Below are 72,089 nucleotides of genomic sequence, written 5' to 3'. Positions count from 1 at the left end.
CTTTCCCCTAAGAGAGTTAATACATATTTAGGGAATACAGATCTCCTTTTGGTTTTATACTAATACAAGCTAACTGTGGTTTGGAGGTAAATCTACCATAAATTTAAAAATCATACAGAGTATTCCAAGGTAAAAACGAAATTAGTACTTAATTATCCAACTATGGGTTTTCTGTATACATATGGATAATCAATCATATGCCCTTGAAAAACATAAAACCTTTGGCCATCAGAATCCTGTAGTACAGTCATCACATCACTACCAAAATGGTATTTACTTGATTTGAGTTCTAAATTCTCTGTACAATGACATCATCACACCACCATAATCACCACCACCATCATCATCATTATCATCATGATCTGAGCAACAGCAACGATGGCACTAATAATTTGAGCAGGGCCTGCTATCTTTTAAGCACCATGTTACATTTTCTCTTTTTGATAATAATTTAAAAAATCACAAAAGTTATTATACCTACTTCCAGGTAAGGAAAATCAAGGCTCAAAGAGTAGACCCAACCTTGCCCAGGGTCCCTGGGTGAGTAACTGATTGACCTTTGTCAGAATCTGAATCATGGTTGCCCAATCCCAAAGTCCAAGGACCTGGATTCCACGAAGCTGCTGTTTTGCGATTTGAAGTAAGGATGGTTCCAATTGATAGAGTTGGAGGATCCACATGATGAGGAACTTTAAAATGTCAGTCAATACCGAACCCAACTGGGACCAAGATAAAGGCAGCAGGGGCAGAGGCTGGTAGGCCTTAGAGAGTCCCTGGTGCAATGTGAGAGATACAGCCCAGCAGAGAAGAGAGAGTCCAGGACAAAAGGACCAAATGAAAGGATCTATCCATTTGCCCAGAGTGCAGAGTTACACGCACCTTGCCTGGGCCCACTGCTCACAATGGAGATCTCCATTTACAGACCACAGAGGGATCAACTGCAGTTCTGTCTTTTCTGGTCTTTCTATACTGGTCTGTTCACCAGTATACCCTGGAAAAATCAGGATGTACCTAGTGTACTGCAGTAATTGCACCTTTGCAAATTAAGCTCAAAACAACATTTGATGAATTGAAACAAATTTAAAATGAACTAGGATAACTGAGTCCTTAATAATATTACTTAAATGATATATAATATTGCATAATATATAATGAGCCATTGTTAACTATCTTGTCAAATAAAAAATTACTGAGAAATAATTCCCAAATTCCTTCTTAAAAATCTAAGCATTATTTTGAGATGTCAGATCACCTCTTGTTCACCTCCCATAAATTTCAGCATCTACCCCAAACATTTTTAAAAAAAATGTGCAAGCCATGAGGGACGGGAACCACTATGATAATAGTTTATATTCTCAAATCTTTTCCATTTTCAATCTCTTTCACAGACGATCTCATATCCGATATGAATTAAGTAGTTTAAACTAGTATAATTAGAGAGCTTCACAGATTACAAAATTGCTCCTTGTCTCCTTTCCCTTTTTAAAAAAAAAGGAAAAAAAATTAAAGCTCAGAGAGAGGTAATTTAGCCAAGGTCACCCAGCTAGGAAAAGGTCAAGTCAGGATTTTAATTTATGTCTTTTCACAACTAGCATATCAGAAAATCAGGATTTTAATCCACATTTTAAAAATCTAGTATATCATGAAACTTTGGAAGCTCCAACACTGGATGATTTTTGAGCTATTTTGAGGGGAATGGTAATTGACATTTAAAGATATCATGTCTCTTAGCAACCAGAGGAGTTTTGTGGAGTTCATTTGATCTTCAACAAGATTCACACCCTGAACCAGGCTAAGTGACATTAAACTGTTGCCCTGCCTAAGTTCTCAGGGGCCATTGTGGGACGCAGCATATTTTGCTATTTTTGAAGAGGAGGGAGGGGGGGAGAGACACAGAAAGAGAGACAGAGAGAGAGAGAGGAGGTGACTAATGTGCATGTCATCAACCAGAAATGCATTGAAAATTCTTGCCCTTTCCCTGATTCGGAGCTGACCAGGGCACACTCAAGCTGTTGGAAGGGCAAGAACAAACTCCAGCTCACAACCCAAAGGGACCAGTAATGTGAATTTTGGACATTTTCACCTCAAAACCTCTCATACCCAAGCACTGTGCTATTCTAAATAATCTGTCCTTTTCTGTGAAACTAGGGGGGAAAAAAGCATTGCTTGCTCTTTCGGTGACAGAAGTTTGGATATTTAAGCATGATTTTTGTTTTCCCCTGTCTCCTGATGTCTCTAGTTCATATTTATCTTCATATTTTTTCACTTATCTCTGTACGAGTAGAGCAAGCATGACAAAGGCATTGTCTCTATAAAGCAAAACTACAACTGCATTGCCACCATCCTAACTCATTGACTATTTCCATTTTTGGAGCTTTCAACAGGTGCCAGTGTGTACATAGATGCTCATGTGGACACCACACGGCTGTCTGCTCTTGTGCTTCTCTAAGGATTAGGGTGTAAACAATCCTCAGGCTATGATCACATTTTCTAATGCCTTTTTGCTGATCCTTAAAATGTAAAACTTATGTGGAACAATTTTAGCTTGTATTGGTATAGGAGTTCAAAATCACAAGGATAAGAACTTCAAGGAAAACAAAAGACCCCACTTGAGATTGTTTCCTGCTCTAGGGATGCTCCACATCAACAGTTTACAGTGTTGGCAAGGGGTTATTCACACACAGAGGGTCTTTCATATGCTAAGAGCACACTCAACAATCAACTCACAAGTTCTACTTTGTCAGGCAGAGCAATCTACACAGACAATGGCAACATGAGGAAGATATGTTTTCCAGTTCTTGGGAAATGGAGGCTAAAGGTGAGGACAGATGTTGAAACTAATGACTTCAAGACCAGTGGAATATGGGTCTTTGGAGAAGGGAACAGCAGCCACAGAGAATCCAGAAGTCTCCTTAGAAAAGGGGACACTGGAGGAATTCATTTGAATTCAGGTGTGTTTGTTATTCTAAGAATATTTCCTCAAATAACCCTTCTTTTGTGCTGGGTGTATAGCTCAGTGGTAGAGTGCTTGCCTAGCATGCAGGAGCCCAGGGTTCAATCCCTAATACTGTAAACAAAAACAAAAACTTGCTTCTTTTCATTTCCCTCTATTCTATCTCCCAGTTTCTCTTTCCACACCCATCCCTGATTCTCATGGCTTACCATTTGAGGAAAGATGGCTTTACTTTGTAAACTGATGGAAAATACTAGTCTAAACATTGTTATAGCCTGCCTAAACTGCTGTCTTCCCCAATTTCTACTCTCCCTGGGGGCCCAGTAAGTTTTATTATTGTTTTAAGCCTTCTTCTTCCAGTTCCTCTCTGCTGTGAGATATATATAAAGCAAGCAAAGACACAGAAGATGTCAATAAAATGCATAAGGAGACCAAGCGGTGACTGTCCATTGTAGGTTGAATGTAAAATCACTACAGGTAAGTATGTAATTGACTCTGCTCCCAAAGCTGTAACTGATTGCTCTTTCCCTTGGAGGGCTTGTGCCTCCAGAGCTCAGAGAAGAGGGGTTTTTAATATGCTTTTCTCTGACCTGGACCCTGAAGGGTTGTGACTCTGGAGAGCCAGATCTACAATGTTCAGCCAGGACACAGTTATCCTGAAGGCACACAGGAACACCCTCATTCTGCACAGCTGAGTTCAGAAATGTTTGTTTTGGCTCCTGGCTTTCACCAGAGTCACCATTGGACTTATCCATATTCCCATGCATTGTGGGGACCCATTTGAGTCCAGTCTTGTGTACTATCCAAGACAGACCCCTGAAATACCTACTACTTAGTGGGTAAATTTTTCTTACTTATTGAATTATATGAAATTATGTTCTTTTTCTCTTTTTGGACTAGTGAATTCTATTATCCAGATATAACTCAGTGCATTGATGAAAGGGAAGCTCAACAATTATTAAATGGGAGAAAAAGACAAAGAGAAAAATAACATTGGAAGATAGACCCAAATATCTTGATGTGAAAGACAAGGTAACTGATGTTTAGAAGATTTAGTTAACTTGCAGAGTGGCTAAGAGACTGTGAACGTAGCTAGACTTGGGGGATTTGGGGCTCTGTCACTTTCTGGTTCTATGTCATTGGTCAAGTTGCTTAATTGCTCTCAGCTTGTTCCTTATCTGTAAAACCTGGCCTGATGGTTCTATGGATGAAATAAGATCATGCACACAGGAAAACTGCACAGTACATATCACATAGTTAGAACTTCATAAGTATTGTTGAACATTGTTACTTTACAAGTTTAAACAATAGGCATGCAATGGAACCAGGGATTAGAAGTACTTCTAATTCCAAAACTTGGTCTTGTTCCACCTTTGGACTCCTCCTACCAGGCCACGTGGACAGTCATCTCTGTTCTTCCTCCCAGAGTTCAGTTCTAGGAAGCTGATGTGTAGCTGGCTGCTGACTCACTCCTGACATGGACCAGCTATGAACAACACGTGCTTCCAGCTCTCCAGCTGCCCACAAGCCTGAGAGGCAGCTGAGGAAGCCCAGGAGCTTATTGAGTATGCCCAAGAGAAGCCCAATGCCAGGCTTTAGTCCTGTGGCATTTCTACCTAGGGAATGGGGTCACCTAGAGAGGCGAGGGGCTGTGTGCAAACAGTGTGTGGAAAAGGAAAATGGGAAACCACCCAATTTTTTGCCTGAGTCATGTGACCATGCGTATCTTCTGAGCATATGTTCTGAGTGTTCACCTATGGCAGCCATGGAAAACATCCAAGGATTTCCAAGGAGACAGAGAAAGGGGGTTAAAGTGATCCAGGGAACAGCTGGGAGCTTATGGAGGAACTAAATGATGAGAATCTCTCTGCCCAGAAAGATGGTGGTTTATGTGGCCAAAAATCAACCAATAAATCTGCAAAGAAATAACTGCAAAGAAAATTAAAAATACAACCACAAATAGTTCTCATCACCAAACATGAGAGTATTAGAAGGAGAGGGAAACCACTTAAACCTACAGCACATAGTTAAAGAAAAGATAAGGACATGCCAAATTATGACATGAGTGAGAGAAACAACAAATCTATTGCTTTTAAAATAGCATTGTTAAAAATAGGTTGTTATTATCTATACTTTACCTATTTCCAAAGAAGGAATTTGAGGCTTCAGTTCAAAATGAAAACAACTTTGATAAAAAATAAGGTACTTGCTTAGAGCACATGGTAAAGTGTGAAAGGCATTTCCATTTGGGGAGATTGACCTCCACGCTGGTCATTGGTGTGCAGATCAACACATTCTCAGACACCATGAAGCTGAAATAAAGCTTGGTAAATACTTCCTCCAATCATATTCACAGACAAGGAAAACGAGGCCAAAGGAAGGGCAACGCTCTCTATAGAGCACAAAGTTCATCAGTGTATTAGTCAGGGCCCAACTGGAATAATAGAATCTGTATAGTGTTTGAAGCATAGAGAACCGAATGCAGGGAACAGAACACACAGGTGATGGAGATGCAGGAAAGCCAACAGTGACCTGGGAGGTGACCTAAGATTACCAAAAAAGGCACACAATTACCAGGCTGTAGAGGAAAAGGAGGAGGAAGCAGGGGTGCCGGAGTCTGGGGTTCACCTCTTAGCAGCAGCTGGAAGCCCACTGGTCTGTCCTGTGGGAGCTCATTCCACAGAGCTTATGGCCTGCAGCCTGGTACACTGCCTGAGGCAGGCAGGAAGGAGAAAAATACCAGGCTTTTCCCGTACTCCCACCCTCCAACATATCGGCATTTTCAGGGAGGTACTAAGGGTGGTCAACACAGTAGTGACCTGCCTCGTGACTCAAGTGTTTTGATGGTTGGATAACCATTATGGCTATACCGCCACATACTGTCTGAATATAATCATTGCCACGAGGTCAAACCCAGCTGGAGCCAGGAGACACTGTTGAGGGAGTTAGGGAGGTGACCCAGTACAGAGCATGGGAAAGGCAAGGAGTGAGCCATCATTAGACCTCTGTTCCTTGGACACCCTCTAAGCAGTGTTAGCAATTCAGGGATTTTCCAGGAGAACATTCTATCTTTGGGTGGCAACCATCAGTGCTGTTTCTCATGTGCAAACTAAGGGACTCTGTTGTATTTTGTCAACAAATGCATTCCTGATAAGTTTCCCAGTCAGGGAAACACAATGGAAACCTCTATCAGCCTTTCTGAGTGGCAAGTATTTTCTTGATATATTTGTTTGGATTTTCAAATATCGAATTGTGTGTGTGTGTTTGTGTTTGTGTGTGTGTGTGTGTTTTCTTCATGAGGGGCACTTCCTGGAAATATATACAACTTAAAATTTTAAATTCAGAGTAGAAATAGCCACTAGCTCCTCTGAGCTATCCCAAATAGATAGTTTACCTAAAATCCATGAACTTGCTACACATATGCAGCTCCAAGACAGGTCTCCCATGTCCACCCTGAAAATAAATGATAGACCCTGAGACCACCACTCATCACAGGCACTGATCTATCAGAAGGCTGGGGTAAGGTCAGAGCATTGGCTCAGAGATCCCAGTGTGCCAGGGTTAACCCCTTAGATGCTACATTCTCCAGGTGGTAGTAGGGGACAGTAAGGTTTGTCAGAGGTGTGGCGATCGCCATATGACTCAGAAGTATTTTGATAGTTTGATGACAGTTATGGCTACATCTCTGCACACTGTCTGAGAACCATCATTGCCATTAGGCTCCTGAAACAGGATGCTGACCAAGAGAATGGGAAGTCCTCTCCTTTATCCCAGAAAAGGTTCTAACTGCTAGAACTGGGGTTGCTTGGACACCTTCTCCTCAGGACCCCTGGGTTCTGGTTTTGCTCCAAGGTAGCAATGTTTCTAACTCATGCTCAGGTCTTGGCCCCTAGCACAGTGTGGGGCACCAGGACATAAGGCACACAGATGAAGAAACTGATCATACATTCAATGAATAGAAGATTGAGAAGCTCTCTACCTCAAGGCCAAATTTTGGGGGTTTTTAATTTTTTTTTTTTTAACTTTTTCCAAGATCTTCCAGAAAAAGCAGAACTTTTGCCCAGACAGATCAAGTATGTCACAAAGTTCTGCTTTCACTGTGTGTTAAGTGGAAATGATTAGGCAAGAGCGTAGTAAGAGATTCCTCTCTGCGTTTCCTCTGTGTTGGGGGCCGGGGACCTCTGCATACTCAGACTGACAGTGCAAACGGTGATGATTGGTGCTGATAACCCCACGATGGCTTGCTTATCTGTCATCATGGCTTATCCAGAGTGCTGGTGAGCAGGCCACTTCCTGGATGCATATGTAGGTGTGAAGGGGCCTGAGTGTGAGTTTGTGTCCAGGACTGACTTTGACAAAATTTATTCCCAGTGTCTGTGGCTGATGTGATTTTTACCCCTGGGGTGTAATGTCTGTACTACGTCCAAAAAACTTCTGCCCCATCACTTTGACAGACCGTCTTCGGCACCACAGTTCCCTGAGCAGTTTGTGCTGGGATAAGCATTGTACATCCCCAGATGGAATCTGTGGTCCTGTCCACTCTCATTCTCCCCATTTTCCAGTTTAGCAGACTCTCTCTGCTTTCCCTGGAGCATAGGGGGTTGACCCAGTTGTCTGTACTATCACTTCCAGCTGCCATGTAAGATAATATGGAATATTTGGTTAATTAAGCTTTAGGCCAGGGATTGTTAGATCCGTCAGATATTCTCGAACCTGGTTGCATTTTTAGAATCCCTTGGGAAGCATTCTAAAGATACTAATGTTCGGGCCTCTCCCCTGATGAGTTGTATCAGAATCATTGAGGACGCAGTTGGAGAGTTGGTTTTGTTTGGTTTTTAACTCTGCTGATGATTCAAATGAGCAACCAGGGTTGAGACACGGTCTTGGACTCCAGTTTGAACTTTATCTACTAGTCTTGTCATTTACCTTGAGTTGCCTTAACTATAAAGGGATTCAATAACAGCAGCTACCCATCTCCTAGGTATAGGGCAAGAGTTTAGGAGCCAGAGTCAGAGAAATTGGGTGTCTAAGTGGCAACTTCATCAATTACTGGCTGAGTGATCACAGGCAAGCTATTCAACCTTTCTTCTCTAAACTGTCTCAGGGAACACTTCAGTTTAGGTGATTTGGAGAATTAATTTATGAGAATTAGACGAGATAAACAGAGCATTTATTGCTGACATCAGGTAAGTGCTCAATACAAGTTATTATTATGTAATGCTAGTCTTGTCAAAAAGTTCCCTGAGTTCTTTGGAAGAACTGTGTACCCAAGACTGTGGTTGTCTTGGAATGATTTGTCAGTGTTAAAGTGAATTGTGGTTCTCCAGAACTAGGAAATGGAAAAAACGGAGCCTAAATTAAGGGGAGGGAGAAAAAGGATGAACTTAAGAGACCTATAACTAAGAGATGTTTTCCATTAGTAGAAAATGGATGATCTAATTGATTTCTTCAGGTAGAATTATCAAAAATCTGCCTAATTAGTAACCTTAGTTCCCTCACAGATAAGTGAGCTTGGGTGGCTTTGAAGTTGTTCCTCATGTACAAGACGCCCCAGGGTCAGATGAAGGTCACTAGGTGGAGTGGACAGTGTACCTTAGGCCTTGTGTCAGCTGCAAGGCAAAGAAGTTCCAGCAGCTCCAGAATGAAGACTAACCCACTGCCTGAAATCACCCTCAGATGATGCTCTGGGCTCCCTGTGTGTGCAAAGCATTTCCACTAACTGCCAGTGCATTACTAAGTAGAAGCTAACCTTTTGCCCTGGCTACTCAGAGTCCTGGCAATGCAATAATTGAAAACCAATAGAAGAGGCAGCTGGACCCTGCCTACTAGAAAATGAAGTCCATCAGGAAACTTCCAAAGGAGGGGAAAAAATGAACTTTTACCATTTTGAATGCAGAAAGAAGATACTCAAAAGTCTTATCCATTGTCTTTCTGTAGATGACGCTCCATTTTTTCCAGCACAGACTTAATTTAGCCACACTCATGAAGCCAAGTGGCTTCCCCTGAGGCTTCGTGCTCCTTGCTGCAGAGTTATGTCATGTTGAAGAGTCTGGATCTCAAATTCTGAAACGACTCCCAGGGCTGCTGGGCGCTGCTGGCTCAGGGCCGAGGACCAGAGACTCATGGTCTGGGAAACCTGTTCACCAGCATCTCAGGGCATGATACCCCACTCACAGAGCAGAATGAAAACAAGTGCTACTCATGTGTGTTTGTGTGTATATGGGAGCAGTTGAGAATGATAGAACAATAATAGATCTTCTAGTCCACTTCTAGTCAACATTTGCTTCTCTAATAATCAAATATAAGTTTATGATTTGATTGAGTAAATTCAGCTTTCTGTCCCATGGTACATGGAAAAGATCCAGAGTGTGATGGTAGATATTCAGGTATTCTTTGAGGCAGGTTCTAAAGGCCCTCCTTACTGACCTGGAATGATTAGGACTAACTCCCCCAGGGGTTCCCTGTGAGAATCTGCATACATGTTTCCACACATTTCATGGTGTTATGTTGGGGATCCAAGTTATGGTTGGACCCCACTCAGAAAGGGACTCTTTCTGCCCAAAGGGGAAGAAGCTATAACTCTGCAACCATCACAGGGTGGCAAGCAATACGGCCAGCAAAAAGACATAGGGCATCATCTTAGAGAAGCCATTTCTAGGTTAAGTAATAGAGTACCTGTCAGTGTCTTTCAGAATATATTTGGAGAACTATCTAAACTTTAAATCCAATTAAGGAACACGGGTATCTGAAAGCAATCACATGAGCTGAGCCTGGATAGAATGACTTCAAATGGTAATAAGGGTCCTAAAACAAGGACAACACTCATTCTGGTCTGCTAACACTAGACAAGAGCAATATGGGACATAGAAAAGTGTAGAAGAGCCAATCTGAGCCATGAGTCTGTCCTGTAAACACTGACCAGTGGTCCTTGGCAGGCCTTGGGGCAGTGCCTGTGTTTTTATATCAGAACTCCCAAGGTGGCAATGGAACCCAACTGTCAGTTATCACTGCCTTCCTCTCGCAACTTTTCAACTTTTCTCTATCCACAAATTAAAACTCCTCCTGCACAAATGCATTAGAAATAGTTGGGGGGGGGGTGTCATTGCTAATGGTCCTAAGGGGACAGGAGGTTGGTGAGAAATTCTATATCATACAATACTCAAAAATCTTGTCAAATCTGTTGGACAAACTTTTCTCTCCCTAAGGCCTAACTGCCTTCAGTTTGAACATGAGCCTTCTTTCCCTGAGACTCTTCCTAAGCAGTTCTCAGCCTGCTTCTCCTTTCTTCCTGTAATATTCAAATGTTGCCCTTTTTAATTTGAAGAGTGGTTTCCCACTACTTTGTGGAACTAAGGCATCAGCCTGGCACCCAGCCTCAGAGGCTCCCTCCTGTTCCAGAAGCAGATCCATCAAAGCCTGTCTTAATCTAAGTAGCCCTGTCCCTACCAAGGGTTTCCCCATGTACCGCAGAAATTAGTTCATTCAAAACATACTTGATAGTTGGTTGTGGCAACACATACCTGTAATCCCAGCATCTGTGGGGGCTGAGGCAGGAAGATCAGAAGTTCAAAACCAGCCTTAGCAACTTAGCGAGACCCTGTCTCAAAACAAAAAGTAAAAATAAAAAGGGCTAGGGAAGTAGCTCAGTGCTTAAGTATCTCTGGTACCAAAAAAAAAAAAAAAAAAAAAAAAAAAAAAAAAAAAAAAAAAAAAAAAATCAGAACATTCTTGAAGAAGGTCTACTCTGCACTAAGACCTCCTTCTGGCAAAATAAATAAATAAACAAAAATCTCTTCCACTCTAATGGAGGAAACTTATCTAAGACACACACATTGACAAGCATATTGACAATCATGTGTATATGTGTGTACAAATCAATAGGCAAAAATTAAGTAATTCTCATTCCAACACGTGGGTTCGGTCATTCTCCAGGGGTGCTTGGCATTTCCTCTGTCTAATTGTTCTTCCCCTGTAAAGTGATGGGTCAGGGCTGGCTGGGCAGGGGTGATCCCCATAGGGGATCTCAAGGTCTCTGACTTACACAGTACTTAGAACAAGATGAAGGCCTGAAGGAAATAGCAAACCAGGGAGTCAAGACAAGCAAAGCAAGGAACCATGGAACTGCACATAAAAGTGGTTCAATGACACTGGGGCACAAGGGTGGTGGCTTTTTAGGCAGGTGCATAAGGTCAAGTCAGGGTCATTTGAGGCAATAAGTCTACACAATCCATATCTGAAATGTCCTTTCCCGTCTTTATTTATTAATTTCTCCCTTAGCCTTTCAAATCCTCCTCCACGAATCTCACAAAGACAGATTTTGTCTGACTTGCTCAGAACAATTCTTTGCAACAGTAGGTGCTTAATAACTGTTGGTGGAGTTAATGATAGGTTCAGAAGAGGTGATGTGGTCTCCTCTGAAGCCTTCCTAGCCCACCTCAGCCTCATGATGACCTCTCTCTTCTGAATAGAAGCCCTCGGGTTCCTGGCAGGAAGCTACTGCAATACAGAAAGCACTCAGGGTCAAATCCTGGCTCTGCATTTTACTAAATGTTTCCAAGCCACTTCACTTCTCTCCATCCTCAATTTTCTTATCTGCAAATGGGGATATTCCTCATGGTTTTGTTGTGAGAACCACAGGAACAATGTGTAGGCAGGGAAGTTCCTGACACTTTAAACCACAAATTCAGCAATCTCTCACACTGGCGTTCAAAACCTCTTCTGTAATTACTTTGAATTCTTTAATTTCTGAACTTGACAATAATAGGGGTAGGTATCATTTATTAAGTAACTACTCTCCACTACACACTGTTGCTGTTACTTGTATACATTATCTCTGATTCTGGGAACCCTCAGAGGAGGCAGGTACCATTCTCTGAATCTTGTGGATGAGGAAGCAGAAGTTGGGAAAGATGAGGATTCAGAATCAGTCTAGATTGCATCTGCTGTCAGAGCAAGGGCCAGGATTTGAATCCTGTCTGTCAGTCATGGAGTTCTGCTGGTCTCCCAGTCTAGAGTGGAGGCTTAGTCTATGCTCTGAAGTTAGGCTAAACTTAAGGTCAGGAATCATCTCCTAATTATCTGCATCTTCTACAGTTATCTAGTTCTTTGCTTCCTTGTACCTACCAGATATCAGGGTATTGCTTTTTTTTTTTTTTTTTTTTTTTTTTTTTTTTTTTTTTTAAGCATTCTATGGAAGAACAACCTTGAGATTGATGTTCTGGAAGTTCCTTTATGACTCTTGAACTTTATGATCCTCTTTACAGACTGTAGTCTTTTGTCTCTAAGAGGTTAAATAAATCGAAAGTATGAATACAGTTTTAAAAGTACACATATCATGTATTGTATTCCCACATGATAGAGTAATGAGACACAAGGGGTGCTGGGGCAATATCACAGGGTATTTCAGACATGGTCCAGAAAGAAAAACACTTTCCCTGGCCTAGATGGACTGTGGTTCTGACTGGGTCAGCATGTGACACCCTGCTGGCAAGACAGGACAAGAAATGAATCAATTGCCCAGTGCAATGGTATGTGCTATTTCTAAGCTGCCTAACTCATGAGTACTGCACAATCCAGCAGCCCACTCTAATTTGTCACACCAAAGGCTGCCTTCTTAGTAAACAGTTGTCCACACTTCTGTTGGTTCTGAGTCACCACTTAGTGTTCAAACTGAAATGCCAGCACAGTCTTTGGACTACACTCTGCAGTGTGAAACCAAGGGAGGTGGGCTGGGTGGAATGGCGCTTCCCGTGGAAACTTCCTCCAGCCCTGGTTCTGCAAGGGAGCCTTGTAGGGCAGAGCTTCCCGCTCTTCTCAGCGAAACCCCTCTCTTCACAGCTGAGGAAACTGCAGGGAAACCGGTTCAGTGACTGGTCCAAGATCCCACAGGTCTTTCTATGAGCTGGCTCTTCGCCTCTCCTACGTCATCCCTCACCTCATCCCACACACATCCCCTTCCCCAGTCAAATGCAGTCATCTCAGCTCCTTGAGTGTGCCATGTTATTTCACTTCTCTTGTCTTTGCACATGTGTCCCTGGAATGCCACAGCTATTCCTCTGTGACTGGGGAACAACTCATTCTCCAAGTCCCAGCTGCAGCATTCATTTTCTCCACAAAGCCCTCCCAACCAGTCCCCCCCCCCTCAGTACTCCCTCCCCCATCACGCAGAGTTGTTCTCTCTGTCCTCTGTGCTACCTGGGCCATTTCACATAACTGCCTGTCAACTGGACCACATCCACTGGTGAGAAATCTGTTGGCATTCCTTGGCCATGGAGTCAAGTGGCAGTTAGGATTCTGTTGAAGTCACAGGAACCAAGAGCTTAATTAATCCACATCTTGGACAAATTAGGGGGCTTCTTTCCTTCTTTCTTTCTTTCTTTCTTTTTTTTTTTGGTAGTCAGGATTGCCATGATAACTGTATATCATTAGGGACCCAGTTTTCTGCTCAGCTACCTTTATCACATGACTTTTTCTCATGCTTGTTACCTAGTTGCCATAAAATGACTGGTCCTTTACCATATCCAAATTCTGGGCTTTAAAAGAGAGATGTAGTAAGGTAGTCAACAACCAGGTATGATATTGGGTAGGGTGGTATCAGTGTCCATCACATATAGGGATTGTGTCTTATTTGTCATTCTTTCTTTGGAGTTTAGCACAGGACAAGGGACATCATAGGTACGCTATAGAAAAAAGTCCCAAAAAGAAAGGAACTCAAGTTGGGTTCCATTGTCCCCCATTCCAGTGCTATTTGAATAGTATGAATGACTCTGAACATCTTTGAACTTTCAGACATGAAGCAAATTCTTTTGGGAAAGGTGGGAAGCAACTGGGAAAATACATGTCTTCAGGAAACTCCAGAAAGATGCTTGCTACAGCTGGAACCACTCAACTTAGCAAGGTCTGGAGGGTAGGAAAAGATGGGGGAACACCCTTCCTGAATATTCTCTGACTGCCCAAAAGTCTTGTTGCTTCATGTGCCTTCTGTCATGAATGCAAAATCCTGCCATCATTCCACTGAGGGTGGAATGACTTCCACTGAGGAAGCCTAATGACTTCCTATTGTCACACAGTCATTCCAAGGATCTGGTCTTCCTTCCTTTCCAAAACAAGAGTGGAACAATTACAAACAGAAACAAAGATGGAGGACACATCTCCACCTTTCCTACTTGATAATAAATTTCTCTATGGAAAGAAAGAGCAGCACAGATTCTGTATGTGTAGAGGAGGCATTCATTAAATGCTTGATGAAGGAACTCTAAGATCATCTGGCCATTTTTCACGTCTCTCTGTTGCTCTCCATCAAGTCCTATTTTACCTCTTAAATGCCTTTGTAGTCAGCTTCCGCTTCTAGTTCACCTCTGCAGCAGCCTCTCACCCTGTCTTAGTCACATGCTCAGTATACTCCCAACTGACAGCTTGCTGCTCACTGCTTTGCTTCCACTCCCTCCACCTGTTCTCCTCACAGCATCAACAGATTTTTCTGAACACCCAGGATCATGTCACAACCCAGTTTCCTATCTTGTTTCAAAACCCATTCTTGCAACATAGCAGCTCCCAAAGTTCTCTGTTCACTCATGTCCATGTGCAAATAAGGGTTCCACAAGTAGGATTGATTACATGGAGGCCCCTTGTCCACTCTTTCCCACTCCTCTCTCTTCAAAAACCATCCTAGAAATCATCTACTTGAAATTCCTCATTTTATAGACAAGGAACCTTCCTTCAAATTTAAAACAACAAATTTACATTCTCTGTTAAACTTCAAATGATCCTCTCTTCTAGGAATGCTTGGGACATCCCCTCAATAGGGACCCCATATGTGTCCTCATCTCTCTGTGCTTACTCTCTCTCTCTATTGTGACTATTCATTTGTCTTTCAGTCTTCCTCAACTGTACTGTAAATCCCTTGAGGGCAGGAACTGGGCCTTACTCATCTTTTGATCTCTATAGACTGTCATAGTTCACATACAAGGTTTATTTAAACAAGTGCCATGTTTATTGAATAACTATGTGAATAATTGGTTACAGATTGGAGGAAGGATTAGCACTAGGAGAGAAAGCACATTGACAGCAACTCCCTCCAGGTGTGTGCAGTGTTGGCTTGCCTCTCTCATGTCCACTATCCTGAGTGCCTTCCCTTCAAGAGAACACCCTGAAGAGGGTAAGTTCAAGTAACGTGTTTCCCTTTGGATTAGAAATACAGCTCTTTCTTTCTGGAATATTGCTTTACTTCTGTGGAAAAGCCAAGTTAGGAGGTTGATAATGCATCTCAACCGCACAGTTTGAAAATATTTTTGCATATCTCTATCTCACTACCATTTGCTAAGAGCTTACTAGGTATTGGCACTATTTAAACCATGGGATGCATTTTCCATTTATTCCTTACAATAATCTTACAAGTTCTGTGGTATCCTTTTCTCCAAGCTATAAACAAAATTCCTGGAGTTGGAGAGGTTAGAAACTTTGAGAGGACCGTGTGATGAGTAATTGGTTTCAACCTTTCAGCCTCTAGCGCTCACGCCCTTCGTCATTACATGACACCTTCTCAAGCATAATCAGTCCTCTTAATCACCCAGCGAAATAGGCCGGACTTTGACCCTGTTCCCATTTTGCAGATAAGGATACTGGGTTTGAGTGATAAAAAAACTTGCCCAAAGACAACTGATTGGTGGCATTACGCAAAAGAAACAGGAATTCAAGTTTCCCAACTCTTATCTACTTTCTAGATCTAGAACTCCCCTCAGTTTAGTGGAAGCAGTTTTTTAAAAATATAAAGTGCACATCAGGTTTATTCAGTAACAGGCGAGGTTTATGCATCGTCTGGTGCAGCCAGGGTCTGCTGTTGTAATCTCGAAAACCCCTAGGCTTGCTGGACCGGCCCTTTTGCGCAGGCATTCTAAGGAAACAGCTCCCTCTTTAGGCAGACCGCGGTAAAGGCAAGCACTCCGGGCTGACAGCCCCCAAACTGCGCACAACATTCCAGAGTGACAGAACCTCGTGGGTGTCTTTGCCCAGTGTAGCTTAGGATATTGCGGTGGTTGTGTGTCCATTAAAGGATCACATTTTACCAGGACTGTGCAGCTGAGACATAGTTCTGGGGGCTAGCATTCAGTTACACATTAGCTCAGCTCTTTGACTGTAATTTTCATCTGTGAGGGAATCTGACCCCCTCTTTTTCTACCTCCCATAGGAAGAAGAATAAGGAGGGAAAAAAGTTGGTGATGATAGAAGAGACTGCAGAGGGGGGTTTTTAGTGTCCAGCTCAAAGGAAGGGGTGGTCTTCCTGAGTCGCATTTGATGGATGGGGTAGCACCTCGCTTACCAGATGGAGATTGGCATTGGGTGTGAAGCTCTCAGAGGTACAGACCCTCTGATACTTCTAAGAAGAAAGACTGAAAGAAGGGTGGAAGGAACAGCAGGACGTGAGTTGAGTGAGTATGAGAGCCCAAGGGAAAAACACATAGGTAGTGACACCCCTTCCACATTTAACACCAATTAATATTATTGACTAGATGCTCATAAAAATCTTTGATCTGGAAGGATGCTGGGGTTACCATACTCAGCTCCAAATTAAGCTCCAAAATTCTCATCTACTCATTTCAAACAAATAGACCACAAAGAATCCACATTCACTTATTTATAGAGGCAATTTTAAGATGCACACATTCACAACCCATTTCCTATATGAAGAGCTGGAAAGTCATGAGATGATAGCTAAAAGTCAGTCTTGCTAACAGAGAGCCCTCACTGACACCTCTTGAAGTCCATTATTACACCACAGAATGAGTTGCATTTTCAAGAACTGGAATGAGCAGGTGATCCCAGATCTGTTCTGAAACTATCTGATTGGCCTAAGAGTGTCCACATACCCTCCCAGTGATGCCACACTTGGTGGAATGTGCCTTTTTGCCACTGACTCAGGGACTCCCAAGGTCGAGAGTGAACTTTCAGGCTCCACTCTGTAACACTGGGTAAGTCCGGTTTTTCTCCTGGCCTTTCTGATTCTGTCTCTGAAATGAAGGTCTTGACAAGATAGGAGGTCCCAGCTATATTCTGCAGAGTCTAGAGTTCCTAGGGCACAGGCCCTTCAGTTTCCCCTGGACCAGGCCCTTCAGTTTCCCCTGGCATCTGTCATATTGGGTGTCCACCAAATATTTTGTTAGAACAAAGATCCCACAGCTAAAAATATGTTTGAAAACTACTAGACCAAATACTCCCAGTGGTTCAATGTATGCATTCATTCAACAAATATTTATTGAGTGCTTACTATGTGCCAGGTACTGTTGTAATGTCAAGGTAACCATAGTGAACAAAACCCAGATTCCTCTGTGCAATATGCACTGTAATTTTAAATCAGAGGCATTTGGCCTTCTGACACAGTTGTCGTCCTGACCTTGGACACAGAGGCTGTATCTTCATTCTTAGGTGACCAGGATGTGTACTTTTGCACACATTTAACTTCCTATTTTCTGTTTGTCCCACTTCCCTATGAGAACCTGCTATTTGATTGTTGAACACATGGTGTTAACAGATTCCTGAAGGGTTGAAAGAAAATGATTTTCTTAACCAAGAATTAGGACAATTGAGCTGACAGTGGAAGTACTATGGTTTGAATCCATAATGTTCCCCAAAAGTCCATGTGCTGAGAGCATTGTCCCAATGCAGCTAAAATTCAGAGGTCAGGCTTTTAGGCAATGATTGGATCATAAGAGGTCTGACCTCATCAGTGAATTAATCTGTCAAATCCATTTCTATCTGGATAGACTACTGGGAGGTGGGACCTAGTTGGCTGAAATAGGTCACTGGGGGCATGCCCTGGAAGGATTTACTCCTCTCTGACCCCTTCCCTCACCCTCTCCCCATGCCCCTCTTTTCCACCCTGCTCTTCTGCCATGATGTTTCTGCCTTGGAACCAGCCAACCATGGACTAAACCTCTGAAACCATGATCCCAAATAAATCTTTCCTCCTGCAAGTTGTTCTTGTCAGACATTTTGGTCAAAACAATGAAAAACTAACTAACACCAGAGGTTTCTCTTTTTTTAATGATTTGTTTATGTATAGGAAAATTCTATCATGTGTAGTCAATCTTGATGGATATTCTTTATCCAAAGCAATGCAATTTCATGGGAAGGAATATTGAATTTATCAAACTAATTCGGTTACCAGATACTTTGTGTGATCTTTCTCATCATTTGTTCACTTTAGGTATTGGAGAAAAAAGAAACTGAGATTGATGATGGGCCTATATGAGGCAGGTGTTTTTCTGGGCATGTTCATATGCATCTCATGCTTTAATCACTTAATCTTCACAACAATCCTGAAAGAGCCATTTACCAATTTTAAGGGATAATGAAACCGAATTGTAATATCCTTCTGAAGTTCTCAAAGCCAGTAAGAAGCCTGTGCTTGAAATCCCTGTCCGTCCAATTCCAAAACCACTTTGTGCTCTTCCTACCAAGTAGTGCAGATCTCCCAGGTTGCTTGATATTATTTGTTCCCGGTTGTTTGCAGTCACCTTTTGGCACCTCTCTGAGTAATCATTTGAAAAATCAAGTGACACTTTATCATTTTAAAGGTCACCAGCAGCTTCTTTAAACCTCTGAGCTGCTCTGAAGGGACTAGTGTGCACATTTTGTGACTTAGCACACCCAAATTTAGAAATATTGGTGTTCTAGGCACCAGTATCTTCTAAACTGTAGATATTTTCATCTTGTCCCAGTTGACTATCAAGTTCATGTTACTTTAAGGACACAAGATCCTTTAAAAGTAGGATTTTTGTAATAAAGGAACTAAAGGTTTAAAAATATATAAAATAATGTTTTCCTAGATTATCCCGTTTAGAGCTTTTTCTCTTCAAATAAACTAGGGGTAATTGATGAATACTAGCAAATTTTGTATCTTGAAGGTGTTTTTATTAATTAAAACTATTCATATATAATTTCCTTGAAAATAGTTGTAAAATTTCATATCATGGTGTTTATTATTGATAAAAACTTCCCGAGAGAATTTTTACTTTGTAAACCAAAAATGAGCTTCTCTCTTCAAAATTCTTAAACCAGCACACGCTTTTGTCTTCCAATGAAAGCATTTTCTAATTTTCTCTTGAACATTGTCCTACCTTCCCTCCCCTCTCCAATACATTAAAAAAGGACTCAAAATGTATCATAAACCTAAACATAAGAGCTAAAACTATAAAGCATTTGTTAAAGCACAAGGAAGAAAAAAATAAGATAAGCAAATTGCACTTCATTAAAATTAATGCACATACACACACACACACACACACACACACACACACACACACCAGGTCTCGTTCATGCTGACCAAGTACTCTACCACTGAACTACATCCCCAGTTCCAAAATTAAAACCTTTGCCTCTCAAAGGACACTATCAAGAAAGTGATAGGACAACCCAGAGTAGAAGAATATGTTTAAAAAGCAAGGGACTTGATCAAGGATTTCTATCCAGAATATGTAGAGAAATCTTTGCAACTCAACAATTTCTGTGGTTTGAATATATCTCCTCCAAACACATGTTGACAGTTAATCCTGGTTTTAGTGGCATTAAGAGATGGAGTCTTTAGGTGGTGGTTAGGCCATGAGAACTCTGTGCTCATGAGTGAGTTTGTGCCTTACCAAAGAGCTTGAAGGGTCAAGTTCATTTCTGCTCTTTCACCCTATGAAAATACAGTTCCTGTAAGAATTGCCCCCTTTTGCCTTCCCATCACTTCTTGTCATTTGAAGATACCTCAAAACCATTTCTGAGTAACAGGCTTTCACCAAAACACTAAACCTGTCTTGGACTGAACTGGTCTTGGATTTCCCAGTCTCCAGAACTTTGAGAAATAAATTTTGTTGGTAAATTAGCCAATTTCAGGTCCTTTTTATAGCAGTACTAATGAAGTAAGATAATAATAAAAATAAAATAAATAAAAAGTGAGCATAGGATTTAAATAGCCACTTCTCTAAAGAAGATAAACAAATGGCCAATAAGTATGTGAAAGGATGCTTAATATCATTAGCTACTAGGGAATTGTAATTCAAAGTCACAATGACATAACACTTTATACCCACTTGGATGGCTAAAATAAAAAAGAGATAATAACAAGTGTTGGTTAGGATGTAGAGAATTCTGAATCCTCATGAATTGCTGGTAGGATTATTAAAGGTTGCAACTAATTTTGAAAACACTTTGTTTTGTGGTAACTCCTCAAAATGTTAAAACAGAGATAAATAGGACCCAGCAATCCCTGAGATAAATGGAAACATACGCCCACACAAAACTTGCACAAGAATACTCAATGCAGCACAATCCATAATAGTTAAAAAGCAAAAACCATCCAAATGTCCATCGTCTGAGGAGTGGATAAACTATATGTGGTATATCCGTATGTTAGAATATTATCTGATAAAAAAGAGTGAATTTTCTGATTAATGTTTCCACATAGATGAACCTCAGAAACATTGGGCTAAGTAAAGAAAGTCAGCTACAAAATGTCTTGTATTGTATAATTTCATTTACATGAAATGTGTAGAAGAGCAAAAGCCATAAAAATAGAAATCGCATTAATGGTTTCCAGAGACTGAGGGTGGGGGTAATGGAGACTGATGCTATTGGGTATGGAGTTTCTTTTTGGGGTGATAGAAATGTTCTGAAATTAAGTCATTGTAATGAATGCATAACTCCACACTAAAAACCTACTGATTTGTACACTTAAAAGGGTGAATTTCAGGTGTGTGAATTATATCTCAATAGTTCAGTCTTTAGCTGAGTCTTCAGCATGGTTCATTACAATATTTAGCTTGTCCTAACCAATAAAAGGATGAAAGTTATCTCAGGATCACTAAGAATTTTCTTTTTCTTAATATTTGAAAGTTTATCATTTTAATCAAAAAATATATAAACTGAAATTCAGTTGATATTATTCAAGGATAAGCTGTGTAAGCTTTCTGTTGCTGTGATAAAATACCACAGAAAGTCAGGAAGAAAGATTTATTTATTTAAGTTCATAGTTTCAGAGGTTTCAGTCCTTGGTCTTTGGCTTTGTTGTTTCTGGACCTGTGTTGAGGCGCAACATCATGTCAGGAGCACATGGTGGAGCAAAGATGGTGACCAGGAAGTAAAGAGACAGAAGAAGGGGCAGAGGACAAAAAATATACCCTTCAAGGGCACACCGTCAATGATTTACTTATTCCAACTGGTCCCACCTCCTAAAGTTTCCACCATTTCCCAATAGCCCACTATGTGACGAATCTGTCAGTGGATCAATCCATTCATGAGATCAGAACCATCATAATCCAATCACCTCTCACATGCTCTGCCCCTGGACACTGCTGCATTGGGTACCAAGCTTTCAACACATGATCTTTTGGGGCACATTTAAGATCCAAACCATAACATAGGATCCATTTTAGAAATCTTATATTGAAAGATAATCAAATTTATCTACAGAGTAGTTGGGTAAAATCACAAAGTGATTTCAGCATCTCTAGTAGTAGCATACAAATATGAAAACATTTCATTATTTTATATTACCAACTTCCACATCAACCAGAAGAACTTTGAATGTGTTAATCATGTTCTCGTTGCAAGCTTGTCATTGGCACCTATCTTTGCCAATGTTATATGGCAGTTCTTTAATGATTTCCAAACTAGATTCTTAGAACCTATATGTTTGTCATGTCATGATACATAGTATCAATGATGCTATATGACAACATCGATAATATTTTTAACAAGTATCACATGGCCCAAATTAGAGAAAAAAAATCCAAACATATCAATTGTTTGCCTACCCTGACAGGACATCAAGGTCAACAATTTTCATATTAAATCTAGTGTTAAATTTTAAAATATAGTTTTTTTGAGGTATAATTTACAAACCACCCAATTCACTCATTGTAAGCAAACAATTCCAACAACTTTTGGTAAATTTTCAGAGTTGCTCATCTGTCTCCACCACCCAATGTTTCAGAACATTTCCATCACCCAAAATAAATCCTTTGTTTCTGGTTGCAACCAATTTTTTTTAATATGGTGTGAATGTAGGGCTCAGATTATGTATTGCACATGTGGATATCCAGTTGTTCTGCATCCCTGGTTGAAAAGATAATTTAATTACTTGGTCACCTTTATTGAAAATGACCATGAATATAAGGATCTGTTGGCATATTGTATTTAAAAAAATTCATTTGCAGTGTGTTTCTCCAACTTAACACCAGAAGCTTTAGGGCTAACAGACAGCTTGTGTTTATCTAATATAGTATAAGAAATATTATCAAATCTTCCACTTTGAGTGACATGTACTTTACTTTTACTACGTATTATTGAATTTAAGATGTTATTAATTATAGTGTACAATTAATTATGTATCATTAAGAAAGAAAAATGCTTTTAATTAGAATACACAAGGCAACCCATTGAAAAAAGATGCATCCTAATTTCAGATATGTAAAATTCTAAATTGATAAAATAGAGTATACCAGACACAATTTGCTGCTTTTGAGCTGTCACATTTCTTCTGAAAGGGATATTCCTTTTGTAGTATCCCTTGAAGACTATTTTACTCCTTTGCTTTGAATAAGCTTTCATAGTGAAATAAAAATCTACAATTCCCCAGGTCCGGGTTTTTTTTTTTTTTTTTTTTTTTTTTTTTTTTGTTAGATAGGGTCTTGCTGAGTTGCTTAAGCCCTCACTTAAGTTGCTGAGGCTGGCTTTGAACTTGCAGTCCTCCTGCCTCAACCTCCCAAGCTGCTGGGATTACAGATATGCACCACCACGCCAGGCCCCTGTGCACCCTTATGTCAATGCCCACTAGTGTGAATTATTTTGAAACTATTTGCCAAACATAGGAATTTCTGGTATCAATGGTTTATAACCAAGCAGGGATGGCATATTTGAAATCTGGACAATCCCCAAAACTTCCGAATGTAGGCTCCCTATATCATGGACATTAGTCACTGGCGAGACTGCTGAGAAGCCACAAGCTCAGTCTCTGTGGAATGTACATTCCAAAGCAGAAGAATTGCCAGATGTGAATAGATCCTCGTCATTCTCCCCAGGATCAAATTCCTATCATAGGGCTGGACCTGCCCAGGTCGTCCAAGGGGCACAGGACTTGGCAACACCATACCCAAATCCCTCACCATACCCCAATGCCTTAGGATCACCCTTTTGAGGTGACACACTCCCTCAAGAGTCCTGTGTGTGTAGAAATGATACTTCTCAGCATGTCATGGTTTATTACTGACCTGGGAGGAAATAGGGGTTTGAGGGGAGAAGGTCTTGGGAAACCAGGTCTTCTAGGTTTCTCGGGTTATAAGGAAGCCGAGTCACTCACTGAAGCCATCTTAAAGAGGAAGAGGGCGTTTGGGACAGTAGTAATTATAAAGAAAGTGTTCTATACCATGAATTTCAGAGCTTCTCAGATTAGGATGTTGCCCTAGAGAATCAATACCTCAGAACCACTCTGTCAGGGTTTGTGTAATCTCTTGTTCTTGTTGAGCCAGCTTCTATCTGCACATCTGCTCCACAAACTACTTTTTAATTCATAATCAAGTACAAATTCTGAATGATCCAGGGTGCTTATGATATAACCAATATAAATCCCATCTGGTCACCAAATAACCACCTCATGGGCTATCACCAGCCCATGTATGGGTGGCCCTTGGTCAAGATATTGTGTCAGACTGATCAGTGACCAGCACATATCCACTTCCAGCCCAGAGCTGCTTCTCTTGGTACAGAGCTTCCAGTGGGCCAGTTCTAGCATGGAGACATTGAGCAGGATCAGAACTGTCCATGTCCTTATCAGAGAGATTGGCAACTTGGGAGGAGGAAATGGAGGATGTGGACTCCCAGAGACAATAAGTAGGTGGGAAGGTGTTTTAGTCAGCTTTTTCACTGCTGTGACTAAAAGACCCAACCAGAACAATTGTAGAGGAAGAAAAATTTATTTAGGGCTCATGGTTTCAGAAGTCTCAGTCCATAGATGGATGACCACATTCCTCAGAGCTTGAGATGAGGCTGAACATCATGGCAGAAGAGTATGGTAGAAGGAAGTGGTTCACATGATGATCAGAAAGCAGAGAGAGACAAGTCCACTTGCCAGATACCCCAAAGGCAGGCCCCCAATGACCCACCTCCTCCAGTCATACCCTACCCACCTTCAGTTACCACTCAGTTAATCCCATCAGTGGATCAATATACTGATTGGATTAAGGTTCTTATAACAAAATCATTTCTCCTCCAAACCTTCTTGCATTGTCTTACACATGAGTTTTGGGGATACCTCAAATCTAAACTATAACAGAAGGGAAGGGAAGGAGAGCACACATAATCTCTGCCTTGAGGTCCTATGTATTGTATACTGTCAAAGTGTTCTGAAGACAGACCATGATTGAAAAGCAAGAGGTTTCACTAACCTGCAATTTTGCCTCTACACAACCACAGTAATTTGTCTCTAACAAGTTTTCTTAGGACAAGTGAATAACACAGTGTCTTAGCCTGAGTTTTCCCAAAAGCACAACATTAGATAAAGGTTTACATGAAGGTTGTTCTTTTGGGGAGTGATTTAAGGAATCAGGTGAGGGAAGGGAAAAGTGAACGAGGAAAGAGGAGAGTCAACACAAGGAGATGGCCCTCGTCATAGGTGATTGGTGTTTGATTCCTTCAGGGCTTACTATGGAACCTCCTATAATATGATCTCAGAACAGTCTACCTGTGAAAGTTGCAGGAGAAGGAAAAAGCATTCATTCATTTGTTCATTCATTGGATCCCATCTCCCATAGTCAAGAAGGCTCCAAATTTCCATGTCGCCCATGTCTGAGTCAGGGTTGCTCTTTGTAAACTCCCCACTGCTCCCACCTACAGGTCAGAGGGGCTATGAGAAGCATCACCACCTAGCTGTGGGGACACCTGCAGGAAGCTTGCCCAAGCCTTCTGCTGCAGTGTGTGCCGTTAAGAGGTGGGGTTGCAGAGAGGTTGAAATACATAAGAGTCCTCCAAAACACCAAGTCCTGATCAACTTTGTGAGCAAAACTCTCTCTTGGGAAGGAAACACATTTTCATTTGCCCTGGGGGTTTCATCTCTATTTTTCAGACAAAAACTCACCCATGTTAATTTCTTTCATTTGCTAAGAAAGAAACTTCATAAGGATAAACATACACTTCTGTTGTCTATTCCTTAGGGGGATTGGTTTTTATCCTAGAATCAATTTCTCTCTCTCTTTTCTCTCTCTCTCTCTCTCACACACACACACACACACACACACACACACACACATACCTACACACACAGAGAACACACTGCTGGGTTGCACAGTTTCAAAATGTGCCATTCTCCTCCCAATCCTTGGAATTCTGCAGAGTTGCAGGGCTATACACAGTGGCTTACTGCAGAATACTTGGTCTGAATTTTCCTTTCAAACAAAATCAAAGTAAAATCCCCTTTCCTATCAAAAACCATCACCAGAAAGTACAATATCCTATCAGCAATCCTGCCTCCCTTTCTTAAAATGTTCTTGACCTAATGAAAATGGGAACATCCCTCAACAGAAACACTTTGTCATCAGTCATTGTCATTTTAGTAAAGTAAAGAATCAGGCTGGGAGTGAGAGTGAGGGTCCTGTGTGACAGAGGAGGAGGGGTAGAAAAAGTGTCTGGAAGGTTCCAAAGACAAACTTTTAGGCATTCCCGGTTAAACTGGGGCTGGCCTTTCCTACGTGGATTCAGATCTAGCCCACCATAGCCAGAGTGTTCCCAGGAGACTCGTATTCGGCAATTTGGCATCAATCACATTGCTTCAACTGCCTCTGTGGACTCCTCTGCAGCTGCAAGTCAGGAGACCTTCAAAAGTAAGGGCCTTCCCTGCAAGTACTCCCTGAGATGCCCTTGAACATGGTCAGATGGGAATAATCAGGTGCTGGAAGCCTTCTACAGTCTCTCAGATTTCCTTGGAAGTTTAGAGTATGAGAACATACAGTTAGCACAGACTCAGAGGGAAGCTAATAAACAGATAGTCATGTACCCAAAGAGTGGTGTTGGATCAAAGAGGATGCAAGAGCTAAGCTGGAGAAATCAGAAAGACTGTCTTAGAACTCAATGGAAGGTTGGCCAAATCAGACCTGCCATCTGTTACTGAAAATAAAAATCGTGTTGGCACACAGCCACACCCAGGCATTCATGCACTGCCAACAGCTGCTTTTTGCTACAGTAACAGAGGCAAGTAGCTGTGACACAGACTATATGACTTGCTAAGACTGGAATGCTTACTATCTAACCCCTTGCAAAATAAATCCGTTGATCCCTGGACAGTCTCACGTCTTGTGTGCTGATATTCCCACCTTGCTTTTTTTCACAAGACAAAGACTTAGCATTGATTGAGAAACCCTTTGGGGCACCACTTTAGTTTTCAATTAAGTTATCGCCAAAATAGGATGGCGCATGCAGATACACACTGCCTCAATCTGCCCATGAGAGGACCACTTTCCAGAAGTTGGCGGCATGCATTCCAGCAGTCAACAGATCCAGAGCATCATCTGCGTGCCTAGAAAGATGAGTCGGATATGCTTGGCTCAGTTGGGAAGCACAAAACTAGGCTCCGTTCTGTCAGGTGTAAGCCTAGCGGATAGCTGGGCAGCTGTTGCCCATGATTTAGCCTTTCTCACTCTCTTTCCTTCTTCCCGCTTTTATCTCTATCCCTTGTCTACCCTTCCTTCTTAACTTTCTCCTTTTCCTTTCTTCCTCCCTCTTGCCCACATCTCAGGCCTGCCAGTGCCACCCAGTGGCTCTGGAAAGGCATTACTCAGATTTGCTGATTGCCCTTAAGGTTGGGAATGACCACAGGGAAGTCAGGGCATGCCTGTAATTAGGGATTCCAAAATAGCTGGAAGGCTCTTGTGAACCTTCGAAATCCTCCCCTTATTGCTCAAAGCCTTAATATTAACTTTTGAAGTCATTTACACCTTAGTATAAATGAAGGAACCCAAGATAAGTTTAGGGAAAAGGAACCAGGAAGCCCCTAAATGGTTAATGTTAAATAGGTTAGGCATATTGCTCTGAGCAGAAATTGCATTTGATATAATTGACAATGCTGTATTGCATATTTAAAAATATGTTGAGAGGATTTCATGCTAAATGTTCTTACTAAATAAAAATAGATAAGTAGATGACTATATAAATAAGAAATTGCATGATTTCAGAGATAGGAGTCAGATATTTAGGTGTTGTTTAGGTGAATGTAATAACATGTGCAACAATGGTGAGGTCAGATGTTTTTAACTTGGTCACAATAGACTCTGAGGTACAACGTTTTCTTCACATCCTGTGTGCATCTGTGACCACTCTTGGGAGAGTTTCAGTCTTTAGTCATTCTGTTTAAAACTGTTGTGGCACAAGTTCTCTTGTCCAAATAAAATTTATTAATAAGATCTAAAAAAAAAAGTGTAATCATGAGTTTATTATGACTGTGACCAGTTTATTGGGCAGTCATACTCTTATGGTAGATTAACCAAAAACAGTAGTATTTTTCCCAATTGCTGTAGTTAATTGTGCTCTATTTAATTCCATTTCCTGTTCTTTAACAATGTCTTAGATGAATCCAATGGAGTCGTGGGAATTGCCCCTCACATAGATACTGCCCCTGCAAGGCTGTAGGACAAACCCTTCAGATTCTTGCAGGGCTGAGCTGAGGCTCTAGTTGATGATCTTCCCATCCCAGGCCTCTGACTGTGAAGAATGGACTTCAGGTCTGGGGTGTGTGCACTCTAGTTGGCTATGTTAGGTCTAGTTCTATAGACATGTAGTAAATTTGGGGGAGGAGAGTCTGGCTCCAATTATTGGCCACTGTGTCTAGAAGGAGAGGTACCGAGTCCCTGCTGAATGGGGCAATTCTAGAACAACAGGGAAGCTTGCACCCATCCAAACGCCCATCCAGGCATAGCCTCGGCAGGGGCAGCCTTGCACTGCATTCTGGTGGATCCGCATCAGTGCGAGGGCGCTGTGGCTCCAGAAGGCCATGTTGGTCCTGGACCACTTCGCCTTTCCATGTCATCCCAGGATCCCCTCGAGGGTGCTGACCGCTGGGAAGTGAGGCTGACATTGTGACTGTAATTTTCTCATTTAAAATCTAGTACTTTGAAAAGATGATAGAAATAGGAAAGTGGGTAGTGGTTTCTGTGTTTCAACTCATCACTGATACAAGTATTGAGGTGGTAGAATGTAAATACCAACCAACCAGCTCAGATCCAAAGGGAAGGTGGTGAAAGAAGAGGTGGGAAGACAACAAAGGGAAATTTGCTTTTCTCTGCACTCATGGATTTTTCCATTAACCAAGCCTGAAGGTACCCATTGTTGACACTCAGCTGCCTCATGATGGATTACACCTGACAGTCCTTGTGACAAATAATAGACACTGTTACTCATGATCCCCACAAACTACCCTGGCATCAGGCCTTTGTTGATCTTGTAACTTCTACCTAGACTGGCTTTTCCCTGGTCTCCGCCTCTTTAAACACACCCTTTCTTCAAATCTGCTAAAAGTTGATCTCTAGGCTATTCTAGTCCCAGAGTTATCCTCCTTCCAAATTCAAAAAGCTATCTGCACAAATCTCTTGGCACTTAAACCTTTATTACAACACAAATTCTTCAAAGTACTTCTTTCCTACTTAATTTTCAACTCCCATCTCTTAGATATTGTTTGTTCACCCACAAGTGGACAGTTTTGGATCCTCACAGTATCAGGTACAGTGCTGAGCATATGATAGTCACTCAATTATACATTAAATGAATCAATTAAAGTTAATGCATAGAAAGCACTACTTAAATCAAACGTCTCATATGTATTTGGGGTCTGAAATGCTTTGGCTGCCTCCAAAAGAGCTATCTTATTTAATGAATTAAAAATATTTGGCATCTAAAAAATATTTTGGTCTCTTTAGAACCAAAGAAATAATACAATTGAACATTTAAAAAAAAAAAAACTCAATGTAGATCAGGTGCTAATTCCATTTGCTGTAGTGGCTAATCTTTAGCTGTCAGCATTGGAAGCGAGTAATGATGGTAGCTGAGGGGAGAAGGGGTCTATCTTCGTTCATTTTCTGTTGCTAATAACACAATACTACAGATTAGGTTGTAAGGAAAAGAGGTTTAATTTGCTCATGGTTCTGGTCCAAGGTTGAGGGGCTGCATCTAGTGATAGCCTTCTTATTGGCAGAGTCCTTGGAAGACACAAGGCATCACAGCGAGAGAGACAGGGATTACATGAGTGACCCAGCCAAACTGGCTTTTACAGGTAACCCACTCTTTAGATAACCCATGAATCAGTTAATCCATTAAAAGGCATGGGTGGATTCATTCACCCAGGAGGGAAGAGCTCTGATCACTTTTTAAAGGTCTTCCATCTTAATAGCTCACAATGGAGATTAGATTTCAATATAACTTTTGGAGGGGACAGACCATATTCAAACCATAGTAGGGCCAGGGTAGCCCCTGAACTGGACTGGAGAGAAGGAAACTATGTGTTATTCACAATTGGGAACCCTGGCAAGGGCTTCGGGCAGTATTATCTCATACTATCACTAGAAAGATTTGTGCAGCTAGAAAACTGATTCTTAGGTTCAACCTGATTCAGAATTAGATTGAACCACATAATGTTACAGATCTTTGCCCATTTTTAAAATACAGAACGATTTCCATATGATTCACCAACCCCCATAAAACTGAACATAGAGTTCTCATTTCCTTCCTGCATATGCTAACAAAGTTCTAATTCTGTTTGGCTTGAAAATTTACTTCCACTTGGTAAACCATAACAATTGTAGAGATAACAGAATAACAACTACCTTAGATTAAAGCTGACAGAGCGCATCTTTTTAAAAGTCTCTATTCTTGCAAGTTTCCTATTTAGAAATCCCTTCTCTGTCACCCCTGCTCCTCTAAAGCATTTTTGAAGCCATACGTCCTCATTGATGAAACAAGAGGCCATTTTTAAATGGGAAAAAAAAATTTAATAAGCTTTCTTCCCAATTCTGCCTTTCTCCTACAATGTGGTTTCTTTTCAAATAGAGGAGTTTGTTCTACTCTATTCTTTGGTTTGTTGACTTGACTATTATGCTTCTAAAAAAGATTGTGAACTTCCATCCTATCCATTCCCCCTCCACACACACATCATTATTACTCTGTTTACCTTCTGTCTCCTCTTCCTAAGTGAAAATGAAAATGATATTTACTCACCTTTTCTTTGCTGAGGGAGATAACAACCGAACAGCATCAAAGGAATGTAATACCAGCAATTGCATCATGGAAGGACTTGTCAGGCCCAGAGCAGACGGCCCTGGCTCTGATGATTTGGCATCAGGCTTGGAATGTGGAGTTTTGGGTTCTAGTCCAAGTTAGGGCTGTGACTCACGGGATACTTTCAGGACAATTTATTGGACTTTCAATTTGACCATTTATTCCTATAATACTTCTGTGGAAACTCTTATTTACCCTTCTTTTGTTTTTACCAGACTTAACCAATCTATCAGACTCATCACAAACAGTGTTGTGTCTTTCCGGTGTCTCAAATTCCTCAAGTTTTCATAAATCTCTTTTTTGTTTGTTTGTTGCTGTGAAGAATAAATCGATTTAAGAGCAAGTGTCTCTTGAGCACTAAGCCCGTCTGTGATATGCTAGCTCCTCAGATGGTGGTTGCTATCCAAAGTGTTATTATAGCAATCCCCTCCAGCTGAAGGAGTGGTTTGATCTTTGAGTTAGAAGAACCAGAAGAGTCCAGAATGTTCCCTTTAATCAGTGCACGAGGTCTGCTGCATTTTTGGATACTACTGATACCTCCCATGAAGACAATACTGGTGAACATGGTAGTCATTACAGACTTTGGTCCTTGCTCTTAAAAACTAAACTTGAATTCTTGAGGTTATGAGAAGTCCAGAGGAAAAAAAACCACTTCTAAATGACAGACATGCCTAGATCACATTGTAATTATCCTTTCTATTCCCTGATCTACGAAACTGACCTTGTGAGATCATGATATGGTGAAATAGAATAAAAAGCAAAGGCACAGATAATCTGTTTTTAGAACTAATTTTATCAGGAAACAGTTATGCATTCTTTTTAAAATTTTTAAATATTTTTTATTTGTTCTTTTTAGATACCCATGACATGAGAATATATTTTGACATATGATACAACATGGGGTATAACTTATTCTAATTGGGGTTCCATTATTGCGGTTGTACCTGATGTGGGAGACTCACTGTGGAGTATTCACATATGAACATAGGAAATTTCTTTCTATTGCCTTTCCTATTCTCACCGCCTCTCCCTTCCCTTCATTCCCCTTTGTCTAATCCACTGAACTTCTATTCTTCCCTCCCCACCCACCTTGTTGTGTGTTAGTATTCACATATCAGATAGAACATTCAGTTTTTGGTTTTGGGGAACTGACTTATTTCACTTAGCATGATAGTCTCCAGGTCCATTCATTTACTGGCAAAAGTCACAAAGTCATTGCTTTCTATGGCTGAGTAATAGTCCACCATATATATATATATATATATATATATATATATATATATATATATATATAATTTCCTTTAGCCATTCATCTGTTGAACAGAACTTAAGTTGGTTCCATAGCTTAATTATTGTGAATTGAGCTGCTATAAACATTGATGTTGCTGTGTTACTGTAGTGTGCTGATTTTGATTCCTTTGGGTATATACCATGGAGTGGGATAACTGGGTCAAATGGTGGTTCCATTCCAAGTTTTCTAAGGAATCTCCATACTGCTTTTTAGAGTGGTTGCTCTAATTTGTAGTACCACCAGCAATGTATGAGTGTACCTTTTCCCCCACATCCTTGCCAACAATTATTCTTACTTATATTCTTGATAATTTTCATTCTGACTGAAGTGAGATAGAATCTCAGTGTAATTTTAATTTGTTTGTCTCTAATTGCTAGAGATGTTGAACATTTTTTCATGTATTTGTTGACCATTACTGCTTCTTCCGTGAAGTGCCTGGTCAGTTCCTTTGCCCATTTATTGATTGGGTTATTTCATTGTGTGTGTGTGTGTGTGTGTGTGTGTGTGTGTGTGTGTGTTAAGTTTTTTGAGTTCTTAATATATCCTGGAGATTAATGCTCTATCTGAAGTGCAGGTCCAAAGATTTTCTCCCATTCTGTAGGCTTTCTCTTCATGCTCTTGATTGTTTCCTTTGATGTGAAAAAGTTTTTTAGTTTGATACCATTCTACTTATTGATTCTTGATTTTACTTCTATGGTTTAGGGGTTTTGTTGAGGAAGTCAGTTCTTAGCTGACATGATGGAGAGGTGGGTCTACATTTTCTTCTGGTAGGCACAGGGTCTCTGGTCTAATGCCTACATCCTTGATCCATTTTGATTTGAGTTTTGTGCAGGGTGGGAGATAGGGGTCTAATTTCATTTTGCTACATATGGATTTCCAGTTTTCCAAGTACCATTTGTTGAAGAGGCTATCTTTCCTCCAATGTATATTTATGGCACCTTTGTCTAGTATGAGATAATTGCGTTTATGTGGGTTTGTCTCTGTGTCTATTATTCTGTACCGTTGATCTTCATGCCTGTTGTGCCAATATCATGCTGTTTTGTTACTGTGGCTCTGTAGCATAATTTAAGGTCTGATATTATGATGCTTCCTGCTTCACTTTTTTCACTAAGGATTTTTTGGCTATTCTGGGTCTCTCATTTTTGCAAATGAATTTCATGACTGCTTTTTCTATTTCTATGAAGAACATTGGAATTTTAATAGGCATTGCACTAAATCCATATAGCACTTTTGGTAGTTTGATCATTTTGACAATATATATTCTGCCTATTCAAGAAAAAGGGAGATCCTTCCATCTTCTAAGGTTTTCTTCAATTTATTTCTTTAGTGTTCTGTACTTCCCATTGTAGAGGTCTTTCACCTCTTTGATTGATTTTTGATTGATTTTGGATTGATTCCCAAGTATTTTTTTTCCTAGGCATTGTGAATGGGATAGTTTTCCTAATTTTCCATTCAGTTGATTTACCATTGGTGTATCTGAAGGAACCAGCTTTAAATTCTTAAGAAGAAAATCTTTGTGACTTAAGTTAGGCAATGATTTTTCAAAAACAACATGAGAAGCCCAATTCATAAGGGAAAACATAATAAATCAGGCATCACCAAAATTAAGTTTCTGTGATATAAAAGTCACCACAATTAGAATGAAAACACAACCCATAGACTGGGAGAAATATTTCCACAACATATCTGATAATGGACTTGTATCTACAATATATAAAGGACTTTTACAATTTAATAATTGGAAAAAACTACTTTTAAAAAATGTGTAAAAAGTTAAACAGATATTCCCACATCTCTTCTTTCTTTACCTAACAAGATATACATATGGCAAATAAGCACACAAGGTGCCTGGCATCTTTAATAATTAGGGAATTAGAAATTTAAACCACAATGAGACACTACTACACAACTATGACAATGGCTAAAGTTTAAAAACCTGATAATAGCAAGTGTTAGCAAGGATACAGAGCAATTGATCCTCTTCTGTATTGCTGGTGGGAATGCAAAATGGTACAACTAATTTAGAAAACAGATTGGCAGGTTTTTTGCTTTTGTTTTTGTTTTTTGTTTTTTAAATAAAGAACAGAACACACTTAACCATTTGACCCAGCAATTACCTATTTGGTGTTTACCCCAAAGAAATGAAAATGAGTGTTCATATAATCTGTGTGTCTTTTTCTTAACCATCAAAATCTGGAAACAATCAAATGTCATTCAGCAGGTGAATAATTGAACAGGCTCTGTAGCATCCACACTATTCACACTATTTGTATTTATTCAATACAAATAAATAAGCTAGCAATAAAAAGGAACTAACTACCATTACATGATACAATAGAGGTGAGTCTCAAATGCTTCAGGCTAAGTGAAAGAAATCATGCAAAAATCTACATACTGTATGATTTCATTAATGTGCAAACTTAAGTTTTTAAAAGACAAGAGGAAAGGCAGGGTTGTAGGACTGAAAAGAGACTCAGTGGAGGGGGTGGAGTTGTAGCTCAGTTGTGGAGAGGGAGTGTAAGCTGGGGGAGGGTAAGGGGTGATCACAAGAGGCATCAAAGGACCTTTTTCATATTGTGTGGCATAAGTAGCAATTTTATATCTTGACTGTCATTCTTATATGACTATATGTTGGTCAAAACTTGTGGAAGGGTAACACTCAAAAAAATGTGAATATTACCATGTGTTAATTATACTTTGGTTTCTAAATGGAAAAAAGCAGTTTCTCTGACTCAGTTACACATTTGTCAAATGGGAACCATGCAGCTGCTGATGATAATGATGATGATGATATATGGAACTCGCAGGATTTTGTGAGTTTTTGTAAATGAGAAAATGTTTGAGCGCTTTGAAATGCACAAAGTGATAATACAGTTGCCAAATGTAGAAATTAATTTTTTTCTTGCTGATTTTGAATAATTATCTTGCCAAATTCTGTTCATTATTTATAGAAGTTTGCCCATGGATTCAACTGTTTGATGCAAATAATCAAATAGGCTACAAAGAATGACAGTTCATCTCTTCCTTTCTTTAATCTAATGAACTTCTTTTCTTATTCTCTGGAGTTGGTTAAGGTTGCCAAGTTGGTTAAGGTTGGTTAAGTTGTTGAATAGCGGGTATGGTAGTAGGCCTTCTTTTCTTATTTCTAAACTAAAGAAGGGTGTTCATAAAATTTCAAAACCAAACGTGATTTTTGATGGGTTTGGTAAAAACACTTTCTCAAACAAAAGAAGTTTATTTTCGTTCCTGTTAAGAGTTATTTCTTCTTTTTTATATAAATGGATATTGATATTTTTACTGGATATTTTGCTGTATCTATCGAAATTATATTCTATAGTTTAATGAAAAATATTTATTCCTAAGCAAACCTCAACACTGACCTTTTATATGTTCGCATTCACCTCTCTAATACCTAATCTAAATGATATGACTTTGTGTTTTTGTCGCTGTGTGTTGGGACTAATGACATGTTAACTAACTCAGGCTGACTCCTTACTCCCTGGCGGGTGAGCAAGATCAAGGCCTCAAAGGCGGTTTCAAAGGTTAATGACGATAAATCGGACCACCGTCAGAGATTGGTTAACAACAGTTCTGCAAATGTGATCAGCTCGTGCTTGCCATGTAGTCCTATGGGACTCTCACCTGCGTGAATCCCCCCCATGCCTTGCTGACCTTTAAGCTGATTGGTTCCCACCTAGCCCCCTCCCTACTTAAAATCTGTGTGATTTCCTCAATAAACGAGTTCCTGCTGTGACTGGTCTCCCTGATGCGTCTGATTGTCCTCCCAGAGGGCTGCGGGCAGGCGGTCAGTCGGCCCTACCTATCCCGGTCTGGCCTTGTTGGGGAGTGTCCCCTTCCCTTGTCGCTGGTCGAGAAGAGCAAGGGGGCTTAAGACCCTGACAGCTATGTTTCCATTATCAAGCCCAGGTCTGATTTAAACAAAATGTTTATCCCTAGAACACTCTTATCTTTAGTGAGAAGAGAGCACTTAAAATGCACTCTTCAGTACTAACAGGCTCAGAAGAACTCTGCTCTAATGAGATTTTTAAATGTTTAATTTCAAGATTTCACCTCAGCCCTTTTAGTCACCCAAGTTTTAGTTTAATTCTTTGTGTCTCTAGATTGGTCTTGAAGATAGATTTTGTACTGAGTTAATATGAACACAAAAGCTTTCTCCCCATTCCATCATCCCTGTTACTATTTTATATTTTAATATCTGTCTCTACTTATCAAGAGTGGGTTTTAGGTTGTGTCTGGGAGCTTGAAGATATATACCTCAAAGATCAGGATGTGAACAGAAGAGGAAAAGGGCCTCGTGACATCCAGAGACGTATAGTTGAACATTTCCATTTGGAACACAAGAATGTCATCCAGGAAGATGCTGGGCATGGTGGTGCATGCCTGTAATCCTAGCAGCTCTGGAAGCTGAAGCAGGAGGATCATGAGTTCAAAGCCAGCCTCAGCAATTTAGCAAGAACCTAAGCAACTCAGTAAGATCCTTTCTGTACAGAAAATATTTTTAAAAGGGGTTGGGTTGGGTTAAGTGCCCCTGGGTTCAAACTCCAGTACAAAATAAATAAATAAATAAATAAATAAATAAATAAATAAATAAAAGAATGTCATCCTGGAAAGTAGCAGGCCACGGAGCAGGTAGTCAACTGCAGGTGTACTTTAGCAGTCTTGAGAACCCTATTCTCAGTGAAGATGGGGGAGATGCTATATTTAAAGAGCAAGGGAATGGACTTTATATCCTTACGTTCGAGCCTCAAGTTTGACAATTAGTAACTGGTCAGCCATGAATAAACCATTTAATGTTTGTGTTTGGGTCCCTTGTCTCTAAAATGTGGATAGAAATAGGTGGTTTTGAGTGCCTAACACACAATAGACTCTCAAAAAATGTTGACTATTATTTTAATAGCAGCTGCCTAGGTGTAATCTAATGTAATAAAATAGGTTTCTTTATGAAGGGCACTCAGAGGTTTGGGGCTTTTTGTTGGTGGTGGCGGTAGTGGTTTTTTTATTTTAGATTTCTATTATAAAGGGAAAATATGTAATTTTTTTAAATGCAGCTTATAAAGATACAGAACAAAGAGAATCATGACTCATGTTTCACTATTTACATAGCTTATTTATTGTTTTGTGTCCTGTAATACTTCAGACAGTTATATAACTTCCCCTCTTTTTAGGATGTCAGGATATGACATCAGAAAAAGCAGGAGGGTGAGTTTTGTGGGGAGACATGAGGTATTGTGAAAAGAAGTCTTGCTTTTCTGACATGAATGTCCCATTGCTTACACTGGGTAAAGCAATTTCAAGAGCTGACTGGCAGCAAGACACAGGTCTCCACTATGGTGGTTCTAGCTGTAAAGTTCTATGAGACCTTTAGATGCTATGAACTCTCAGACGGCCCTGTTATCAGGTGCTGGATTGGGTCCTTGGCTCTTCCCTGGTTTCCCAATCACTTCAGTGTTTGGCGTTAAGGCTGGGACTTCCCCACTTCTCTGGGAATAAGTTTTCCTGAACACCCCTGCTTTTGCAAAGTAAAGTCTTTGTCCCTGATAGTTCACACTGACACCAAAGTTTTTTTTTTTTGTTTTTTTTTTTTTTAAGGCTTAAGTCCTGGAACTCTTTTCAAGTGGTATGGGACATTTAGTCAGGTTGTAGAACTCCCTGAGAAGGTGTGAATTTCCTGACACAGCAACTGACTGGGAGCAGGCCATTGCCACAACAGTTGCCATTAGGTGTGGGCTGCATCATGACCTCTCTGTCCTGGAGAGGGGCAGAATCAACACCGACGGTACATTTTCTCTTTTGATGCAATTTAACATCTGCCTTTGCTCTTTTCAAAGGTTTCGGTCCAATGTTGTATCTACTGCAAGACAGTAATCATTCATCAGATGCCACCCCTTCTCCTCCCTCCCATCTCCCATTGCCTTGTGTCCCAGTGAGCTTCTCTTTCCTCCCAGCCAGGACCCTCTGGTAACCATTTTCATCTGTGTAGCATGACCATCCTAGTGTCCGGCCACCATCACAGAGAGGTATCTCTATCTCCGTATTTCCCCTTCCTCCCTTTCTGGATTCATGAGATGAAGAAAATCCTAGTTTCTTTGTATTTTTGGAAAAGATCTATTACTAGGACTTGTCTAATAGAAGTATTTTGATATACTGAGATTAGAATGAGATTCAAAGAGAAAGCTCAAGTGAAAGAGGACAGGTAGAAGTTAAATTGCATCAAAAGAGAAAATGTCCTGTCGGTGTTGATTCAGTCCCTCTCCAGGACAGACAGGTCATGATGCAGCCCACGCCTAATGGCAACTGTTGTGGCAATGGCCTGCTCCCAGTCAGTTGCTGTGTCAGGAAATTCACACCTTCTCAGGGAGTTCTACAACCTGACTAAATGTCCCATACCACTTGAAAAGAGTTCCAGGACTTAAGTCTTAAAAAAATAAACTTTGGTGTCAGTGTGAACTATCAGTGACAAAGACTTTGCTTTGTAGCATCTTGCTTTGGTTTCCAACTTGAAGGAGGCCAGTTTTCAGATGTTCTATTTGTTTTCTTTCCTGGGAGACAAACACATTTTTGAAAACAAGTTCCATCCTGAACACCCTTTAAGGAAAGGGTTATTTATTTGGCAAAGCAGTGTGTGTCCCCACATAGGAAATTATATATCAAGAGAAGCACCAGCCCATGCCGGGGGAAAAAAAAGTTTTAAGATCCTGTAAGGTTGTGACCTGGACTGAAAGAACAGGCTTTCCCCACATACTTGGTTTGATGACCATGGAAAACTTGCATTCCATGGTTCTGAGCACCAGGCGGGTGCTTCCATAACCCTCTGTGGTCTGTGGTCTGTTGTGATTCCACTCCGCCAGCCCACTACCTCTCACTCCCCAAGTGCACAGTCTCCGTTTCAATCAACCGTTTATCCCACCATCCCGCCAACATCCTTGACTTTTTTTTTTGTTGCCTGTGCAATCTCTCACGTCCAGCCTGGCTGCCTCTGAACCCTCAGACCTTTCTCTTCAGGGCCAATCCAGTTACTTCTCCTGAGTGGGTGGAAAAAAGAAACTCAAATGAAACAAACAAACAAACAAACAAACAAAAAGACCTCTCTGCCTCCATTGCTGGCTCCGTGGACTTCTCCATCCCTTCTCTCTAAGCCCTTCTGGTACTTGATGATTGTTTCTTGTGACCTATGGCATCTCCCCCAGTACTTTCTGCCTTGCTTATAAGGCTGACCCCAAGAATACTGAATATTACAAATCTCAACTCAAGGATCATATTAGAATAGAGAAGTCAGAATAGTGTTAAGTTCACTTACAATCTCTAACTGTCTGCAGCATGGTTATTTGAGGTTAGCCCCTTTTGTGAGGGACCCTGGGGGCCCACGAGCCCTTGTTCATATCCATGGACATCCCAGCACATGGATTAAGTTAGTTTAGCTCATATGAGTAAATTTTTTATTCCTAGAAAGTAATTTTATTAGTGTCAACTTTAAAATAATGTTACAGTGTCCCTAGGGAAGGCGTTTTCTCCCAAGTAATGTAAGTCCTTTTCTATTGTCAGTTCATTCAGTCTCATAGAAGTTTTCTGAAGTAGAGGTCACCTCCTCTTTCTTAAGTCAGGAAAAGTCTGCACAGGGAGGAAGTGGAAGCAAAAAGAGAGAAGTCCTTTTAGGTCTAGGTACAGCAAGGGAAGTCAGAGAAGCCTCACACCCCAAATGAGTCCACCCTGCACTGCTGGGTGGGTTGCACCCTGCATAACATAAGACTTTATGAGATACTGCTTCCTGGAGATGGGCAGTGCACAACCCTTATGGCCAGATATGGTGGCCCTGCTTAGACGACAGTCTGCAGTGAAATGGGAGTCTGTGCTGGGCACTAAGGAAGAGCCTGAAAGACGCTTCACCTCAGTCATCTTCTTAGTCTGTTTTCTGTAGCTATGACAGAATAGCACGACTGGGTGACCAATTACATAGTAGAAGTCCACTTGACTCACAGTTCTGGAGGCTAAGTCCAAGACCGAGGGGCTATATCTGGCAATGGCCTGCTTGCTGCATCATAGCAAGGTGGAAGGCATCATGGGTATGTGAGCACCAGCTTCCTCTTCTGTAACTAATTCTTAGCTTCTTGGGTGATGGCCTTAGTCCACTCATGAGGAGTGCCATGGCCTGAACTTCTGAAAGTTGTGACTGCTCAATACTGTAGCATCGCAGGTTATGTTTCTGACACATGGATTTGGGGGTGCATATTCCAGTCATAGCAATCTTCTCCTTGGACATCTGATCTGGATGGCCCTCACTCATTTTTGTTCTTACTTAGGTCACAGGAAGGAAAATTGTATCAGGCCAATCCCCTCAGGGACATCTTATTTTTAGAGAAGCACCAAGCCAAAATGTCTTAAAGGGTTGGGGTCGCAGACACATGTGGTTCCTGTGGAGCAGCCTGGGTCAGAAACCAAAGGTCACATCCCTGAAAGACTGGGGCCAACATCTATGCATTATGGACTTGGCTCCTGACACATTTGGCCCAAGTTGAAACAAACAAACAAACAAATAAAAACCACAATACAGCCCCACTGTCTCAAGATGCCTTGGACAGCAACACATCAGACAAAACATTTTAGTTGTAGACAAGAAAATGCTGGACAGTTAGTGAGGGATGAGCTGGTCAGAAAATATCCACTTCCTGTGGATACTCCCAAAGTTCTCCCATTCTGGCATCTCCAGTTGCAGATGCTACAGCCAACAAAACACTCCACCAAGCAGCCCCGTTGGCTCAGTCAGCTCCAGTCAGCTGTGCCTGGGACCCCACTTACCCATACAGAACCATCTGGCAGGGAATGTTCATACAAACCAACCAGAAAGATTTGGATAGGAAATGAGGAGTTTTGGACATAAGGGTGGGCAGATGTGTAAGGCTAAGGCTAAAAATGAATTTCCTGACTCTCAGGCACAAACAAGGATTTGACTTTACTTCGAAGAAGTGGCTTAAATCTTTTTAAATTTAATGATAGATTTTTTTTTTTAAGTGCTTGGTGTAAGAATACTGCAAGTCACCTCCGCTCAGATGAAAACTTATCCCTGAAGTTTGCTGCATTAAATGGGAATTAGTATGCTAAGTCCATTAACCACATCTACTGTTTTCATTGTAAATCAGACTTGTCTTTTAAATTAAGAAAAAAATAGCAATTGCAGCAACAAGTCATGAAGAGATGGCTAGCCTTCAGTGAAAAGGGAAGTATGTTTTCTCTGGCCTGCCCACACAAAATCAGATACTTAATATGATTACTGAGAAGACGGAAAGTTTTTTTTAGGAAAGACTACTATTGCTTACTTTATACCAGCCTGCAAAGAAGTAAGTAGGAGGCAGGAGGACCAGCCCATTAAAATAAGGCTGAGAAAAAGGATCTTTGATTCTGTTCAACTGTCCTGTGAAAGCCGGGGATTTGAATGGATGGGTTAGGCTGGCAAGAGAGTCCAAACCAACCAACTCTTTTTTTGGGGAGGGTACCAGGAATTGAACTCAGAGGCACTTAACCACTGAGCCACATCCCCAGCCCTATTTTGTATTTTATTTAGAGACAGGGTCTCACTGAGTTGCTCAGCATCTCTCTTGCTGAGGCTGGCTTTGAACTCACAATCCTCCTGCCTCAGCCTCCCGAGCTGTTGGGATTACAGGCATGCACCACCATGCTTGGCCCAACCAAGCTGTTTTTAAGCACTTACTACACGAGGGTACTCAAATGGGCATTGCTGCTCTGTAGATGAAGTCGCATATTGGACTTCTGTGGGTAACTGGGAAAATACGAGAAACTTTAAGCATGTGTAACAGAGAGTCGATTGATAAAGGACCTGAGACAACAAGCAAGGACAATACAGTGACCCAGAATTAGTACCAACAAGAAGATTTACTATGCTTAAGCTGGGGGAGGCAAGGTGTGCAGAGGCCCAGGAGCTGGGATAGGGAGGCAGAAGTGGAGCCACCGTGAGTCTTTCTTAGGGGAGCTGGAGCCAGGGGACAGCCCCAGCTGTTGCTGGAGGATGAGTGTGACACAGAGACTCTCATTCCCCACTGCCAGCGTCTGTCACTGATGCCTGCCATGCCTGCACCCAGACAGAAGCCCTCTCACATAGCAGCCTAGAAAAGGCACCTGCAGGGGAGGCCCCTGGTGATGAAGGCAGGGCAGGGCAGGGGAAGGGTGAGGAAGAGTGGAGGGCAAACAGGCCCAGGCCTGGCACAGCGAACATGCTGGGATCATTTTTTTACCTTCACCACAATGATCTCACCTTGCCCTCGGCCAGACCATGACAAATCAATTGCAAACCACAGAAGCTGGCTGGAGCGGACTGTGGGGTGAGCCTCTGCCTCGTCCTTCCACCAGCCATTTAACCCCATGGGGTCCTATCTCAAGACCCCTTTCAGGTGGCACCTTAATTCTTCTGGAAGTTAAAGATCTATCGTACACATAGTGTGAGGTACATACTGTCTTTCACGAAGTCTTGGACTGGACTGTCCTCACCCTTCTTCCCTGTGGAAAGCACAAGACTCTAACTGGTCCCTGGCTTAGAGAGCAAACTTCTATCTGGTTTTGATGTTTTTAATTTCATCTATGGTCAGTTCAGCCAAGAATGACCTGATAAAGATTCTAAAGCTCCAGGATCCCTAAATTGATGCTGTCAGTGCCTTGGTGGTAAACTAGTGGCAGGCTTCAAGTCTGAATGCAGCTGTTCCTTGGTGTTTGTGGAGGATTTGTTCCAGAACCCCCCATGGATACCAAAACCTGTAGATGTTCATGTCCCTATATAGTATTTACATGGAAACCACACACATTCTCCTGTACATCTTAAATTATTGCTACATTACTTATAACACCTAAGACAATGTATATACTCTGTAGGTAGTTGTTATACTGTATTACTTAGGGAATGATGACCAGGGTAAAAGTTTAGTACACATGCATGTTTAGAAAATAAGGAATTTTTGTTTCTGAATACTTTTGATCCATGGCAGGTTGAATCCATAGATGTAAAGCCCAGTGATTCAGAGGATAGGTTGTATTTCCCTGAGATGATGTTGTGAAATTCAACCTTATTCAGGTGTATGACCTCAGGGTAACTTTACCTCTTTGTTTGCTCATTCATACAATGAAAACAAATACAGGACTTCTGTGTGGATTATATGAGATGGCATCTATTAAAGCACTTATCCTAGTGAACGGTGCACCAGCAGTTCTTAACAAATGGTACAGCTACTACTGTATCAGTGAGGACTCCTAGTTGCAAGTGAAAGAGACCCAGGCCAACCTCACTTAAGCACAAAGGTCAGGTTTCAGGAGCATCTAGATTTTGGGGATCATCCAAGTTCCTTGCCATAGACTCTCTCTAAATCATTTGGTTCTGTATTCCTCTGACTGGTTTTGTTGTCAGGCTGACTGTCCCTTTGAGATGGCAAGATGGATGCTGAGACATCCTCTCAGCTAATCTACCACTGGAGAAAGAGATTCCAAGAATTTTCTGAAAATCCTGGAGTGGAGTTTCATGGGCCTAACCTGCTCACACTTCCAGCCCTGAGTTAGTCACAGTGGCCATGGGTGGAATGCACTTGTTGGCCAGGCCTGTCTCCATGTAGATGGAGAGTAAGGAGGTGTCAAGTCTCTAATGTCAATGGAGAGGCAGGGAACTGAAGCAGGAAGGGATGCTGGGAAGGAAAAACATGCTATTTACACTACAAGAGCTGTTGTAGGGGAAGGAGTTGGAGATGTAACCCAGCAATGGAACATGTGCTTAGCATGTATGGTGCTGTAGGTTCTATACCAGCACCACCACCAATCACCACTACCAGCACCACAAGAACAATAAACCCTGGAGGATCATTCCACTGCACAAGTTAAGCCACTAGGGAGGCAAAAGGGAGAATCATAGAAAGCTATAATAGGATAAAAAGGATCCTGGATAGAAGGAAATAAATGAAAGAACTCTTAGTAGTAGATGAGAGATAAAGTAAAGTAAAGCCTAAAGGGTAAATCCTAGGAGATGGACTATGCATCTTTCAAAAAGCAAAACCTATTTAAATGACAGTATGTAAAACACTTCATAGTTGCTCAATTAAAAACACCTCACATGATATTGTTTAAATAAAGCTTAAATAGCCACACAAAGCTTGCATGTTGTACTCTAGTCTTTCTCAGTATGGTACTTGCATCTGTGAAACAAGTCAACACAATTCCCTGCACAGGAAGGCCACGTCCACAGACATCTTACTGCAAACACAGTCAGCAACACATTATCCACAAGGGGATGATAATGATGTTAGAACATTCTAATTTTTCTTCCCATTTTCTTAAACGAAATAAGGATGTGACATGTGCATTTAATGTGTAGCAGAAAGCTCAGGTGCTATACCCTGTTGTGAAGCATTCTTTGGCTATTTGACAGCACGTGAACAATTGGTTTACTCTGGACTGATGATGTTTACAAGTGTGTAAATGAATAACAGAACGATGCCATGAAGTCAGCAACTCTGAGCCTGAACCTTTCTACATTTTGCAGAATGATCACAGTTAAGTCGTGTTCCACATAGCTCCAAGAACACTTTGCATATTGCTCTTCCATAAAAACTAAAACTGTGCTCTCAGAAATTATTTTTTCTGTTAAGAATCCATAAAATGTGACTACTCATATGTGATAGGATTTGCATAAGGCCAAGTCTCTCCATGCAAAACAAGTGGATAATCACACATGAACCTGGTTATTCGAGCCATCTGGACATTTCACTTGAGGAGCATCTGGATCGAGTCAGTCAAAGCCCAGAGAGTTTAGGGACTCCATTGACCAGGCCAAGCAAATTGTTCTGCTCCAGTGTAAACAGAACATATATTCTCTGTCTTGCTTTCTTTTTAATTGATATGCAATGTTTACAACATATATTTTTATGTAACAATTTTCAGAAGGGGAAAAAGGCACATGTCAGGTGAACAAGCACTCTTGGGGAAGTTAGAATTTTTTTTGCCTGTAGAGCAAAATAGCCAAGTAATACGATGACTGATAGGCTCGCCGAATACAGAATAATATGACCTTCCATTTCTAGACTTTATTACACTTGTCAAACCATTTGAAATGTAGTAATTCTCTCTGTAAGCCACCCCATGGCAGGTAGGGCTGCCACCTCATCCAGAGCACACACCCTACCCAGGCATACTCTTTTCCACAACACATACAGAATGAAAACATTCTTCACCCATGTTGAGAAAAACAGTCATTTGGTTTATTAAGGCTTTTTTCTTTATTTCATATTTTGAAGGGTGGTGTAGACCAGATTTAAAAACAGGGCCCAGGGAAGCAAGAAATCATTCCCCCAAGTGTTTATTAAGTGAATCACAAATTCATTCAGCATGACTGCTTACCCAGAGAAATAAAGGCAGAATGGTAACAAGCTGTGAGCCTCCAAGTACCTTCAACTTTAGGATCTCCCTGGGAAAGGGTCACAAGTGTAATCATTCTCAGCTGTCCCTGCCTTGCTTCTGCTGTCAGTGGAAATATCCAGGCAGAATGAATGCACTTTCTGACTAGACTCTGAACTGACCTAGACAGCTTTTGGAAATTCAGGATATACTTTTCCTAAAACTTCTTAATTTTTCCCATCCCTCCCTGATTGAAAACATCATTTATCCCATTACAGCATGTGGAAAAGCGGGGAGGGAAAGGCAGACGGGATCTGAATTCAGGATAGAAATTGCTTTATGAGGTTATTATTCTCATCCATAACAGATGACAATTTTCATGTCATTTAGCTGATTCCAGAACAGAATCTCTCAGAGAGATATTAAATACTATTTTTCATACAATTTTTCTTGAGGACCCCAGTGAGACATGTACATCTACATTTTATAACTGGTGATCCATAGCTTGCACGTTTCTTGGAAATGTCTGGATATTTTGTTGAGTCCAGTTAGCCATTATTTGACTGGTCAAAGTTCCCCCTTTGACTTATTCCAAAGACTTGGACTTCCTCCAATGTCTGAGAACTGTCTGGAGATCTTAGTTCTAAAGAAATCTGTGGATTTGTACTTTCTGAAGTGACTATTCCTCATTTGTGGGTGATGGCTACTTTTTCAATGGCAAGACTCCCTCATGAGCTCTCAGATGAACCCAGCCCTCCCTGATTGGAAGCTCTCTTTGAAATTTTAAGATGATGTGTCATTTCAAGGGCAAAAAAGCAAAACTGCTATAAATATGAGTGGATGCTAGAGTCCGAAAGACATTCAACAGGCTACGGCTTCCTAGTTGCTGACATCAGCAATGTGGTTCCTATTATACAGCTGGATTTCGGACTGGGGTACTTTCCAAGTATCATTTCCACTTTACATAAAGAACATGGATTCAGTGCAGTTTCTATTGAGTGAATGGATGGGATTTGGAATTGATTGTTTCTTCTCTCTCTCTCTCTCTCTCTCTCTCTCTCTCTCTCTCTCTCTCTCTGTCTTTCTCCATTCCTGCAAATTAGTGAGATGACTCTAGTCCACTAGCCCATTTCCAGGGACTATGATAACATGAAAGAATTTGACTCAGTCTAAATACAATGCGATCAGAATGAATTGAAGAGTAAGTTACAGAACTGTATAAAACATATGTTTTGATGTGTACACAAAATACATGTACTCCAATGACTGCAAAAGCAGAATCTTTGAGATATTCCTGAGACCCGGCAAGGAAGGAACTCATCCTGCCTGGAAATGTTAGATTGCTCCCAAAGAAGACAGCCCTGATGCTGAGTCTGCTTTCAGCATGTAGAATGGAGAAACAGCATTTTAGGAGGGTATACTGTGAATAAAGATAAGGGAATAGGAAAATACAGGTGTGTCCTAGGAGCCTTGAGAAGATCATATAAGAGTCAAACTTAATAGGAATTTGGAATAAGAATAGTTTTCATTTTCATGGCCCATTCCAATATTTCCTTTAGTCCTTTCAACTACCAGTTGCGTTAGAAGATCATGACTTGCACAAGAAACAAAACTGCAGGATTCACAAAACCTGAAAAACATTAATTTTGGGTAATGGTGGAGATGATGGGATCATAGAATATTGTTATCATTACTATTGTCAATGTAGAAAGGAGATCACTGGTTAATAAAGCTATATACTGTAAGAAAAGTGGGGGAAAGTATAAAACTACTACATTAAAGTGCAAAGTTCTATGTAAACTTGTGATCTTCCTTTAAAATGTACATGTATTTTCCAGTTTTGTCCATTAGTACAACTGACCCAGAGGAGCAGCTGCTGCAGCTTCTCCTCCAGCCCCACCCATTCTCATTGTGCATTATTAACACTCAGATCTGAGTTTCCCTTACCTTCCCCCACTAATTTGCACCAAGATCCTTTGGAAAGTAGTCGATTCCCTATCTTGAGGTCAGGGAAAAACCAGGAAGGGTCCGGGACAGCCTGTGCTGCCAGGCAGCTTGCATGCATATATAAAATGGCAAGGGGCAACATCCAAAGGACAAAAGCTCAACTTACAGAGGCTTCTTTTAGCCAGGTGGAACACAGAAAGTAGATAAAACCAAACAAATAATGGAATGTTTTATCAAAATAAGTTGCAACTTGGGTGAGGATGTGGGGGAAAGTGTACACTCAAACATTGTTGGTGGGACTGCAAATTAGTGCAACCACTCTGGAAAGCAGTATGGAGATTCCTCCAAAAATTAGGAATGAAACCACCATTTGACCCAGTTATCCCACTCCTTGGTATATATCTAAAGGACTTAAAATCAGCATACTATAGTGACATAGCCACATCAATGTTTATAGCAGCACAATGCATCATAACTAAGCTATGGAACTAATCTAGATGCCCATCAACCGATAAATGGATAAAGAAATTATGGTATATGTACACAATGGAATATTACTCAGTCATCAAGAAGAATGACTTTATGACCTTTCCAAATAAATGGATGGATCTGGAGACTATCATGCTAAGTGAAATAAGCCAATCCCCCCAAACCAAAGGTTGAATGTTTTCTCTGACGTGTGGATGCTAACACACAATAAAGGGTAAAAGAGGAAGAAGAGAAGTTACGTGGTTTAGACAAAGGGGGATGAAGAGAAGGGAGGGGGAAAAGGAATAGAAAAGATAGTGTAATGAATGTGACATAACTTTCCTATGTACATATATGAATATGCCACAGTGAATCTCACCATTGTGTACATCCACAAAACTGGGATCCTTATCAGAATAAGACGTATTCCATGCTCCTATAAATATATATAAAAATAAATCTAAAGTTATAATATGAAAAAATGGTTGCAACTGTTTAGGAAAAATTATTAGTTCCTAATAATTCACAAAAGGGAAAGTGGTTATAATATGCAGTTGTAATACAAAGAAGGTTAAAAATTATAAGCCATATTTAACTTCTTAATGATTTTATAAACTAAGGAGGTATAATTATATATAAATATTGTGTTACTTCTCTTAATAAAAGCTGTCTGTAGTGCATAGTTAGGTACCTTTTATTTCGATTTTCTGTTTTATCAGGTAGGTAAGAACAAAGGGATTTGTGGGTAGTTCCAAGTAAAATAGTTATAGCACTATAAGGAGAACCAGGCTGGGCAATCAGAACTAGCAAACAGGGTCTCCAGTTCATCAGGCACAGGGATCATGCACAAAAAATCAAGGGGAAGGTGTATGCTGTTGTGCATTCCACAGGATGATCAGCCTCACGACCTAGAAAGGAAAAATGGCTTCACGGACTCATCCCTCCTAGCTTTGGAGAGGAATCCTCCCTACCATTGCTTTCCAAACTTTTCATCTCATGGCACACGTAGAAAGTGGTGACTTTTATTTACCAACACATAACTTGTGGCACTCGCTATGGCTGTGTCATGTCCCCTTCCTGTCCTCCCCTCCCCCAGGGCTTCCGAACTCAGGCTCCAAGCGACCCAGGGCAGGGGGATCTAGATTCTGCCACCTCTGTGATTCACATATACAATAGAGAGTGATTGCAAACTCTGCCATAGATGCCTTCATCAGTGTAATAAAATACCAATAAGGTTTCCATTAAATAAAATACCAGTAAGGTTTATATTGGCTTTCTGTAATGCTAATAGGCAGAAACAATATATCAAAGTGGCAAGACAATGCATTAGTTACTACCAACCACGCTCAATTAAAGAATAAATCATTTTCCAAAAAAGCACTAGGTTTGGAAATTTTTAATCTGTATGAAAGACAGAAAATTAAAACTCCCATGATGTAATAAATGAAATGTTATTATGAAAAGGAGCTTGACTGAGAAGCCAGAAAGTAAGAAATACTTTAGATACCGTAACAGGTGCAACATCCATGTATTTATTACCTTTTCTGAGAATGGTCCTTTCTTTCAGTGTGATGAGATATAAAAATATTAAAATTACTGAAACTTTAGGGAGGTAAATCTGGGAGGAAATGCATCTGAAGTAATGGTACTGAACTCTGTGGTTTTACACTTGGGGAATTAGTTTTATTTCAGGGTACAGATCAGATTGTCCTCAAGTTAATAGAGTGCATTTTTTTTGTTTAAATGTTTAAATACTAGATATAATTTATGTTAGAGTTGTAGTTTTAATCAAATGTTTAATTGTATTTCCACTAGGAATCAATATTTAAATGTTCAGGAAATTTATAGATGAATATGCTTTGATTTTTTAGTTGTGAGGTATGTACAAATATTTAAAGCAATGTTGATAGTTTAATAATTAAATGGTAATTGATAAACTCAAAACTATAAAAATGGATATTGAAACAAAGCACAAATAGCTGTGCATCCCCTCAAATGGTCAAATAATGAACAATGATCTATCTATAGTTATTATGTTGGAGTTAATTTAATAAGCATACATTATTTTTTAAATAAAAAGAAAAATTTGACAATGCAAATTAACAACCCATCCCCATTTGCCCTACTTTCATGCCACCCCATACTCAAATACAAGACAGAGGAGTGAATCAACAGTTACCCAGGCTCAGAGCTGGGGTCTGTGAGTATCCTGACCCCAACTTCAGTGTTCTTTCCTATGCTTCATGCAGCCATGTGATGGAGATACACGGGACTTAGTCAGGGAATGCATGACAATCCTGGTAAATTAAGATCATGGGAGATGATAGACAACACACTCAGAAAGAGATCTGGCTTACTTTTCTGTCTGCTCGTAACTAGCACGTGACCGGGCAATTGATCTCTTGACTTCCTTATGCTTCAACTACCTTATCACACATGAAATTAGAGTCACACATTCTGACATTCCTAGTTCTGTGAAATACATTCCTCCCTTGGTTTCCAGGGGGGTTGGACTGGTTCCAGAATCTCTAAAGGATACTCAAATTGCTTATAGAGTATGCTGTAGTATTTTCTTATAACCTATGTATATCCTTCTGTATGCTTTAAGTCATCTCTAGGTTGCTTATAATACCTAACACAATGTCAATGCTATGCAAGTAGCCGTTATCCTGTATATGTTCAGTATAGGCTTAACCCTCTTAGACCTACTACATAGTCCACAAAAGAATGAGACGCTGGAGAGAGACTGAGGATCTGTGGAATGGTGGGAGGCTATGGCAGGGTACATCTCCACATCACTTCATTTGTGTGGATTAGGTATAGTATTCAATGCATGGCAAATTCAAGTTTGGCTATTTGGAAGTTTCTGCAATTTTTTAGTGAATATATTCAATCTGCTGTTGTTGAATCTGCAGACATAGAACCCATGAATACTAGGGCCAATTGTATTGTGAAGAACTCTCATTTACTTCAGGAATAGAGGGAGGCTTGCTAACCTCTGGGCCTCAAGCATTTAGCGATAAGAACACTAGTGCTTTCAAGATGGTCCTAGAAGATCTTCCATCCTCTTCATTTTTTCAGACATTATTTGGAATAGTCCTAGTTTTCCTCTCATCTCTATCTTTGACATCATTATATTGGACTCTTAGAAGGCATGGTGCCTCATAATTTGGTTTATTCTTTATTTTTCAGTAGTATCGTCTTCTTAGGATTCATGGATTCTATCTTCTCTTTCTGTCAGAGATACTCCCACAGAGTGCTTAAAGTTAGTCCTGATAAATAGATAAATCTAGTTTTATTTATTTGAATTTAGACAGTTGGTTTCTGTAATATAAAAAGACGTCACTACCTGTCCTTAAATATTCTAGGTATTACTTAAGCAATAAGAAGCATATTTTCTCATCCTTCCATTTTAGAGCAAGCTGGGAAGAGAAAAAGTAGTATCTCAAATTTTATAGGTAGTAGGAAAATTGCCACAATCAGGTGCTCATCTGCATTGCTGAGTCTCAAATCTTGGTATGCATCTGGATCACCTGGAAGGCTTGTTAAAACACAGACTTCTGGGCCCAGTCCTAGAGTTTGTGGGCCATAGGTCCGGAGTGGGACCTGAGAGTTTTCATTGCCAGTCAGTTCTCAAGTGCTCTCAGTGGTGCTAGTGCGTATGACACTATCTGAACCACAGGGTTACGTGAAGTGTGACACTGAAGTGTGTCACTGAAGTGTGACACCACCAGGGCTGTAGTAATGATCAAAAGAAATTTAGTTCCTGCCTGTGACAACCTTTTCTGATGGAATAATCCATTTTTTGGTTAGAGATTTTGATTGGAAGTCTGTTCAGCACAGAAAGTCTCCTCACAGAGCTAGAGCACATCCTGTCCATTCCCTCCCTTGTGCCTCATCCTGGTCCTCTTACCCCCAAAACCCACCTTTCCCTGCTCTTCCTCCTTTCCTATCCATCAGGGCTATACCACACAACCCCTTCCCCACCCCAGCCCTCACTCACTGTTTCCCCCTCAGTTCTACTGTGCAGTTGAGTTCCTAACACACCATTTTCCCTTTATTCCACTGTGCCCTGCGGTTTTTTTTTTTCCCTGCGTTTTTATCTTATTCATTTCTACCCCACTTTTGGAGCACCCACAAAAAAACAAGCTGCGTATTACATGTCTCTGTAACACCAACCCTCAGTTCCTCAGGGTTAGAAGCTCTCTAAAGACCTAAACCCATTTGCTGATGGTTCACTTGAAATCCCAGTTTCCCCTTCGGAGGAGGTGAATAGAATTAAAATCACCATAACGGACAGCAATCAGCGAGACCCCACAGTCAGACTGTGTTTGCCATGGCCCAAGTGAAGTGAAGGGAACAGAAGGGGTGGGGGATTGCATTGGATTAGGATCTTAGTAACTGGGGTAGATCCAAGAGTGGCTTACTTCCCCTTCAGGACAAAGTTCATCTAAATGTAATATAATTCTAATGAGCTAGGAGAGTAAGTTATGGAATCAAATGACTATTGGTGTTTTATTGACTAGTAATTTTTTTTAATTTTGCCAAGAATTAGTTCTGAGCCAGTTATAATTGAATTGATAGATCTGATATCACATTTTTATTATAATTGGATTAAATGGAAATCAATTCAATCTGCTCTTCAAAGATATTAATCATAAAATACTGTTCATCATGAAAAAGATTGCTGGTTAGAAATAGCAAAAAGAAAAAAAAAGTATTTTATTATTGGGAGAATTTTTGAGATTCCCCCAAGAATGATAGTATCAAGGAGTAATTAAGTGTGTGGGCTCTGGTAACCTAGTTTTTAAAAATTTTGCTCTGTGGCCTTGGGAAAGATTTTTAGTCTCTCTGAGCTTCAGTTCCCTACTTTTAACAGAATAGAGCAAAGAAAGCATTATTTAATAAAAGAATTAAAGGGAAAACTAAATGATCATATAATAATGTACACGAAGCTCCAAGTGCAAAACTTAACACATAATAATAGCTCAATAAATAGTTATTATGTAGTTCAACCCTACAGATGCAGAAACTGAGACTCAGAGTAACTGCAGTAATTTAGGAAAAGAGCTAAGAAGTTAGAACTTCTCAATTTCAGTCTAAAGCTTTATTCAGTATAACTTGCCATTTGTCACTCATTCTATAATTTGGATTTTTCTAGTATATAGTTGGAAAAACTTGACTAGTGAGCTTTTTGTGAAAATTGGACTTCAAGTTGTTTATATATTCAATATGCAAGCTACTTTTGCAAAGAACTGTTTCAAGCTCTTTAAGAGTATCGTTTAATAAAACAGTTGTTAACACTATTTGTAGTGACAAGCCATTCCTAACAGTTTAGTTGGAAGTTCTTCTTCTCAGCAATACCAATTTGAATATTGATGAAACCAAATTGAGTTGTGGTATGCCTTTATGTACGGTAAAACTGAAATGTATTGCATCAGAATTAGAATCCTCAGATGGTCAGAGGCCCTCTAATCTTACAGTCCTGTCAATACAGGAAATGACTACCCCAAGAAGGCCATGATAGCAACAGTTGTCTCTTGTTGAATAATTTCAGTGAGACTAAAATCGTTATTCTCAACACAGTCATTTCTATGTTTTAACTTTTGCAAATGGTCAAAATGTCCTTCAAACTCTCAGATAATTTCAAATCTAGCACATATGTATGTACCTCTTACTACATTCCCAAAGTTCAGGCCTCTATTGGTCAACCTGAGTGTTCCTCAGACTTTTCAGCAATAAAGCATGGGGATGTTTGGCTTGGTTTATTTTGAAGTACAGGCATAGTTGGATTCCAGGTGTTTCACCTGGTACAGATGGGATCCAGTTGCCTTAGACCTTGTAGGTGTTCCACATATGGTTGAGTTAAAACACTTAAAGACATACAGTAATCTATTTGTGTTAGTTATGCTGCGTGAAGTGATTAAAATTTTATTTTAGGGGTTGATTCTGCAGAGTATACCCAGAGGAAGCTTTGTGTAATTAGAGAGAAACAGAGCTGATAGCATTTGTTTCATGATAAAGATGACTACAGTAAAAGATGTATTAGTCAGGACGATTTGAGTTTCAAAAGATGCAACTTTCTCAAGAAGAGAGAGGCAAGGCATTGACTTATAAACCCATAGGAAGGTGGAAGGGGCACTGAAGCCAGGGACTGAAGCGTTACTGACTATCTCCATTTCTTCTCAGGTCACCTTTTCCATGAGGCAGGAGAACTGATTGTGATCAGTCCTAGTTCATATCCTGAACAGAAAGAAAAGAGGTCATCTTCTCCCTGCTCTAGTTCAAATAACCAAGGGAAGGACCAAAAGAACTGAATGAAGCTACCTGCCACCTACGGATAATTGTCATGGCCAGGGATAGAGGTGCTTTAGGACCACCTAGAACAAAGGAGGTACTGATCTGAGCACACAAAATCTGTCCACCATAACTAGTATCTATTGAATGTTTTCTTTGTGCCAGGCACGTCCTCTCTCTCTCTCACTGACTTCTAATATAAGAACCATGAACACAGGAAGTATCCATGGGGACACATCGAGTGTTTCAGAGAAGCACAAGGGTGTTTGGTCTGGAAGAAGAAGAGTGAGCCCTAAGTCCAATGAGAATGAAAAATTGGGCCCCATAGCAGGGTACTTCCTCCTCTCATCCTGAATCAACAAAAACAAATGTGGACCCCAAAAACAATTCCCTCACCCATCTGCCCGGCCCTAGTCCACTTTCCTAGTTGCTGTGGATTCAGGTTTTAAGGGTCTGAAGATAATACAAGCTGGGGATGCTACTTGAAGAAATTATACCAAAACATTTTAATTTGTAAACTTAACAACATGTAACTGTATAAATGCAGTGCCCCCCCCCCCCAAGCCAAGGGTGCTGAAATATAGTCCTGGTTAGCTTTATGATAAATCCACCTCTCTCCACATTTATCATGCCAAACTGCAATTGGAACCAGGATGTAAAATGGGCATCTTCAAATAAAAAATTTAAAAATAAAATAAAATAAACTGGGCATCTATGGTCTCAAACACCCATTCATTTTTAAGGCCACCATCCAGGAGGACCCCCTCCCCCAGCCACTTGTCTTTCAAGAGCTTCTGTAATTCCGGTTCTTGTCCTTTAACCTCAATTAACTCAAATCCTAGAAATGTATCATTTTTCTAATTACTTGAAACTAACTCCCACCCATCCCACAAATGACTTTTCTTTCTTTAACAAAATATGGTCACTAAAGAGAAATGGACTTGAGAACACCACTTATTTCAAGGCAAACTCTTTGGCCTCAGTGTCATGGACTTGAACCTGGTGTTCCCAAGCACAACACTGCTGAAACTGATAGTCTAGTCATGTAGGGATTTTCCTGACTCCGTGTCTGTCTCCCCATAGCTGTTTATTTGTACTGCTGTCTGCTTCAGTTTGGGACACTGACCTTATAAGCAGCTTCCCCAGTCGAAGCCTGCAGCCAGAGAACTAGGAGTTTCCCTCTGGCTTTGCTGAAGGCCAATTGGAAGGAACTGGTTATTGATTCACTGTGGAACTGGATGGGGGGGAGGGGGAGAGGGAGGGAACTTCAGGGTGGAGAGAGGAAAAGAGAGGGGAGGAGGAAGAGGGAGAGAAAGAGAGAGAGGGAGAGAGAGAGAGGGAGAGAGACTGTTAAAATCGTTGCCAAACCAGCTGTGGCTCTCTGGACAGCTGAGTCATAGACAATCAGGCAGTTCAGTTGGAAGACAGACTGTGCATACTAACTCCTGGGTTCCGGCTGGAGCAGGGGATAGTTAAATTAAGAAGTTAGAAAAGAAAGCCACGATTTAATCTCAGATAGTACTTCATTCTGAGACTTCCCATGATTAGAAATGAAGGATAAGAAACTGGCTCCCTTACAAATGAGACCATCCTGGTGTGGTTAGTTAAGAATCTCTTAGAGAAATCTGAGCATTGCTATTTTATTTTTTAAATACATAAATTACAGTAATTGCTAGAAGATGCTGGCTGCCGGCTCCTTATTGGAACTGGTTAAAGGTTGTCTTAAAATGTCGGCCACTGAGTCACAAGTTCATAATCAGCTGTGTTGTGGCCAGATTAGGCAATCTCATTCGACACAAGAAAGTCATTATTATAGAAATAATTGTTAGGATGGTTATATATCAAAAGAAAAAAATTCCAAATATGGCAAAGAAGTCTTGAAAGAATCCAAGAAACACAGACATGGGCATGGTGACCACCATTTATCCAGGGCTGAGGATAAACTCCAGGTGGAATACACTGTACCCACCTGTAGGAGGGTCTCTACATTGCAGTCATCACTGGTTCACTGGATTGGAGAAACAAGAACAATTGCATGGACTCTATCAAATGCCTGCTTTCGCCCATAAATGCTGCTGCTAGCAAGAGACTTCGGCATCCATGTTGCCTACTGGAAGCTCCCAGGGCCATGCTGATGGGATTTCCTGCACATTCATGTCTTCAAGATTTAGCTGAGCCCAAGACCTGGCAGTGATCTTTTTATTCATCTCATCTTACCTCTGCTCTTATTCACACCAAGTTGTTTTTCTCCTTCTAGACAGAGACTAGACAGTGTGTGTCTATTTAATAAGATGATAAGCACCCCAGCCTCCTCTCTGCAATGACCTTAGCAACCCTTGCCTGAGGTCTCTGCTGCCATTTTCCTCTCTTTTCTTCCAAATTCCATACCTTGTTTGCTCTAGGCTAGTAGGTCTTCACTCTGGCTATACTAGAAATATCTGGGGAACTTTCAGAAGCACAAATACCAGTATCCATTTTACCTTCAAATTCTCCTAGCTTTAATTCTTCTAGGGTACCCCCAGACCAGGGTCACAGAGACTATTGCCAAAGCTCCCCAGGTTCTAATGTAGAATCATTGGCACCTCTCAATTGAGGCCACAGGATCATCTCAGTATCTATTATGTTAAAGTCCCATGGCATTTCTCAGAAACTCTTACATAGTGCATGGGAAACATTAGTTGATAATCATTTCTGACTAGTATAATTAAATTAATTTTCACTTATTCCCTTCCAAGGAGAAGGCTGAAAGTGTGGATGTGTTCCAGGCCTTGTCTATACAGCCTTGGACAAGTATCTTATCCTCTTATGAGCTCTATTCCTCTTTTAACAAAATTAATTGTTTGATATTCTGTAAGTCCTCTTTCAATTCTAGGCTGTCATGATTATGTAATCCCATGGTCCTTTATCAGTACTATTATTAAATCAGCCTATTTTTAATCAACTATGTAATCTTGGGTGCCTCATTTATTATTATTATTTGAAGTATAATCAATGTCAAATTCAGCTTGCAGACCTATTTTATCTAGCTCACAGTATGGGTATAATTTTAATATTGAAAGCCTTAAGTTAGGGCACAGATTCTACCTGTCCATTATATACAGGTGTGTTACTGGAGTCTGGAGTGCAGACTTACTATCACAGAATTTATCAGTGTCATGGTTCAGTACTTACTGATCAGGGGCTAGCAGATACATTGAGCTTTGTATGTGCTTATTGAATGATTATTCATGATTACACACAAACATCAATCTTTTTATAATATCTTTTGCAAGGGGTTGTTCAGCTGCTGAATAAACATCTCCATGAGAGGGTGTTCACTAACTCCCATTCTGTATCTGGACATTTTTGTTTATTGGTAGTTTATTTGTACCCAAGTCTATTGCTCAGTAACTTTTTTATGCTCACTCAGTCTTCTAATATTTTGAAGCTAGGGAAACATTGGAGAAAATGTAATCCAATCTTCTTACTTGACAGAGAAAGAAGAATAACTAGTGAGATCTAGTCCTGGTGTGTGATCCCAACTATTATACACCTTTCCCTTAAGAAATAGTGATATTTTTGTTATGTCACTTGAGAATCTCTAGTACCTCGAAATATTATTTCCTCTGACAGTCATTTAAACATCAAAACTTCCTTCTTTTGAATCCTTCAGAACATTCCAAATCTATTTGATACCTTTCTCTTAAAATGCAGTCATGGGTTCCTTCTATACCAACCTCCTCATTGTTATTAATTAACCCTTTGGTAAGGATGAAGCTGAACAAGAGCCATGGGGCTCAATGGGGCACTGAAGGAGGAGACACACATTTGGAAGATGGGAAGATGGGGGTTCAGGAGGGAGTACAGTAGAAGCAAATCAGGGGCACTGGAGCCAATCCTCACCTACTTCCCCAGAAGGACAGACACAGCCTCATCTTCAGCAGGCCTCATCAGGACATTGCTCAACATCCCCTGGGAGAAGGGTTGGGAGTGGTGGAGAGGCAGTGGCTAATTTAAAATAATCAACATGCAATAGACTCCTTTTCATCATTAAAGGAACAAGAAAGGAGAAAAATCCCACCCATCCATGAGTATACTTTCTAGAATCTCAATACTAACTGGAAATTGTTTCAGGGAAAGGGAAATGATGCAAGTTCAGCTTGGCTGGAACCACCTCGTGCCCTGGATCCCTTCAGACAATGGAATCTCATCACAGATGGCCTCTCATGCCTGTTCTCTCTCTCTCTCTCTCTCTCTCTCTCTCTCTGTCCTCCTCTCCCTCCCTCCCTCTCTCCTTTCCTCCCTTCCTATCTCTATCCTACCTTCTCTGGAGTAGTAGTTCTTTAACCCTTTGGATCATGATTTCCTTTGAGTGCCAGTAAAAGTTATAAATCCTCCCCAGGGGGAAAAAAAAGCATAAACATGGAGAATTTTGCATGCAACCTCTGGCAATACATTAATTCCTAACACTAGTGCTCATGGGCCCAAGTTAGGAATCTCTGCTCTCTAACATCTGAGGGGTGTGTGAGTATGTTAGGTCTTAACTTTCCTGCCTCATACATTACTGAAGTTAAGTTCTCACCTTCCAATACTACAACATTGGGAACTGTGCTTCAACATATAAAGTTTTCTTTTTTGGAGGGGGAACACAAATCTATATATAGCATATGGTTATCAGAGCAACACGGGTATAGACATTGGTTTATATTTCATTGATTTTTAAAATATTTATATCCTTGGAAAAATAGTGACAACACTGGGCTTCTCAAGGCCTGTACAAAGAAAAAAAATTAAGTGAAATAATCGAAATAAAAAATCTTTGAGAATTCAGGTATTTTGGGTTAATGGAAATTTCAGTAGTGACCTTGCTTTCTCCCTCTTCTATTCCTGATTCTTTTTGATAACAATTGGGAATGAAAGGAGAACTTCAGGATGAAGGTCACATCAGTAGACAGCAGTCACTGGGAGGGCGTGGCAGGTGTGCAGGAGAACTGTTCTCAGTCACAAGAGGATCTGGTAAATCAGTGTCCACTCTCAACCCCCTTTTCTCCATTAGTTTCTTTAGTACATGTCTGTAGGCTTTATCTCCATTCATACTCACTCTGGTAATAACAAGATGGTCTTTCCTTTAAGGAATGACTCCACTTAAACTCTAAGCCACTAATCAATCCCTCTATCTGTATAGATATCATGTGGACCAGATCTGGTCCAACAGTGTATTATAGTCCTTTGGTCCTAATAATGTACTGTCAGGAGCCACATGACCCCATCTTAGCCAATGAGAGTCATTTCTGAGATCTTCAAAGGAGTTATTGGAAGGAGAGGCTCTCTTCCCACTTGACAGGAAGTTGCAAGGATATAAGCCTGGATCTGCTGGAGGCCTTGAATGGGGAACACAGGTCTATAAGTAGAGCCTAGACAGGGGAAAGCAGAGGTGGAGAACAATCTGGTCCTGAAGGCCATAGAGCCCTGTATCTACTTGTCCTCAAGTTTTCCAGGTCTTTTCTATTTGTTGAACTTTTGAGCTTAAGCTAGTTTGAGTAGAGTTTCTGTTCTTAAGAATACAGGAGTCTAAGTGGGGTAGGGTGGTGCATACCTATACTCTCAGGGGACTGAGGCAGGAGGATCCCAAATTTAAGGCCAGCCTCAGCAACTTAGTGAGACTTTGTTTCAAAAATAAAATAAGAAGGGCCAGGGATATAGATCAGTAGTAGAGTGCTTGCCTAACATGTGGGAAGCCCTAAGTTCAATTCCCAGCATACACACAGAAAAAAAGGAAGGAAGGAAGGAAGGAAGGAAGGAAGGAAGGATAAATAAAGGAATCCAATTTGCTATTTCTCTTTTCTGGCCTCTCATTTTTTGATAGAAACCTACCACTGGAGCTCTGGCTTTTATAGAGTTTCCTCTCTCCCTCTCTCTATTTTAATAAGCTAATTTTATTTATTTGGCACTTATAATAAAGCTATTCTCCATTACAGAGTACAGAGAGGAAGGAGGTATTCAGAGAGCGACTGTGCTCAGAGTGAGGTCTTCTACTTGACCAGGAAACCGTTGCCTAGGCCTGGGATGTTCAGGAGTACAGTGGACCCCATGGAAAACAGGAAGAGAGTAGGATCCAAAGATACTATTATGGAGAATGTCAATGAGAAATTCAGCACCGTGTTAACTCATAACTGGGCAGCCTGCCAATCAAGTGCTCAGCATAAGATATGGCAGTTGATTATAAATGGGAAAAAATGGCAGGGGGAGGCAGATAAAGAATGTTTAGAAAGACAAGAAGAATGATGAAAACACTTAGCAATTCATCAAGGCAAGAATACCAAATCACCAAAACAGTAATCTGGTACTACTAGAACAAAATATATGAATGTACTATATATTTTGCTGTTGCTTTTTCTACTCAAACTCTTCAAAATTTAGAATGATTTGGTAGAATAAATTTTGATTATCAGGAATATTTGCTCATATGTAGCACCCCTTTCTCCAGCAAAGCCTGATAAGTAGAATGCTATTGCACTGATGTCCTGACCACTCTGGAGTTCTTTAAAATTCCTCTGAAAAATTATGAAGTTCCTAAGAACAGCATGTTTTACATTTTGAAAGTAAAAGTCATATCTTAAAATTTAATCTAATCAGTAAAAAAAGAAAAACCATGGGTCATCAATGCCCTGGGACCAAATGCTAATGACTGGGGGTCAGAATAATAGTGGAATAGCCATTACTAATCCCCAAGATTATGTCTTTTCTCTTTCAGTCAAAATCCCCTTTGCCATCTGGGTCTTGTAAAGTAGTCCTGCCAAACTCCAAATCCCAGGAAAGTGAGCCTGGGTGAAGTATTGAGAGAAAACAAGACATCTCACAACCTCTGACACAGTTAGGTAAAGGGCTATTTGTCCTATTTAAGAACAGAGAAATTAAAACAGGGCTTACCCAAGCCCACACACATATAGTCAGAGGAATAGGCCCAAGACAAGACTCAGAAATTCCTGGCTTGTACAAATAGACCTGCTGCCTCTTATCAAGTCCTACTGCCAACCAAATGGTGACAGATTGAGGCCTTGAAAACACACACTGAGGCAGAGGACACCACCAACCAGCACCACCTAGTGGGAGAGAAGAATAAACCAACTGACAACATCTATTGCAGGGTTCTTTATTCACTCAAGAATAGGCTCGAAAGAGCTGACCCTTCACCAGGTGCCATAGAGGACACATTAGAAAATTAGAAGGAATAGAAATGCATATGCTAAGAGTTGAAAATATTCTGGCCTATGAAATATTCCAGAACTTCAGGGAAGGAGAATTGAAATGGTTTCTCATTGAGATTTAAATTTATAAAATTAAAAAAGTATAGATAACAAAAGATCAAAAGAGGGTATTTCTTACATTTGAAAGTAATAGTCATGTTTAAAATACAATCTCATGGGCATAAAAGGAAAGAATGTAGAGAGGCTTTGAGGACACCCTGTGTTTGGTTCTGCCCATTCTCCTCCATCCAATGGTCTCCTGTATTCAGTCAATAAAGGAAAGCCATGAGAATGTATTGATGAACAAGTGATCAACATAAAAAACTCCTAAAACAGAACCAGAGAAGACTGTGACCCCTGCCTATAGCTCTCTTAATTGTGATAGACATATTGGGGGAGGGGTCTATAACTAGAATAACTGTAAGCCATCCCTCCACCCAGACACCATTTGGATGGCCCTGTTGATGTGTGGGTTCAAACTCCCAAGTGCGTATGTATAATAGGACTCCTGAGTGAAAATTAGAAAGTTTTCTGGGGCTATTTTACATAATCAAATAAATAGTTGAATAACTGAAATTATGGGAATGGGAGAAGTGCCTTTGGACCTCAGGAGCAGTGGAAACCAGGGATTGGAACAGTCCCCTGGACTGTCTTGTCTCATTCTTGTCTCTGTTCTCTCTGAAAGTCAATTTTACTTTTTCTCACAGTGAACAGCTCTCCTTTTGTGGTGGGGAGCAAAACCACTAATATTATCAAGATATTTCCTTTCTTGGCTTCTGCCAGTGGAGGGAGCCTGGCCCCCCTCTCCCAGCTCTGACCTTTAACATTACAGAGGTACTGACTGACCCAGGTGTGGTTGGGTGCTCAGGGGAATGCTGAGCTGATAATGCTGCAGATGTCACTACCAACTGTGGAATAATGATCCTTTGGAATCACCCCTTCAGCCTCCGTGAGACTTCACATTTTATAATTCCTCAATATCACTTCATTTTGGGGCCCTTTCTAAACACCTCCTATGGATGCCCAAGGATGGATGAAACACAGGTCAGCTGCTAGAGGTCCAATACACACCCATAATCCTTTTGAACATCAAAATAGCTCTAGATATAAGAACATTGATCCATAACTGAACAGAATCTTCATGTTGCATGCTTGTTGGGTTAAGAAGACAAAAAAAAAAAAAAAAAAGTTTTAATCTGTTTTTTTTTCCTACTAGGAGATCACCAGAGGAAGTAGAGCTAATACCTATGCCCTGGCTCCTGAGGTAGCAAGAGGGACTATTACTGAAGGGAGGCTGTAAAATTGGATTTGAGAACAAATCTAGACTTTGCTGTAGCTGTATGTTCATCCCTCTGTCATGTCCCAAGGTTTTAAAGCCACTGTCTACCTATAGCACAGCTCTACCTTAAGCTTTGGTTTTCCTTGCCTGGAAAGTAGAAACCCCTTTAAGACACTCCAAATCTGGACACTTTTGCAACCAAATTAAGTAAAACATGTGTCAAACAGTTCTTAACAGCTATGACAAATGGATAGGCTCTGTCTTCAAATGGTTAGATTAGTATGTTCTTGTCCTAGTTTTCAGCTAGTGTAGATAATTGGCCCTGAAAATCAGTCTAATATAAGATCTCATTCTGAATTGTGATTATGATTTATCAGGGCATAAAAGACTAAGGTAATATCAATTTTCTCCTTTGTCCTATTCAGATCAGGATTTCTCAGTCAGTAATTGGGGTAAACTCAGAAGAAGAGGTTATAGTAAGAGGAGAAGAGATCGATTAAGAAATTACGTGTAAGAGCCCAAAGTATGGGCAACTAATTTCATAATCATTGTGAATATTTATTTTATCCAAAGAGCACTAAATGTTGAGAATTTAAATGGCCATTTCAATTCATGAAAGAATTGAAAAGGTGCTAATGCAAAGATAAAGAGAGTTCATTTTTGTGAAAAAGATTATTTCATTAAGCCAATAGGAGGATAAAAGTTATGTAAAAGAAAACAGGATTAGCAGCAGAAGAGGTCTTCAACAGAAGCGGGAAACCTTTATCACAGGGTACTTGATGAAGCCAATAACCCACCAAAACAAAATTCTGTCTTGAGAGAGATTGTGGTTAGGGAAGGTGAGATGAAGAAATAAAATGTGGATAAGATCACTCAATTAGACACTATTTGTGGTTGTTGTAATTAAGTGTTTCACTGAAGACCATAATTTTTCTATAAAATAACTACTTTCTGCCTCTGAGAGCAAAAATTTCAAGTCATTGATTGGTGCCAAAATCAGACTTCTCTTTCCAGCATTAAAAACACAAGGAACTATAAAATAATTTTAAGTCAATTCTTTGAAGACATAGTAAATTCATAAGGCTTATCACTATTAAAGATGGTGGTATTGGTCCCTTTGGGGTAATAGACTTTCACACTTTGACAGAATACTGGTAACTCTACTTTGGTTCTTTCATCAAAATGTGGTGGACTCCTGGTATGGATAGCATTTTATGACAGAGGAACATTTTTATATGTCCCATGGAAGAACACTGAGGGGAATATTCAATGAGGGCCTGAAAATAGCTAGATGACAGAAAAATAGATAAAGGAAACACAAAAGAAAAACACACCCCTAGAGGGTAAATGAAGGATCATTGCATCTACATTGTTAGAATTATATTCCAAGTTGAAAATTTATTATTCATCATATGTCCTAGAAATAATTGTGGCAAACTCTAGAGATAGAAAAGATAGACAGATAAAAGGCACATCAGCACTTCCTTTACCCTCCAGGATCCCAAAAGCTCTTATGGGCGATCAGTTCACTTCATATCTGTATTGATCAGAGATTCTTTGGTTGCAAGAAACAGACACCCGCTCAAGCTTCTTAAGCAAAGGGAATCAGTGGGGTTAAGAATTAAAAATGGGAGCATTCAAAATCTCTCTTTCTGGCCTTACTCCTCTGCTTACAATGTGACCTGCAGTTGTTTTCTCAACACTTGAACCTCAGCTTTCGAAATTCATCACTTTGTGATTATAGCATCTGCTTCTGCTTCATCTCTTATAAACACAATTTAGGTCAAGTGTCAATCTCCACATTCGACAAATACTTATGGAGTACCTACTGTGTGCTAGGCACTATCAAGGCCTTAGAGCTCCACAGTGGACAGAACAACATCCATAACCTTATATGTTTATATTTAGGGATGGGATGGGTGGAGCACAGCATAGACAAAAAAAGAGCTAACTTTATAAAAGAAGCTCTGGGTGATCTGTGTTCTAAGGAAGAATAAAATGAATAGGAAAAAGAGGGAAGCAGAGAGGAGCTATTTTAGAAAGATTTTCTGACAAAGTCTCCCAGAAGGTGAGAGTTGAGCAGAAACCTTAAGGAAGCAAGATGGGATGCCATGAGAATATGGGGAAAGAACATTCTAGAATAAAGGACAACAAGGGCAAAAACTGTGAGTGGGCCTAGCAAGGAGACCCCTGAGACTGAAGTGTAGAGAGCCAGAAGGAGAGGGGCCTGAAAGGAGGTCCAAAAGGGAACCAGGACATGACCTGTGGACTGTGGACTGTGCTAAGGACTTGAGGAGCCATCAGACGGAGATGAGCAGGAGAGAGAGCCATGACCTGACTTACGTGGTAAAAAGGAGTTTGCACCCAGCCAGTAAGTGGTGACCCAGGATTGCAGCCCAAACAAGTTGGCTCCAGAGCCCCTTTGTTCTGATGCAGGATCTCACGGTAAGGGTTTCTCCGTGGTTTTCAGACATTCTGAAGGTTCATCAATACACTGAAATTACAAAATGTAAACAGCAAAAATTTTGGTTTCACATAGCAGATGGAGCCTATTTAAAATTCCAAAGACACACGTGGGCTGGGGGTGTAACTCAGTGTGGAGTGTTTGCCTACTACGTGCGAGGCCCTACGTTCCATTCCCATCACTGGGGAAAAAAAAAGACACATGCATCTCTACTGTGACAACTCCATTCATTTAATCCACCATGAAAGCCCTGGTTTAAGCTGCCAACTATTTTTAGTACTATTCAGAGTTGATTTTTCTTTATCCCCTATCACCCAGTCATCTTCACTTCATTTTCTACAAATTAGCACGTGGATCATCCTTTCTAAACAAGAGGGAAAAAAATAGACTTAACCAGGGTTGCACAACAAGACAGTAACTGCTAGCAACAGCATTTCAAAAGGAATGAGAGAAAGTAAACTGCAATTGGATGCACTCCCCTTCTAGGAAACTCTTTGTTGAGAATATGAAGACAACTGGAATCTGCTTTCTTTAAAATTAAGTAGTTTTCAAAGATTATGCTTTTTGTTTTAGAATGGATGTATTTATATGATGCATACTCAGGATAAAGGATTGCATGATATAAAAAAATAAAATAAAAAAGAGCAGACAAGAATCAATTCTTTTCTTCAAATTCAGAACAACCATATGGACTGATTCCAACTCACCAGAATTCTTAATTTACTGAAACTACTGTCCTTTGTATGAGGAAAAATTAGATAAATGGTAACAACTTTATTACAAATAATAGCAGCCCCAGGTGTTGAATCATGGGCGACAGGTTGTCACATACACAGATCCTACCCAATCTATTCGAGGTAACAGGATGAAATGGTTAGAGCTGATATTTAATTACATTCATTCATTCATTAGGAAGCATCATTGAGGGTCTACTATATTCCATGCACTATGCTAGTCCTGGAGGGGGAAACAAAGTATATAATAAAGGTTCATCTTGTAGGGAGTTTTCATTCTAAGGGGGCGTAGATAGAAAATAAGTAGAAATGTGATAAGGGATAAATGCTGTGAAGGAAAAAGAAAAGTACAAGTGTGATTGAGGGAGAAAGGGGGAGTGATGAACTATCTTACCACTGGTGGTCACAGGTGTTCTCTCTAGTTGGGTGACATTTCAATGGAGATCTGATCAAGACCATGACATTATCAGAAAAATAAGTTTCGTTTCAGTTATCATATTCTGCTAGAGGAGATTGGTTCCTTTGAAGAAATAGTTTCCACAAAATTTTAAAAGAAATTATTAACCCTCAGTTAATTACAAAAATTGGTCAGAATCCCTCCTTACCCTATTTCCTAGGCACAGCAGTCAAAAGAATGGTACATACATGTATATACAATATATATACTTAAATATTCTTAATTATTTACTCAGAGATAACATGCTACAGTGAAAAAAGTGATCTTTGAAATAAGTGAAGATAAGGGTGAGTTCTACTTGGAATCCAAACACTACCACCTTGTGATTTTGAGTCAATTAGTTAACCAATTCAGGTTTCACTTTGTCCATAAAAATATGATACCACCTACCTTTTGGACTGGTTGTGAGGATAAATCAGATGTAATGTGTAAGATCTTGACACCAAATATGTTCCTAAAAACATGTTAATCTTATGCTCCTAGGTGCCTAGAGAATTACTACTTCATGAAGAGTGTCACAGAGAGAAACAGAATTTTCTTTCTTTCCCGCCAACAAAATTGGATAGTTTAGGAAGTCCAGGAAACCCATGATTTAAATGCTCTTGAGATTTATTGAAATAATTATTCCACTATGTTGTTGGTGTCAGTTTCCCACCTGGAAATTTTGTTTGAAGTCTTTTATCCCAGGTCAACAGACAATAATGAGAATGAATACTATGTCTGGAATTTCTCCTTTGGACACTGAGTCCCAAGACTATAATAGCCAGTCAAGTATGGTAGGCATATGCTCAGATACAGTTTCATATTATCTGAAGGATTAGCATTTCCCCCTGGTCCAGTGGGTTGGGTTCAATGAGATGGGTACCCATGAGTTTCCATGTAACATTTGTTTCAACAATTTTGGAAACTCAGTACCCGCTTCATTGACTTTGCCTAAAATAGAATGGAGGGGACCTTCTCAGTTCTATTTTAAACTCACTTTTAAAACTTTTCCTCCTGTTTGTATATTTAGTGTTAGGATTAGAAGAAAATTCCTGCATCCTGTCGAATATTTAGTGCTTCATGTGGTGGTTTCTCCAAAATATATTAATGGGATATTTTCTAATTTCTGTTAGTTGTTTCAGGAGGCTCATGGTGGGAGAACAGCAGGGTGCCCATCACTTTGCTCTTTCTAAAATTATTTCTAAGTTTTCCATGAAGAAATCTAGCAATCGAGATTGAACCACTGTTGAACACCACTATACGGTCCGTATCCCAAAACCGTTCTCCAGAGATTCATTCCATATTTACAGATGTGATGTCAGACTTTCTCAGAAGGGAAAGGTAAGATCTTACTCCACTGACCTCTACTTGAACTAGTAATATCTGCACACCTGGAATGAATCCCACTCATCCTGACATCTGAGAAAGTTCTCTAATCTGACAGGCCCTAGAGGGGAGTCAGCCAACACCTGATAGAACCAGATCTTTACCTGCTATTTCAGAGACCCTTGTATGCCTATTAACCCTGGCCTAAGAGGACATGTCAGCACTAATTCCCAATATCAAGAGTGAAATCTGTGGGAAGCACTGAACTAGGTATCAGATGGGCATTTTGGTACAGTGATAGAAATCAAATCTACATAAAGAAGCCAATTGTTATCATTTTAAAATAAAACTCTGGACTTTATTGTTAAAGCTTACATAATGCTTTCTAGGATATTAACTTATATAATCTCCACAAGTCAAAGTGGAGGAAATTATCGTCTTTATTTTACAGATGAGAAAATCCAAGACTTAATAAGTTAAGCAGTTTGCCCAAGATTGCACAGCTAGCAAATGTCAACTGGAACTGGAGCCCAGCTCCTCAGAGTTAAATCCTTGCTTTCCTCCCTGCACTAAGTGTACCATGTAGACACACTTACACATTAGTTCATTACCTTAGCTACCTACATTTTTTTCCTTTTCATGCTATCTCACATTGTCCCTTGACTCCTGACTTTCCGGTGACTGATGGGCCATGGATCCTCAAAAAATCTCCAAAGTTCAAAAATTAGTCTCATTTGAAGATGGCAATAAATAAAAATTACATAAATAAAAGTTACATCATAAGAACACATGTAGTTGTGGGTTTAATGACAGTATCTCTTTCATTCCTTTGTCAGACTTAACATCACAGCCCGCCTACTCTCTGAAATCCATCCTATTCATTCCAAATTGTAGTAGGATCCTTCAGTATTTACTATTTACCACTCATCTTGAATTGCTTTATGCATCTCATGTGTTATTTATTTCTATTATTATTGTTGTCTCATTACTATTTATCCTTCCATATATGAATTGCTTCCCAACTACAGGCTAAGTTTATAGAGAGAAAACAAGGGCTGTGTCTTAATTTTTTCTCAATTTCTTACATTTAAGGTTGCCTATGAGAATATTGATTTAAAGAAAAGAAAGGAGCAGGGAAAATATATTGTTAAAGCTATGATAATTGTCTATTCACTATCCACTTTTTTTTGGCTAACATAATTCTGATTTGTTGGGGCATCATGTGATCCAGAAATGCCAATAAGACATAAGTAGATTAGTTCTGGAAAAGGTTTTGTTTCCTTACGAGATTCTGATTTGTTGGGGCATCATGTGATCCAGAAATGCCAATAAGACATAAGTAGATTAGTTCTGGAAAAGGTTTTGTTTCCTTACGAGATGGACAGGGAGAAGAGGATTGCTGACCCACAGCTTCCCTTTCTTTGACACAAACATGGGCAGCCAGCTTGCCCCTGTGGCAGCAATCAAGACATGAGGCATCAAGCACTTGTTTGCAATGATAAGAGCCCCAAATGGCAGAGAAGAAAGATAATAAGAAGAAACACAAACTGTTTCTTGGATTACATCAAGGAGCATAGCTACACCAGTTCCAGAAGTCACCTCCCTCCAATACCCTTATGAATGTGATGCTACATTTATGTATTGCTTACACCGTGTCTATTTTTATATCTGTTCAGAGTTTCATACTGAAGTTGAAACACACATTTTCTTAGCTCTTCTCAGTAGGCAAAACAAAAACAGCATAAAAGAGATAATTGATCAGTTATTTGTCGTTGTCTTCAAAAGAAACCCTATTTGCGATGGAACTTAGTTCTTTAAGAATTGTCTCAGGTGGGGTATTATAGGCAGACCTTGAGTTAAGGTGGAAAATATATCCAAATTTTCTCTGCACATTAAATGCAAAACTGGATTTCATATGGTTAGTTCTTGAAGTACCTTTTAATGTAAACTAATGAGAGTACACAAAACCATGCTAATTCAGTGAAAACAATTATGTGGTCTAGTTTTTTGTCAGGTTTGAAGACATACAAATAATAAATAACAGTTTTATTTTCTCCCCTAAATGATTTGATCCAGATAGGTTGCCATACCATCAATGCAGAGTAAAAACTAGCTTTCCTGTTATATAATTTAAAATTTCATAATGGAAACAAATCACTTCCCTGTGGAAACTCCCCTAAAATATTCCTATGGAAGAAAGAGGTTCTAGAGTCTGAATTTATCTGCTTTGCCACTCTCCTTTGATTCCATTAATTAAATAATCTCTTGACTCCTTTTCCTGATTAAAAAGAAGGTCATTTAATTGGGTCTTAGTCTATCAGACAAACCAGCTGGCCCATTGCTGAATTAGGGAAAGAGGAAATACTGACTCAACCCATTTGAACAGAGAGCAGCGTGGGCAGAGAGGGTCAATCTTACACATCTTTTATTGCAAAATAGTTCCAAATCTCTTGAGAGGGGCTGAGTGGGAGAGAATAGATTGCACTTCTGAAGGAGAATCTATCTAGGAGGACCGGAAAACAGCCCTTTGGTACTGAAAAGAATAGTCTTCCTTCTCCCAAACCACCATTTGACCATTTTGGTATCTGTACAGCATTTGGGGGTTTCTAAGCCTTAAGAATCTGAAATAATTAGCACAAAACTGGAACTAATCTTAGCCTTGGCATTCTGTCTTGGGAACAGAATTGGCCCTGAGATTCATAAGTGACTCACTGAGGAAATACTTGGGCATGCTGCACAAGATGAGGGCAATATTTTAACAACAGGCAAACATGTATGACATGGAGAGGAATCATAAATGAAAGGAAAATAAATTAAAGAGTCAAGAAATCAGGGGAAGGCTCACAGCAAGAGGCAGATACCGTTACCCTGGAAGTGATACGTCAGCATTTTGGAAACAAAACATATGTGCTAGAATCATCAATGGACTTGAAGTGAAGTGAGACTTAGGAAATACCCACACCAGCATGCCTCCCCTTCCTTTTGTGCTTGCTGCATGCCAAATAGTTGAATATTAAGTATCCTAATGGGTATGGAGCATTTTACAAATTAAGTGTTCTGAAAATATATGCCATTATCATCCCTACTGGGGAAGGAAAGACCACCATGTTACTCAAATTATGGTGTCTACCAGCCAAATAGTTTGCCCAGAAGGAAGTTATGAAGCCCTGAACAAAATTAAAGCAAAGCAAAACAACTTTTCAGAGTTTGGTTTTGAATGAATTATAGTCAGCTACCAATGAGAGTTTCTTAACATCAGAGGGTGTTGGAATTGTGGTGTCCTCAGAAAGAGATGCTTGTGCTTCACTGTACTATTTCAGAGGGGTAGATAGAATCTGAGCCATGGTCCACAGCTCTGAGGATTGGACTGGCAAATACACAGACAGTCCTTCTCCCTCCCATACTCATGGCAGATGCTAATAATCAGTCATGACTTTCTGCTAATGTCTTCAACAGCCTCAGGTTCTTGTCTACACAGCCTTCCAGGAAGTTACTATGAACTACTCAGAGTTGGAACATTGAGTTGAAACCTAATTGCTATCTTGGCCCTAGGCTGTTGAGAGTGCTATTTTGGGTCTCCATTCAACCTGGTCAGAGGAGAAGCTCCAACTTTGTGAAGCATATGAAAAAGAGATGTCCATTTAAGGAAGAATCCTGATGATGATAACACACATCAGGAGCAATAACAATGGAAATGACGGCGTTTGCCATTTTCTTAGTCCTTACTCGGTTCCAGGAAGAGGTTGAAGTGCTTCAGATGCTCTTATTACCTCCATTTGCACACATTCGAAAACTGAGATGCAGCAAGTTAATCCAGACTCATGGGATTTAAACCTAGTTCTCTTTGATCCCAGACCTGGTACTTTTACCCACACCATTAAGAGAACATGAGGTATGACCAGGGCTTTGTAATATGCTTAATTATCTGCATCCAGGTAAAGTTTTCTATGATGTGGAGAGGGAGCCCTCCTCCTTTTCAAGGAAGCTGGTGGCTGCTGCTCCTTCCTGAGAAGCTGCCATTTGCTGGAAGTTTTCTGTTACTCTAGACAACACAGAAAAATCTCGGTCATCTCAGACTTCAAAGTATTTGTTTAAACTCAGCAAAGTTCACGCAGTTTATACAAAAGATATTTTTGCAGGAAATGAAGATGTCATCTCTCTGACATGTACAGTCATTCTCTACCCTTTTCCCCATCTCAGGGAACAGCCAATTACCACAGAGGCAGAGAACATACAGATCTCAGTCAAAGCAAAACAGCCTTCACATGCTTCAATCAGACTTGCTAGGGTTTTGAGAGCTATTTTAACACAGGTTCTCTTAGAAAATGAGACTTTTATACAGATCCTGGATTAATATTCTAGTCTTGGTCACATCCGGGACACAACCTGTGTTTGGTCTTTCCGGAAACACAATTATGGACATGGGAACCCAGCCAGAGAAACAAAATGTAGGGTTTACAATTTTCCAAGTCTTACTTGTGCTGAATAAAGGCAAAATTAAGACAGTCAACTTCAAAGTGATGACACATCCCCTTTATCACTAAAAACCAACATCTTTAGTATTTCCTGCTCCTTAACAAATTCCAAAGTGTGATAACAAGAAGGGACACAGACAATAGCCAACTACCAAATAATTTTCTTATTACTGAAACTTATAAAGACGAGATAAGTCTCTTTGTTTATTTATGTACTTTGATTATATATTTTCAAGGTGTAAACTTGATGCTTTACTGTCCATGTACACAGTGAAGTGATCACTATATTTAAGCAAAGTAAGATTCATCATCTCATATGGTTATCTTTTTTTCGTGGAAAGAATACCTAAATCTTCTCTCTCACCAAATTTCCAGTATGCAGTACAATATTATTAATTACAGTCCTCATGCTACTAGATCTCTCTCTAAACTTTTCATCTTACATTATGCAACTTGGCACCCTTTGTCCTATGTCTTCTCTTTTCCCCAGCTCTAGTGACT

This window comes from Sciurus carolinensis, chromosome 5 (assembly GCF_902686445.1).
Source record: "Sciurus carolinensis chromosome 5, mSciCar1.2, whole genome shotgun sequence".
Lineage (NCBI taxonomy): Eukaryota > Metazoa > Chordata > Mammalia > Rodentia > Sciuridae > Sciurus > Sciurus carolinensis.
The sequence above is the reverse complement of the archived record's forward strand: the minus strand, read 5'-3'. Positions refer to the sequence as shown.